General features: G+C 41.6%; 4 protein-coding genes and 1 pseudogene across 10 annotated transcripts in view; 2 read left to right on the plus strand and 3 right to left on the minus strand.

Moving 5' to 3' along the window:
- Positions 1 to 3967: 3967 nt before the first annotated feature.
- Positions 3968 to 27301, minus strand: BAG4 (BAG cochaperone 4). Its single transcript, XM_028526385.2, has 5 exons — positions 26982 to 27301; positions 17835 to 17942; positions 11795 to 12049; positions 10472 to 10726; positions 3968 to 9725 (listed from the first exon to the last, which is right to left on the minus strand). The coding sequence occupies exons 1-5, from the start codon at positions 27249 to 27251 to the stop codon at positions 9240 to 9242; spliced, it is 1374 nt and encodes a 457-aa protein (XP_028382186.1). The 5' UTR covers positions 27252 to 27301; the 3' UTR covers positions 3968 to 9239.
- On the minus strand, positions 20628 to 22184 carry LOC114508783 (annotated as a pseudogene).
- A 103-nt stretch (positions 27302 to 27404) lies between the features above and the next one.
- Positions 27405 to 38285, plus strand: LSM1 (LSM1 homolog, mRNA degradation associated). 2 transcript variants are annotated; one of them, XM_028526619.2, is made up of 4 exons: positions 27410 to 27843; positions 31535 to 31603; positions 32868 to 32983; positions 37771 to 38285. In XM_028526619.2, the coding sequence occupies exons 1-4, from the start codon at positions 27798 to 27800 to the stop codon at positions 37939 to 37941; spliced, it is 402 nt and encodes a 133-aa protein (XP_028382420.1). In that variant the 5' UTR covers positions 27410 to 27797; the 3' UTR covers positions 37942 to 38285. The 2 variants fall into 2 exon arrangements, with proteins under 2 accessions (XP_028382421.1, XP_028382420.1); XM_028526620.2 differs by lacking the exon at positions 31535 to 31603 and having other exon boundaries at positions 27405 to 27843.
- An 8330-nt stretch (positions 38286 to 46615) lies between these two features.
- Positions 46616 to 53013, plus strand: STAR (steroidogenic acute regulatory protein). Its single transcript, XM_028526786.2, has 7 exons — positions 46616 to 46820; positions 47623 to 47736; positions 48050 to 48177; positions 49297 to 49455; positions 49587 to 49771; positions 50385 to 50478; positions 51002 to 53013. Exons 1-7 carry the CDS (start codon positions 46757 to 46759, stop codon positions 51113 to 51115), a joined length of 858 nt encoding a protein of 285 aa, XP_028382587.1. The 5' UTR covers positions 46616 to 46756; the 3' UTR covers positions 51116 to 53013.
- A 1572-nt stretch (positions 53014 to 54585) lies between these two features.
- Positions 54586 to 71095, minus strand: part of ASH2L (ASH2 like, histone lysine methyltransferase complex subunit) — a 25501-nt gene continuing 8991 nt past the window's right edge. For 4 of the 6 annotated variants that reach the window (XM_028526562.2, XM_036011615.1, XM_036011616.1 and 1 more), the window contains exons 9-17: positions 70524 to 70541; positions 68979 to 69072; positions 68027 to 68244; positions 60546 to 60713; positions 60054 to 60247; positions 58715 to 58807; positions 56706 to 56804; positions 55971 to 56030; positions 54586 to 55868 (exon numbers count right to left, since the gene is read on the minus strand). In XM_028526562.2, the coding sequence (XP_028382363.1) occupies positions 55761 to 55868; positions 55971 to 56030; positions 56706 to 56804; positions 58715 to 58807; positions 60054 to 60247; positions 60546 to 60713; positions 68027 to 68244; positions 68979 to 69072; positions 70524 to 70541 (1052 nt within the window). In that variant the 3' untranslated portion in view covers positions 54586 to 55760. The remainder of the gene's footprint in view (positions 55869 to 55970; positions 56031 to 56705; positions 56805 to 58714; positions 58808 to 60053; positions 60248 to 60545; positions 60714 to 68026; positions 68245 to 68978; positions 69073 to 70523; positions 70542 to 71095) is intronic. The other 2 variants (XM_028526563.2, XM_028526564.2) reach the window with 1 other exon arrangement.

The raw sequence follows: 71095 nt of genomic DNA on the forward strand, positions 1-71095 counted from the left end.
CTCTCAAGGAGGTAGAGGATAATTACTCCTCTCCTTACGTGCAGAATTGAGTACTGTGACTATCTCCCAAAGAGCACAGTATTGAAAAGGGGGGAAGAAAAGCAACTTTATAGTAGAGAAACCTGACAAACACTACCTCAGCCAGGTAACTGAGGTTAGCATCAATAGTATCAGTTACACTGATAGTATACACATTTGTTATATGATGAGAAAGGCACTTACCTCTGTGGTATATAAACCCACAGCCCCAGTATAATCATGAGAAAAACAGACAAATCCCAGTTGAGGGGCATTCTACAAACAATCTAACCAGTACTCTTTAGGACTGTCAGAATCATCAAAAATAAGAAAAGTCTGAGAAACTGTCACAGGCAAGGGACTCCTAAGGAGATACAGAATCCTGAAAGAGGAAAAAGATGTTAGGTAAAAACTAAGAAAATCTGAATATAGTATATGGACTTAAACTAACTTAAAGTGCTAATAACAGAGACTTCCAGCCAAGATGGAGGCATAGATAGATACACTGTTCCTCCTCACACAACCAAAAGAACAAATTTAAAAACAAAAAACAAGCAGAACTGACAGAAAATCAAACTCTATGGAAGTCTGACAACGAAGGAGTTAAAGAAGAAACATTCATCCAGACTGGTAGAAGGGGCACAGACAGGCCGGGGTGGGAAGGGCAGCAGCTGGTAGAGGTGGAGTGGGCAGTCCCACATTTGCATGCAGATTAAGCTGGGAGGAACAACTGGGGAGCAAAACAGACCATGCAACCCAGGGTTCCAGTGCGGGGGCCGGGGGGGGGTGTTGGAAATAAAGCCTCAAAACCTTTGACTGAAAACACCTGTGAGGGCTGAGGCAGCAGGAGAAACTCCCAGCCTCACAGGAGAGTTCCTTGGAGACCCACAGTCCTAGAATATACACAGACCCACCCACACAGGAATCAGCACCAGAAGGGCCCAATTTGCTTGTGGGTAGCCAGGGGAGTAAAAGGCAGCAGAGAGCTGAGCAAGCGGCACTGTTCCCTCTCAGACCCCTTCCCCACAGATGGTGCCACAACGCAGCGATGTGGGTTCCCCACCCTGGCAAATACCTAAGGCACTTCTCATCACTACATAACAGTCAGGCAGAGACAAAAAAAATATGGCCCAAATGAAAGAACAAATCAAAGCTCCAGAAAAAATACAATTAAGCAATAAAGAGATAGCCAACCTATCAGATGCATAGTTCAAAACACTGGTAATCAGGATGCTCACAGAAATGGTTGAGTATGGTTGCAAAACAGAGGAAAAAGTGAAGGCTATGAAAAGTGAAATACAGGACAATGTACAGGGAACCAATAGTGATAGGAAGGAAACTGGGACTCAATGGTTTGGACCACAAGGAAGAAAAAATAAACATTCAATCAGAACAGAATGAAGAAACAAGAATTCCAAAAAATGAAGAGGCTTAGGAACCTCTGGGACAACTTTAAACATTTCAACATCCAAATCATAGGGGTGCCAGAAGGAGAACAGGAAGGCCAAGAAATTGAAAACTTACTTGAAAAAATGATGAAGGAGAATTTCTCCAATTTGGTAAAGGAAACAGACTTCCACAAAGTCCAGAAAGATCAGAGAGTCCCAAAGGAGTTGAACCCAAGGAAGCACACGCCAAGGCACATCATAAGCACATTATCCAAGATTAAAGATAAGGACAGAATCTTAAAAGCAGCGAGAGAAAAGGAGACAGTTACCTACAAAGGAGTACCCATAGGACTATCAGTTGATTTCTCAAAAGAAACCTCGCAGGCAAGAAGGGGCTGGAAAGAAGTAGAAGTATTCCATGTTTAAAGGCAAGGACCTATATCCAAGATTACTCTATCCAGCAAAGCCACCATTTAGAATGGAAGGGCAGATAAAGTGCTTCCCAGATAAGGTCAAGTTAAAGGAGTGCATCACCAAGCCCTTATTATATGAAATGTTAAAGGGACTTACATAAGAAAAAATGATAAAAAATATGAACAGTAAAATGACAACAAACTCACAACTATCAACTGAACCTAAAAACAAAAACAAACTAAGCAAACAACTAAAACAGGAACTCAATCACAGAAATGGAGATCACATGGAGGGTTATCAGTGGGAAGGGGGAGGGGGAAATGGAGGAAAAGGTACAGGGAATAAGAAGCATAAATGGTAGGTACAAAATAGACAGGGGAAGGTTGGGAATAGTATAGGAAATGGAGAAGCCAAAGAACTTGTATGTACAACCCATGGACACGAACTCAGGTGGGGGAATCCTGGTGGAAGCAGGAGTGCAGGGCAGAGGGGAATAAAGGGGAGAAAAAAGTGGGACAACTGTAATAGAGTAATCAATAAAATATATTTTTTAAAAATCGTGACACCAAATACTGGCAAGCATGCAGAGAAACTCATACATTGCTGGTGGGAATGTAAAATGGTACAGCCACCACTCTAGAAAAGTTTGGTAGTTTCCTAAAAAATTAAACATGCAACTACAGTATGACCCAGAATCGCACTCCTGGGCATTTGTCCCCCCCAAATAAAAACTATGTCCACACAAAAACCTGTACATGAATGTACATAGCAGCTTTATTTATAAGAACTTCAAACTGCAAACAACCCAGATTCCTTCAACAGGTATGGAATAGTTAAAACTGTGGTACATTGGTATCATAGACTACTACTTGGCAAATAAAAAACAAACCTGCTGATCAGGAAGTAACTTGGCTGAATCTCAAGAGAATTATGCTAAGTGAAAAGAAGCCAATCTCTCTAATGGTTATGTAATGTACAATTCTACTTATAGAACATTCTTGATATGACGAACTTTAGAAATGGAGAATAGATTAATGGGTTTAGTATGGTAGCAGAGGAGAAGCAGGTATAGCTGTAAAAGATCAACAGGATTAAAAACTGTGACGATGGAATTGTTTTATATCTTGACTACATTAATGCCAATATCCTGGTTGTGACACTGCAGGACAGTTTGCAAGACATTACCATTGAGGGAAATTGGGTAAAGGGCACAGGAAAGCTCTGCATTACTTCTTAAAACTGAACATGAATTTACAATTATCTCAAAATAAAAACTTAAATTAAAAAAATACAGTACAGTAGTCCCTCCGTATCCACAATCTCACATTCCATGGTTTCAGTTACCTGTGGTCAACTGCAATCTGAAAATATTAAGTGGAAAATTCCAGAAATAAACAGTAAGTTTTCGATTGTACACACTTCTGAGTAGCTTGATAAAATCTTACACTGTCCTGCTCTTTCCATCCTGGGACATGAATCACCCCTTTGTCCTGCATGTCCATACTGTATAGACACTACACTCAGATATTTTGAGTGAATCGCCTCTCAGCCTTTTGGCTAAGAACAAGTGTTGAGAGGTAGAGACCACATTCACGAAAGTTTTATTACAACACATTGTTGTAGTTGTTTTATTTTATTAGTTATTGTTGTTAATTTCTTACTGTGCCTAATTTATAGATTAAACTTTATCATACATATGTATGTATAGGAAAGAAACAGTACATATAGGGTTTGGTACTATTCGCAGTTTCAGGCATCCACTGAAGGTCCACTGAGGGCCTTGGAACGTATCTTCCCCCACATAAGGGGGAACTATTGTACTTCCAGTTAAATGTGAGTTTCAGAAAAACAATAATTTTTAGTACCAGTAGGTCCCATGCAATATTTAGAACACACTTATACTAAAAGATGATTTGTTGACCTGAAACTCAAATGTAACTGGAAGTCCTATGTTTCATCTGGCAATACTACTTTTGGCACTAACTTACAAGATAAAGTACGTATTGCAACATAAAAGAACATTTAAGGGGTGGCTGAGAGAAAAATGTGCCCTGATCCCAGGAACCCCTAAATCCTCACTCTCAGCAGCTGGCACCTCCTCTGCCTCACATTTCACTACAGCAGATGTGTTAATGCTCATTACTTTCGGAGGAAAGCCACACAGAATATAAAACCCTCCTGTTTTAAACACAGGAGTGAAAATTATCAAGATAAAAATACCCTTCCCAATTTCAGGTTTAAAATAGCTATCCCACTCCAAGAAAGATGATGATGATGATAATAAAACCAGAAGAGTCAGGAAGCATTTTCTAGGAACAATTTTGGGTTTCTAGTATAATACACTGTAAAAAAAATACAACCAAGAACTACCAGACAGCTGAGAAATCTCTCTAACGTGATAAAGACTGAGATAAAGCAAAAAGAAATTTTGGAGGAAATCCATTATTCAATAAGAACATCAAATTATCATTATCCTCAAGGATGTAAGATGCTACAACCACAAACAAAAGCAGAATCCTGTAGAACAAAAGAAGATTCTTAGAAATTAAAAATATGATAGAAGAAATGTAAAATTCTAGAATTGCAATATAAAGGTGAGGAAAAGTACAAGAAGGCAAAAAATGAAAAACAGAAAACATAAGTGAACCAAAGAACCATTCTAAGAGGTCTATAACAGAAACCACAGGAATTCTATAAAGAGTTAACAGAGATAACGGTGATAGAGGGGGAAAATTAACAAACAAAAAAAAAATCACAAGTACTTCATAGGAGTTAAGGGCATGAGTTTCCAGAATGAAATGTGCCCGGCATACAGAGAAAAACAGACCTGCATCAAAGCTATACCTTAGGAAATTTCAGAACAGAGGAGACAAAAATATCCTATAAGCTTCCAGAGAGAAAAATCGGGGTTCTTACAAAGGACCATGAAAATACATTTTCAAATATGCCAGATGTAAATGAATTATGTCCCATGCACCCTTTCCTAGAAACTACTGAAGACAAAACTCTACTAAAATGAGGAATCAAACCCAGAAAGGGAAAGACAGGCTACAGAAAACAAGAAAGCAACATGGAGAGTAGAAGACCCCAGAATAAAAGTATGTACCAGGAACAGTACCAGTTCTTTAGTCAGAAGGCTCTAGAATAGACTTTTTCCTTTTGAAATTGAGAAAATATATGTCTGATCTTTTTTTAATATTCTATTTATTTATTTATTTATTTATTTATTTTTAAAGAGTGGGGAAGGGAGGGAAAGAAACATCACTGTTGCCTCCCACACACCCCCAGCTGGGGACCTGGCCCGCAACCCAGGCGTGTGCCCTGACTGAGATAGAACCAGTGACCCCTTGGTTTGCAGGCCGGCGTTCAGTCCACGAGCCGCACCAGCCAGGGCTGTCTGAGCATCTTAAGAGATTTAGACAAATGATGGATGGTTTGAGGTCAAATTAATCCTAAGTACATAAGCAAACAAAATAAATAAAACAAATGATTAATTCCAGCAAAAACAATTTGTTCAGGAAAGTTAATCAGTTTACTACATGACTGAGCTCTGGTTAGCATTTACATACTCAACAAATTTACCATATACCTAGATTGAGAAGTTAAAGGGATGGGTGTATGTTAGGAGGCAGAGAAATAAAACTAAACTTTCATTCTCTATAATAGACAATCAGTAGAAATGACCTAAAATTGACAAATCAAGAAAAAGCTATTGAAAAATATGGAGATAGCCCTGGCTGGTATGGCTCAATGGTTTGAGTACAAGCCTGTGAACCAAAGAGTCGCTGGTTCAATTCCCACTCAGGCCATATGCCTGGGTTGCAGCCCAGGTTCCTGGTAGGGGTTATGCAAGAGGCAACCACACATTAATGTTTCTCTTCCTTTCTTTCTCCCTTCCTTCCCCTCTCTCTAAAAAATAAAAATAAAATCTATAAAAAGAAGTTCACACAAAAAAGAAAAATATGGAGATAATTTTTTTTAATTCAATGGAAAGTGGTTGCTTTTGAAGAATTAAAAATGGGAGTGGCGCCCTGGCTGGGTGGCTCAGTCGGTTGGAACGTCACCCCATACACTAAAACGTTGTGGGTCCGATCCCTGGTCAGGGCACATAGTTAGGTTGCGGGTTTGATCCCCAGTTTGGGTGCGTGTAAAGGAGGCAACTGATTGATATTTCTCTCCCCCTTCCTCTCTCACTAAAATCAATTTTAAAACATGGGAGTGGAAGCAGGAGAATACTCTTTTTCATAGAATTAACTCTTTAAAATCATAACTTCCATAGATTTGATTCTTTAAACACCTAACTTTTTAAAAAGATGAAGAAGAAAAATTCCAGTCATCAACTATCCATCTCAAAAAACCTTTTATAAAAATGATAATTTAATCTATAAACTTAAAAAAAATCTGCACACCTTTAACAGTATTACATCTATCAACTAAAGAACTATTTGTGAAACCCTATTTTAAAAAGCGTTTCAAAGAATTCCACACCAAAAATGTAGACAACCATAACCCATCCCCCAGATATTTCATTAGGACTTATTTGTCTAAATATTCATATTGGTGTTTATATTTGAAAGAACAGTGGCTTATTATAAAAAAAACATAATTGTGTTTTACATGCCAGGTATGGGTACCTTTATTCAAGATTCTGACAAAAATTATCCCCAAAGTAATATAAATTTAGACACTTAAAGTCCATGTGAAATTTCGAGAAAATTTTGAATGCAGTCTGGAGTCAATAGTAAGTTAAAAACTAAACCAAATCCACAAATCATAAATACTTTTCTTCATATGTTCAGTGTATTTTCTGAAACAGGTTACTAATTTAGTTTTCCTTTCTTTAATATCGATATTTGGAATTAGTTGAATATAGTTTACATCTTTAAGTTCTAAGTTTGTATTTATCCTGAATATCTTACTATAATTAAAAATATAAATCCAGAAGCAATAACCCTTCCTTACAGAAGAATTCCAATTAATAAGTGTAGAATGAGAGGAACAGAACATCACCATTAGAACACCACAGTAGTAACTGACACAACACAAGTAAGATTTGCCAATGGATTATGAAAATAAGTGGGCAAAGGTTTAAGCAGAAACAGGACATTTGCATAGTCTCCAAGTATCTCCAGCTAATATTTAGTCATCACAAAGGAAACAATAATTTTCAGTAGAGAATCCTAGCAGACACTACTAGATAGTGATTAAGGTTAACAACACCAGACATACATTACAACATCAGGTGTCATAACATACTGCCACAGACTGGAGGACATTACAGACATGACAACTAAATGCAAGGTGGGATCCTGGATTGGATCCTGTCACAGTAAGTAAAAACAGACATTAGTGAAAAGACTAACAAAATCTCTATTTTGTCAATTCTCTACTTTAGTTAGGTAATAGTATTGTATCAAGGCTAATTTCATACTTTGACAAATGGTCTACAGTTATATAAGATGTTAACAGAAGGGCAAGTTGAGTGAAGAGCATACAGAAACTATTTTTACAACTCTTCAAAAGTCCTAAAATTATCTGAAAAAATTTTTAAATAACTTTAAAAAAAATACACACATATGTATATATGTGCATAATATATATACATCAAGAAAATGAAAATTGGTATCTTGGGCACTCAAATAGTCGTTTTCTGTCCTGAATTCATCATTGTTTCACTGTTTTATGTTAACTTTGCTATTTAAGGTTCTCCCCCTTCTAAATTTTGTTTCAAGTAGTCTTTGAATTTTCATAGAAAAACCTTTTTTAACTTTCCCATATTAGGCCAAAAATAAAAATCCTAGAATAAAATTATCACATTATCTCATAAAATCACTCATCCCAACCATAAGATCCAGCCGTTATTTTTACTCCATTTCTTCTCACAATCAATTATGTTGGTATTGGTTTTGTATTTTTTTAATAAGGAGAGGAGATGGCTGATAGATTTATTATCACTAACAGGCCTGGCAGTCTAGAAAAGAAACATTATCATTTGCCATCTTATTAAGAAACAACCATTTTTCTAATAACAGACACTGTATACTAGACACCACTTTAGATGTAAAAACTAAATTATTTACCTAAGTCTCTTCTATACGTTAGCATAGAGATAGCACAGAGGTACCCAAGCAAGCCCAGCTAAGACCCTTTCAATATCCCTTCCTTAAATCTGGCTCTAAAATGATTGTTACTAATGGTAATAAATATCTTTTAATAAAACAGGCAATATTTCCCATGCAATTTATTCTAGGGAAATAAAGATAAACATCAAATCCACCTTTAAAAGAAAAAATAATTTCCTACTCTAGCTATGGCTGATTCATTCCCTGAGCATGAATTCTATTTTACCCTCCTTGTTTTTTACTATAAACTAAGCTGAAATCTGTCTGCAGGGCTCTTGATGGTGAAACCAGTATTTTAGATGAAGAACAGCATTTCCAAATAGTTGTATTTATTACTTTTACAGTTAATTATTTCTACCCACTGTGGCATTTAATTTTTCATCTGTTACCTATGCTCCATATGCTCCATATGAAAGCAGCACTAGTGAAAAGATAATTAAAGGGGGGGGGGAGGCGAATTTTAAAGTAAATCTTTATCCAAATACGATAAAAAAGCAAAAAAGAAAAATGGCCACAAGCATTTGCATTCCTATGCCCATGTTATTTTCAAATTGCCTTCTGCTATTAACGCGAAAAGTAGAAGTGGTGAAACTCTAACCTAATGATCTATACAAAAAAGGAGACAATTTACCTCAGGAACTCATTATGCATTGCAATATATTCAAGTGGTGAAAAGATATAAATTCATTCAGAAATGCCATACTATCTGGCTGTCAATATAGTCTCTTGAATAATTACATTAAACATATTACTACAAAATGTACCAAGAAGTAGAGAATAATACTATATTTGTAAACTGCAAATAACAAAACAAAACAGAGGTCCAACAAAGCTCAAGTCCAAGCTGTAATTATACGACGTGTATGTTGAAAGCAGTCAAAATGTACAAAAATGTGACAAATAATCCACATGTTTTAAAAAACAGAGCCTGTTTGTCTCAGATTATATCCAGTCTCATCTGGTAGATTTCTGATAAGCCTGTTACATAAAGTGTATTTCCCTCCCGCTGATAAGAAGCAACTTGTAGATATCCATACATTTCTTAAGGAGTAAGTCTACTTGGCAATATTGGTAACTCCATTGTTTCCTATTACATTCATTGGTCTAAAAACTGAAAACAACTTATAACAAAAATGTTTTCCCAAATCCTTTACCAGTTTTTCAAGTTTCAAATCAAAGGAAAGCTGGAATGCATTGCTTCTTGTCATCAACAGGCATTTCAAAAAAAAGGGTAATTAACCAAAATCAAGAGTTTTGGTCAAGTTGGTAACAGGTTTCCCCTTTTTTCTAAACCCTTTCATAATCCTTTTTTTTCCAATTTTTCCAGTATGGCCTGGATTTTACAAACAGCCTCTTTCCTGGCTTGTCGGACAGAGTCCTGGCCCCCAGTTTCAACTGAATCCAGTTCCAAAAGTTCCTTGGTTAGCATCTCTTCCAGAAGCCAGTATGCTTTGTCTGTCTTTTTTCCTACGAACTCTTCTACTTCTTGCTCAAGATACTGGACCTTCTCCAGCACGTGTATGATTTTTTTAATACTTGGGGGAGTACCTTCATCTGAAGGTAAACACTCTTCAGGAAGATTATTACTTTGCTCTTGATTGCCGGCATGTTCGTTGGTGGCATTACCATACAGCTGAGGCTCAGCACTATACTGGACTTGGGAATCCAAAAGATCTGAATTATCACTGTTCATTGTTCCCGGGGACTCGTACTGATGGACATTGCAAGGAAAGTTGTGCTGGTTCATGCCTTGATCTGATTGGCTATAGGGGTATGAGGAATCCTTGGGGTGGGAAAGCAAAAAGGGAAAAAACTGTTTCAATGGTAATCCATCAACATCAGATTTGTTAGCCCACATCTTTCACCTTCATACATGAAAAGATTCCCCACCAATAAAACTACACCTCCTTCATTAATGCTTTGAGAAAAACACAGCCTTAAAAAGAAAAAGGGAGTGCCCTGTCAGTAAGAGGCAGAGATTTCCTGAGCATAATGGCTGGAATCTGCCATCCATCCAAAAGGCAGGACATCACTACGAACACCTCATAATCTACCCTTACTACCTCACAATCCTCTAAGTGACTTAATAAATAGAAATTAGATAGTTTTCCTCATAAAGAGTTAAAATCTTAAGACAGATCTTAGAAAGGAACCCAGTCACAAGCAAATGATGTTCCAGTCTTTGGTTTAATAAAACCACACAATTTCATACTGGTTTTGTCTTCTGTCTACAGACTGAGCTAATAAAATGCAATCTTTGATTCTGTTTAACATTCAGATAGTATTACAACAAACAGTAAATGAGTGTTTTGGGAGGGGGGCTCTTTTGGAAGGAGGATATGAACCTTAAACTGCTCTAAAACATAGTCTTTTTTTTTTTTTTTAAGGAAACTGGGCTAGGTAAAGCTATAGGTAGGAATAACCAACTTTTTGCAGTTAGTCCCGACTTAACACAGACCACTGCATAAATTTCATGTTGTGCTTTCTTAACTACCCAAACATCAAAAGAACAACATTTAGGTCTCCCACCTTTGGCTGCTGGGGTGGTGGTGAAGTGGGTGGCTGAGGAGAGCCAGTGCTAGGCCATGCTGAAGTACTTTCACTCATATAGAGATTCCCAGGTGGTGCTGAGGGCGCAGCTGAAGGCCAGGGGTAACGGGTTCCCATTCCATAAGCACCCTGAGAAGCCCATGAGTCCTCTTGTGGTCGTGAAGATGGTCCTGCTTGTGGCACACTACGATTACCATCCCCATAAGGATAATGGGGCAGGGCCATTCCAGGGTTCTATATTGAAAGAAGGACATATGCTGGTCATCGCTTTAAAAAAACAACAACATTAAAGTAATGGAAATATTCTAGTATTAACAGATTCTGAGATGCTCTATCTCTCCTTAACAAAATATATTTTGACCACTACTGGGCTAAATTTTAGCATCTTGGATCAGCTCTAGTAATTGCTCCAAGCCTTAAAAAGCTTGGTTCCAAAAATACCAGAGGCAGATTTGCTGATAATCAAACTCAGGAAAAACGGGGTCTAAAATTCAATGGCTGAAGCACAACATAAGTCCACCCCATACATACTATAAATAAGTAGTAGACTCCTATAAGTAAGCAGAAACAAAGGCATATTTGTGGAAAAAGGGGCCACATACTTATTAAACCTGACAAGCTAAGGGGAAGCTTGCACGGTGGACCTTACAAACTCAGAAACCTAAAGTAAGCACACAGGATGACCTGAAATTAAAACTCCGTAACTAAAAGTGAGTTATGGTGGGTAGTCCTGTCCTAGGCCAGTAACTAAGCCTATCTGTTGTCTTTTTTGCATCTATAATAACATGCCTTTGGAATGTCAGAGTAATTCCCTTTTTCACACCCATCAGGGCACAACCTCCCACCAGAGGACAAGACTGCAGAACCTCTCATCGTTATCTTACTCTCCCGCATACCATCTCTATCTGCTGTAAATTTTGTTAACTATCCTATACCCACCAATGCCAAAGAAGTATCTGTCTATCCGTTTTACTTTTTATCCAGTCTCAGAGATGTCCAAACTTTGCTTTCTCCTGTTCCCTAATGTACCACTAATGGATTTCATGTAACTTCCTTATGTCTCCTCCTTTGGTTGTAATGTATAATTTAAGGTGTAAAACTGCCTTTCTCTGAAGCATTTTCACAATCTGCTGAGGTTGTGCTTCTTGACAACAGTTGTTAGTTTGGCTCAAATAAACTAAAAAATTCTGTATAGGTTTGGATGTTTCTTATGTCAACATATTAGAACTCTTGAACAGAGAAATGAACATGGCATCGTTCATAAAACATTAAAAAATATAAACCCAACAGAAAAATGCTCACCTGTGAAGCAGGGTACCCTGGAACCTGCCCTCTAAGAGGAGGTGCTTCAGCCTGGCAGTCCTGCTGGGGATACATCCAACGAGAGACTGGGGTTGGGCTGTTGCCAGGTGAGCGGTAGGTGCTTGGAACCTCCGTGGAGTAACTGGTCTGAGAGTATCCAGGTGTGTAATAAGCCCCAGAGTATGAGGCAGTATTTGCCCCTGGGCCAGTGGGGTATGGTGGGCCATATGCTCCATTAGTGTAAGAATTCAAACTCTATAAAAACCAGAGTTGAGAGAGAAAAAAAAAAAGACACGTGAAAGAATTGAAATGCTCTGATTTAATGCCCAACTTTGAAAACTTTGGGAAAAGGTCAGTAAGTAATGAAAATATGAACTACTAAGTAATCTTGGAAGCATTCTTTCTTTCATATAATCACATACCACATATTAAACTCAGATGATCGCTGTGGAGTCTGTGCCCTAACAATGGGAGAGTAATTGTGATGAGATGCCTCAGAGCAGTGCTTCTGTTCCAAACACTTCCATAAGTATACCTAACAATTAGACCTAACAGTAGAGAACTTAAACTCAAAGACTGGTGAGAGGATTCTGGGAAATGTGGGAGAATGGCTATAGAAAGCAGAAAATAATCATGATATAATAGAAAGAAAAAAAGACTACAGAGACACACCTAGCTCTCCCAGAGGCCCTGTATATATAAGTTCATAAACTTATCTTGAAGGGTTATTGTTAAAATTAAATGAGATGACATATACAAAATGCTTAACATAGTATCTGGCATGTAGTATGGTCAATAAATAGTAATTATAATATCATTGTTGTTGGTTTCATTATGGTAAGGTCAAGAAATGAACCCAGATCTGACTCCAGAATTCATGTTCTTTGTACTATTCCACTGTGCTTCCTAATAATAGCAGCAGATAAGAGACAAACAACTCATTTATTTCTTGTGTTTTAAATCACCTATCCAGATTATTACTGACACCCAGAATCCTGAGTTTAGTAATCCAAACAAGATTAAATCTAAACTCTAAATTTAAATTATTACCTTAATGTTTTCTATTAATTTCCACTTTACCTTTTTAAATTGGTTAAAACATAGAATCAAGTTTTCCATCATTCTCAGTAAGACTATATAATCTTTCCCAATTTAAATAAAATAAGAATCCTGTGATATTATCTAGACTTACCATGGTGATCATTTAACAATGTACACAAATATCAAATTATTAATGTTGTACAGCTCAAATTTTAGTTATTCCTCAATAATAAAAGAATTCTGACTTTTTTTAAAAGATTTTATTGATTTACTTATAGAGAGAGGGGAAGGGAGAGAAAACCTCAAAGTGCTGGAAAAGTATCAATTGGTTGCTGCTCAAATGCCCCCAGCCACGAATCTGGCTGCAACCCAGGCCTCTGCCCTGACCAGGAACGGGCCAGCAACCCTTCAGTTTGTGGGGTGACACCCAAGCCCCTGAGCCACACCAATCAGGGCAAGAATTCTGATATCTTAAACTGCTATTAATAACTGCAGAAAATGAAATCCACATCTGATTCCTAATCTAACACATAAAATAGTGCCATAAATTAATGTGGGACAGACATCACAATACTGTGGAAAATCTTAAATTCTTAGTCACACTTTTATGGCAAGAGGATAAAAGACAAGCTATCATCACCACATGGCCCTCCCTAGAGTGGTTCAAATGAAGATCCCAGCAATCATTCCCTGCATAGGACAACGAACCACCCCCTGTTAAAGCCAACAGGGAGACTGTTAAGGTCTTCTGCCCATGGATTGCTGTGCTGAAACAAAGAACTCCTTAATACAACATACACAGTTGGAGACTAGATAAAACATCATGTGACTTTCTGTACTGTTATTTAACTTCCAGAAATCTTTCCTAAGGAAATGATTCAACTGGAGAAAAAGTTATAGGCATAAATTTGTTCATCACAGCATTATTTAAAATCAAAATTGCAAACAACTTAAATATCCTGTAACAATGGAACAATTAAGTAGACAATGGCCTATTCATTGAGGGAGTTTTGTTCTGCTTTAAAAATTCACTGTCAGGACTGACCAGATTATTTAATTTTGTTAAAAAATTACTTTTAGTCTTTTTCCTCAAGTTTTAATAATGGCATTGTGGTAATTTTTAAAAAAACTTCCTTATAGTTTAAAGACACATATGCATTTACAAGTGAAATACTAGGATGTCTAGAATTTTCTTCAAAATACTCCAAGGATATAGATGAAAGAAGATGGCCACGTACTGATACCTGTTGAAGCTGAGAGATGGGTACATGGGAGATTAACACTGAAAGTAGATCTAAGTCACATAAAAAAAGTGTATGAACAGTAAGTTTAAAGCTATGTAAAGATGATAGGGAAAAGTCTGAAAATAAGTCTACCAAAATATAGATATATTTGCCCTGGCCAGGTGATGCAGCTGGTCGGAACATCATCCTATACACCAAGAAAAGTTGTGGGTACAATTCCCAGTCAGGGCACACACCTAGGTTGTGGGTTCAATTGTTGGGAACCGCCCTGCCTGGTTTCAGAAGCTGTAACCCCCCATGGCCAAGGCTGAGTAAAAAGGCCTTAGGGACATAAGCCGCTAAGGAGACAAAAACTTATCCCCTCTCTCATATCCCCCTGCTTGGCTGGGCGGATGACTGCTTAGCCAATTACAGGAAAGATTCCTCAAGGGAGGAACCACCTAACAGGCACAGTCCCCAAGGGGCCATCAGGTAAGGATTTAGGGGATTATGGAGGAGTGACGAAAGACCTCACCCCTCAGCTTTGTCATAGCCTGAGTCCTCATTCTATCTGTAAAAAGTCTCCTACAAATATCAAATCATTTCTTGGCTGCCAGCATTCCCTGCCTGATTCAGGCCTGAAACAATGCTGAAGGCGGGTGCAGCCCTGTGCCGGAATGGGTGGTTCCCAGTGGCGGGATGGGCAGGGGACTATCAGGTCTAAGAAACAAGGTATACAATCCTGTGAAACCTGCTTTGCTAAGAAGGCCCTCAATTTAAACGTTAAGGGACCAAGCACAAAATTAGTTTGTTTCCCAAAGTTTTATGGCCCTTGGGCGTCACTCTATCTATCTGACCCTGACTCAGAATAAGCCCTTATACTTCTTTGAAAATTGTCCATTCCTTGATCATTACTGCCTGACAATGACTGATGAGCTTTACATATACACCCTGTATTCCTATGCAAACTAAACCCAAAGAAAGCCCAGGGAAAGAGGTGCTGGAGGCCCTGCTCCTCTGAGAGATTGGCCAGCCTGTCTACCCAAGCGGATCATGCCTTGGTAGAAGTATTCTCAACCACGGTGGCCAGAAGAGCTCTGCTGGACGGAGTTCCCCCACAGTCAGTCCCTGGTGGGATTGAGTACAGGAGGCAACCAGTCGATGGTTCTCTCCCATCAATGATTTCCCTTTCTTTCCCTTCCTCTCTCTCTAAAATCAGTAATAAAAAATATCCTCAGGTGAGGATTTTTAAAAAATGGATATATTAGTGTAAGGAAAATAATTTTTCTCCTACACTTTTAAGTTTTTTTGGCTGGACTAATAATCGACCTAACATGAGACTGAGCAACAGGAAAAAAATGACCAATTTTATTACATATGTACATTCAAGGGTTCCATAAGAATATGCAATCCAAGGTCACACTGGGCAGTGTGACCAGGCTTATATGCCATTCTGGACTAAGAAGAGGGAAAAATGAGTCTAGTGTTTCAAAGGGAAAGTAGGTAATTCATATGTACATTGAGGAAGAGCAAACATTTGGTAAATTCTTTCTACCAAGGTGGACAAAGACTGCAAAAAGATCCTTGAACGTAAAGCCAAATCTCACCAAGTAAAAAAGGAAAAGGGCAAACACAAGGAAGAAACAAATGAAAAGATACAGGAATAAAGCAATCTTACATACAACTTTCATTAAAAACTTAAAGTGAAAAAAAAACCCCCCACAAAAATAAATAAAATAAATAATAAAATAAATATTTCACGTAAGAAGTCAAATTTTCTGCCCTGACAAGTGTGGTTCAGTTGGTTGGGCATCATCCCGAAAAGCTAAAGGTGGCTGGTTGGGTTCCCAGTCAGGGCACATGCCTGGGTGGCAGGCTGAATCATAGGTCTGGGCATGTGCAGGAGGCAGGTGATTGATGTTTCTCTCTTACATCGATGTGTCTTTCCCTCTCTTTCTCCCTCCCTTCTCCTCTACCTAAAAATAAATAAATAAATAAAATCTTTAAAAAAATAAAAAGTCAAATTTTCTTATACCAATAGCAAAAGATATCAAACTAAAAAGCATACACAAAGCAAAGGAAACCATCGACAAAATGAAAACACAACCTACTGAATCAGATAAAATGTTTGCAAATTCTATTTCTGATAAGGGGTTAATTTCCAAAATACTTAAAGAACTCATATAACTCAATAGCAAAAAAAAAAAAATCTGATTTTAAAATGGAAGAAGCTCTGAAAAGATATTTTTCAAAGAAGACATGCAGACAGCCAGCAGGTGCATGAAAGGGTCATAACATCACTAATTATCAGTGAAATGTATCAAAAACCACAAAGAAATGGAATCAGGCCCTCAGGGTGGAAGGCCAGGCTCTATAGTGCCGGCAGAGGGGCAGCACCCTACAGCCTGCCTTGGACCCCCTTAAATCCTCCCTCACTAGACTGCCTTCTGGTCAGGTGAGCCTGACAGCAGCTGCTTGGGTTGGGGCACAGGTTGCTCTTGGAATCCTACCCAGTGTGGTGACAGAAGCTATAAGCACATCTCACCCTGTACAATATGAATTAAATGTCAAGATCTAAACAAAAATAATATTTTTAAACCACAGTAAGATATTACTCTACATCTGTTAGAATGACTATTATAAAAAAAGACAAGAAATAACAAGCGTTGGTATGGATGTAGATAAAAGGGAACCCTTCTGCACTGATGGTGGGAATATAAATTGGTTCAGCAACTACGAAAAACAGTATGGAGGTTCCTCAAAACGTTAAAAATAGAACTACCATATGACCCCTGCAATCCCACATGTAAGCATACATCCATAGGATACAAAAACATTAACTCAAAAAGGTATCTGCACCCCTATGTTCACTGAAGCATTATTTACCAAGAATGGAAACAACCTAAATGGCCATAAATGGGTCAACAGATAAAGACAATGTGGTATATGTATACAATGGAATATCATTCAGTCATAATAATAGAAGGAAATCTTGCCAATTGGAAGAACATGGATGGACCTTAACAGTGTTAAGTGAAATAAGCCAGACAAAGAAAGACAAATACATGTAGACAAATACTATATCTAAACAAAAAACAAACAACCCAGCTCTAAAATACAGAGAACAGATTACAAGGTGTCGTTGGTTTGATTCCCAGTCAGGGCACATGCCTGGGCTATGGGCCAGGTCCCCAGTAGGGGCACATAAGAGGCAACCATATATTGATGTTTCTCTCCCTATCTTTCTCCCTCCCCTCCCTTCTGTCTAAAAATAAATAAATAAATCTTTAAAAAAAAAAGAAGTACAAATAGGTAGTTACAGAATAATTACAGAATAGCCATGGGTATATAAAGCACAGTATAGGAAATAGAGTAGCCAAAGAACTTATATGCATGACCCATGGACATGAACAATGGTGGAGGAATGCCTGAGGGAATAGGGGGCGCTAGGTGGAGGGGGGCAAAGGGGAAAAAATCAGGACAACTATAATAGCACAATCAATAAATATAATTTTAAAGGCCCTGGCTGGCGTAGCTCAGTGTACTGACCACAGGCTATGAACCAGTGTCGCAGGTTCGATTCCCAGTCAGGGTACATGCCTGGGTTGCAAGGCCGTGACCCCCAGCAACCGCACATTGATGTTTCTTTCTATCTCCCTCCCTTCCCTCTCTAAAAATAAATAAATGAAATCTTAAAAAAAAAAATATATATATATATATATAATTTTAAAAAAAGAAAGAAAAAAGTCAGAAAGTCTGTCAACTATAGACCATACCTGGCCTTGCATTTCCGGCCTTACAGGATATGTACTTGGGTAAGGAGTCCTAGGTCGAGCAGGAGAATTCCAGTAGTTAGAATTGTAGCTAGGATATGGTGGCTGCTCCTAAAAATAAAAAAGGAAAAGAAAATGAATTCACTTATTACTAACATTCTTTTTTTTTTAAACACTCACCCAAGGATATGTTTATTTATTTTAGAGAGAGAGAGAAACATCGACGTGAGAAACACAGCTGCCTCCCAAACGTGCCTAGGGGTTAGGACGACACTCCAACCAACTGAGCCACCTGGCCAGGGCTTACTAATATTCTTGCATCACTCTGAAAACTGGATAGAGACACGTGTAAGTTTCAAATAAAAAAAGGGCAATGGAACCTCACTGTAAAATCACTTGTTATTAAACTGATGCAGGTATATAATAAATCACATGCCCTAGAACACGGGTGCCAAACTCACTTTCACTGGGGGCCACATCAGCCTTCAAAGGGTCGAATGTAATTTCAGGACTGTATAAATGTATAACTACTCCTTAATGGTTAAGCAAGAGCTCAGCACCGCTGCCGGGTAGAAGACAAGGTGCCAGGCTGGATAAAACAAGGTGGAGGCTCGGATTTGGCCGGTGGGTCTTGTGTTTGCCACCTGTGCCCTAGAACAAAGCAATACTGACTGTCTAGTAAAAGCCTGTTCTTATGCATTATACTAATGCCACCAGATCAAACAATATATAAAGGAATTTTATTATGTCAAGATGGTTAGAAAAACCAGAGACATTGGATTCCTTTATCTCTCCCCAATCACTAACCCCATCTTACTAAATTTAATTCATATAACACAATCACAGTCCTTTGCATTGTTAAGAAAGCAGTATTTACTTACCTCAACAACTTTGGAGCTTGAAAATATTACTACTAAACTTTACTGCAAATTTGCTAAACTTTTACTTCATATTACATAAAACTTCAATACTCAGCTTCTTTGCCTGGTCACTCTAGATTTTTCATATTCCTCTCCTCTGCTATGGTTAAGCTTTCTGCCAGCAGCCTACAGCTAACTCCCTATCAAGAATTGATATAGAATAATTTGGTAATTTTCTCCAAGGAGAAAATGTAGCTATGATATTAATTTCTACGGCTTTTTATTCCAACTCAAAAAGTTAATGCAATTATTTGCAACAAGCCAATAAACTATAAGAGACTAGATCAACTCAAAACTCTTCAGAGTCTAGCTTAATATATACATTTGTTATCCTATAAGCTGAATTACTACTGTGCTCTGAACTTTGTAGTTTAAATAGTTTTAAGCTTAAACTGGATCTTTGAATTTTTTTCCCAAAACTTTGGTTTCACAAAGAAATCAACTGGCAGTTGTAATCACTGAGTTACACCATCTTAGCTTAATCTCACTACTTATTGATTTTATAAAACTGTTTCCAAAGCATGTAATTATCCCATATGACAGTATACGAACTAGACAAATTACATCTCCTTTACATAATGTATCCACAGAAAGTAGGAACCAGCAAGATTTTTTTAAAAATGTTACAGGCAAACTTCCAAATCTCTCAAGCAGGCAAATCCCCGATTCATGCACTCCCTTTCTCCTCCTAATTAAGGTGTGATAATTTGACTAATAAACTGATTTCTCTTCACCAAGAATTTGAAGCTTGAGCAAAGAGATGAAAAGACAAGAGTTGAAGCTTACTCAACCCAGTGGTGGCAAACTAATACCTTATTCCCCAGGACCACCCTGGTTTCTGTTCTTTCCCACTGTTTCTCTGAGGTACCCCTCATTTTTACTACCTCTCCACCCTTCCATCCCTCACCCTACCCACATCCTCCCTACCTTACTCAGTTTCCCACAACCTAATTCCTTGCCACCCTTTTCCTCAGATACACTCACCCTACAAACACCTAACCCAGTTTAAACACAATTATACACTAACTTCACATCTGTACTTCATCCAAGGATCTGGGGGAGAAAATCCCAACAAGTCGTCTGGTTTCAATTCACAACCATAAATCTCAGGTAGACACTCAGCACTCCCTACAGCTACTCACTATGTTCACCACACTCTCCAAAACAACTATTCTCTTATTCTCCCAACTGTTCTCCAGCTGTTCTCTTATCCCACCCTTCCTTTCTCAACTGACAATCTTTAAGTGAGAGAGAGCATGCGCGCACCAGCAATCAGACAGAAACTCCTACCAAGGTACTATATCTATCACTCTTCCCAGAAATATCACTTTATTCCTGGTCAGGCACAAGCCTCGCTTGCAGATTCGGTCTCAGGGTGTGTTCAAGACACAACCTGTCGATGTTTCTCTTTCATATTATGTTTCTCTCCTCTCTTTCTCCCTCTCTTTCCCTCTCTAAAAAAATAAATAAATAAAATCCTTTAAAAAAGAATATACTGTACCCTTTAGCTGTACCCTCATATCTCCCCATTGCCCCAGCCCTACACCACTACTTACTTTCTGCCTCTCTAGATTTACCTATTCTGCATATTTCATATAAATAGAATCATAGAATATGTGATATCTTGTGACTGGCTTCTTTCACTTAACAATATTTTTGAGGTTCAACTATGTTGTATCATGTATCAGTACTTCATTCTTTTTGTGGCCAAATAATATTCCACTGTATGCAAACGCCACATTTTGCTTATCCATTCATCGGTTGTTGGACATTTGGACTGTTGCCACTTTTTGGATAATACTGCTATAAACATTCATTAATAATTTTTTATGTGGACATACGCTTTCAGTTCTCTCGGACATATACCTAGACATGGAATTGCAGAGTCACGTGGTAACTGTTTAACAACTTGAGGAACTGTAAAACTTTTCCAAAGCAGCTTCACCACTTAACATTCCCATCAGCAACATATAAGGGTTCCAATTTCTCCACATCCTTACCAATACTTGTTTTTTTTCTGTGTGTGTGTTTTTTTTTATAACCATCCTATTGAGTGTGAACTGGTATCTCATTATGGTTTATATGGTTATGGATCTGCAAATCCCTAGTTGGGATTTGCATATAGTTGGGTTCCCCCCTGACCTTCCAGGCTTAAATCACTTCATTGTTCTTGTAAAAAATAACGTGGTAGCCACAGCTGTAGCCTGGATCCTCCACACAGAAGCTCTGATATGGGTCTTTACAAGACAGTCAGTGAATTCCTGATAGGGAGACCTGGTGAACAGTCTCTTTCCTCAGACCAGGGGTGAGAAAGCTGTAGCTCTTAGAGATGGCATCAAAAGTGGCCTTTGCAAAGTTGTCCAAGGTGGCAGTGCAGCCCCTGGCTGAGGTGCAGCAGTTGTCAGTACCAGCCATCAGCAACAGTTTCTTGAGCCACAAAGGCTGCAACAACGCCAGTGCCACTGGGGGTAGGGATGAGGCACACCAGCACAGAGCCACAGCGCCCAGTCACCTTGCAAGGAACAGTGTGGGGCTTGCCTATCTTGTTCCCCCAGTAGCCTCACCGCACAGGGACAATTGAGAGCTTGCCCAGGATGATGGCCCCAGGGATGGCAGTGGCTACTTCCTACGAGCACTTAGCACCCAGACCAACATGTCCATTGTAGTACCCAATGGCGACAAATGCCTCAAACCAGGTCCTCTGGACAGCACATGTCTGCTTTTGCACAGGTGTAATCTTCAAAACTTCGTCCTTGTGGGATGCTCCCAAGAAAAAGTCAATGATCTCAGATTCCTTGATGGGCAGAGAGAAGAGAGAGATCTCCTCCAGGGACTTGATCTTCATGTCCTTGACCAGGCAGCCCAGTTTGGTGATAGGTATCCACACCTTATGGTTAAATTTACAAAGTGACTTACTAACATGCCTCCAAAAAATAACCCCCGCCCTAAGAAATCTAATAGCAGAGGAATCTAAGTAGTGCTGCTCCTGCCCACGTTCCAGTTATACATTTGTTTATATTTTTCACTAAAATTAGACAAAAATTATAAGAAAAGTACATTATGAATTATTTTTATAGCCACATATTCCAAAAACTACTTAAAAGCACTTTGTGCTTTTCTATTGACTATCATCACAACTATTTACTTTCAGTCTCATTCAGATGTCTTCCATGCTTCTCTACAATGTTCCCCTATCTCTTAGAACCAGATTCAAACATTTACCAGCTCACCCTATCCCACTTCCTTTACTACCAGATGACCTAGCCTCCTACTTCAGCAAGAAAGGAGCCAAGAGCTATAAATTCCTTAATATCCTTCCAATGCCACATTTACTCTCTCTCCTCTACCTCAGGAAGGGGTGTCTCAACTCTTCCTTACTCCATTTTTTTCTTTTATAAAAATTAATTTATTTTCTTAATCCTCACCCAAAGATACACTTATTGATTTGAGAGAGAGAGAGAAAAAGAAGCGTCAATGTGTTGCCACCCACACTGCTCCGTGCCCCGACCGGGGATCAAAACCACCACTGTTTGGTGTATGGGACGATGCTCCAACTAACTAAGTCACCCAGCCAGGGCTCTTCCTCACTTCTTCCAAACCCTACACCATCCTTTAGCGTGCATCTTTTTTTCCCAGTCTACTAGGTTACTCTCCTCTGCTTCCAAACACACGCAACCCCCTAATCCTAAAAATTCTTCCTTCAATCCTGCTTCCCAGTCAAGTGACCACCATTTACTAACAAGTGTCTGGAAGTACAGTCTATACCACCTTCTGATCCAAACCTCCCATGTATTACTTTAATACTATTTTTTAAACTCCCACTGTGAAAATCAACAATATCTTCTTATTGCCAAATCCAACTATTTCCTTTCAATTCGTATAACACTTACTGGCATAAATAGGTGTGCCCCTGCTTGGGCTGCACTGCAGGACTCCCCTAACGTCCCTACCACCTTTCTGAGTGCTCTCTCTCACTGACTTCTTTTGGATCCTCGTTTGCTGCCACCTATTCTAGACTCTCAAAGACTGTCCCTGGCAACGTTACCCAGTTTGGTAGTTCAGTTATATTTGTATTTGATGACTCTCTCAAATCACTCTCTCCAGACTCATCTCCCTCCAAAGTGTCACATCTAGTGTTTTGTTCCTGCAGACAACAAAAGCTGGATGCCACAAGAACTCTAAAATTTGACATCAAAAAACCAAAACAAGAACAGGAAATCACAAACTTCTCTAATCAATTCCATACATTGCATCCAGAGCTCACCAAATGTCTAACCACCATGACTAACCGGCTTCCAGCAGAAGTGAAATAAAGGCAAAATATAAACCCTTCCCAAGTCTTTGTATTTCACATTTTTTAAGCTCTTCTATTAACCAATCACTAGCTCTTTTGGCACAAAGCTAAACCATATCATTCTATAAAAAAACTGTTCCTCTTCATTTATATTCCTATGAAACCTTTATTCCTATGAAATACTAAAATCTCAGAATCACCTTCTGTTTCTCCTATATTCCTAGCTTCCAAAGATATATACCCTTGATGATATCTTTAAAAATCTACACAATTTATTTTGAAATGCATCAAAGAATAAGATGCAATAAAACAAATATAGTGACAATTATACAGAACCTAAGTGGTAGATATATTCACTGTATAATTCTTTCAACTTTTCTGTATGTTTGAAAATTGTTACAATAAAATATTGCGGGGAAAACTTATCATATTCAGACATTGTTCAAATACATGTCCTTTTACCTCCCTTATGAACTACTTTAGGAACCTAACTGAGCTCTCTGTCCCCCCATTCCTTGCCATTGTAATTCTCCTCCAAGATAGCTCCCCAATAACCCCTGTCTCCTGGTATTCACACCCTTGTGACCTTGCCGCCCACCTTATACCATGGTTGGTCTCCATGACCAGTACAATGGTATACCACTCCTGAAAGTGGATTATAATCTCATCCGTGCCTTGCCACTTCCGTCTCAGCATGCACTCTCTACATGACTTATTCTGGGAGAACGTGTAAATCATCTAGGGGATCTTTGTAAAATGCACATTCTGATTGAGTGGCTCTGTGGCAGGGCCTGAGATACAGTATTTCCAATCAGCTCCTAGTTAATGCAGATGCTGCTGGTTCAGGGAGCAAACTACAGTGCTGCAAGTATGCTAGGGAACAAGGTAAGAAAAAAAAGAAAGCTGGGAGAGGTAGATTTCTATTTTTTTCCCTGCGATATTTAAACATGTAAAGATAAGAGTCAAGTCTTTGTAGTGGTTTGGTGCAACACCATCTCACTATATTCCATTCTACAGAACAGTGCTTCTTAAACATGAACGTGCATACAAATCACCCAGGTATCCTATTAAACTGCAGCAGTAAGTCTAGAGCAGGAGATTCTGCATTTCCAGCAACCTTTAAGCAACACTGAAGCCTCTGGTCCGAGGACCACACTTTTTGAATAGTACGGTATTAAAAGGCTCCTATACTTTTTTGATTAACATATTTAATTACAGATAAATGTAAGACACATACATCAAATCTACAATAAGGTTAAAAGACCAATAACAAACAGAAAAAAACATTTGTGGGGGGTGGGCTGGGATGGGAATAAAAGACAGAAAACTGTACTTGAACAACAATTAAAAGAAAAAAAAGAAGAAAAAAAACACTTGCAACATCCATGACAACATATACTCATATATCTTTTGCATTCATTTTCTATTGCTGCAAAAATTACAATCCTATATATTTCAACTCTCAGAAACATCAACCAGAAACATAAACTCTTGAAATGGTTCCCAAATGCCCATTACACATTCCAGCTTCACCTCCAACTACACCGCCACCCACCCTATGTGCATGCCTATACCCTAACCATACCTTAAACTGTGTACACGGTACTAAAATCTTAACATCTCTAACCTTACTCTGAAAACACACTTTTTAAAAATGTATTCAACTGACAAATATTTATTAAGAACCTAACACACTGTTGGTAATACAGCAAGCCCAAATAGAAGTCATTAGTTTAATGGTTCTCTCCTGTCTCCCTTCAATTGATCTTCAATCTGATTTGCCTATTTATAGGTCAAGCATTTATTTCATCACTCTGCCATTGGATTCAAGTTTCCCAGGCTGCTTAGTCCAGATTTAGACAGAGAAAACATAGACCCTTCTTCACAATTAAACCCTCACTACTACATGTTTTTTCTCACACGATTTTTTAAAGCTATAATAAAGACACCATAAAACCCACCCTTTGGAAGTGCACATACAATTCAATTGTTTTTAGTATATTCAAAGTTGTGCGATCATCATCACCATCGAATTCTAGAATATTTTCATTATCCCCAAAACAAACCATATACACTTCATCTGTCACCCCAATATCCCCAGTCCCCCCAGCCCCTAGCAATCACTAATCTTTCTGTCTCTACAGATTTGCCTATATTGGACATTTCACATAAATTAAATCATACAGTATGTGGTCTTTCTGACTGGTTTTGTTCATGTAGCATGGTTTTCAAGGTTCATCCATGTTGCAGAATGTACTGGATTGGCCAAAAAGTCCATTTAAATAAAAATGCATTTTTCATTTTCACCAATAACTTTACTGATCTCGTTATTTGGAGTATGTCAGCCATCTCCCACATGTTATAACGTTGATTGTTCTCAATTAATCTCGATCTGATTGTTATCAACTTCAACCGGTCTTTCTTGCTGGACTATGCAGCATCATTGTTCAGCAAGAAATCTCCAGCATGAAACTTCGCAAACCACTTTTGACACATTGTCAGTTACAGCACCTTCTCCACACACTGCAAAAATCTTTGTGTTCCAGTTGTTTTTACCTTCCTTGAAATAATAAAGCATAATATGCCAGAAATGTTGCTATTTTCTTCCATCTTCAATATTAAAATGGCTACACAGAACATCACCGATTTTGATATTTCCTTAAAAAATGTAGGCTAATATGACAGCTGTCACAATACAATCTAACAAAATTGTTTCAAATGAAGTTAAAGACAACTAAGCACTACTAGAGCCATCTTATAGAAAAAAATCAAACAAACCCTTTGGCCAACATATTTTGATACAACCAATATGTTTCAGTTCTGTCCTTTCTATGGCCAAATAATTCCATTGTATGATTATACCACATATTATCTATTCATCAGCTGATGGACATCTGGAATATTTCCACTTTTTGGCTATCTGAACAATGCTGCTATGAATTATGTGTGTACAAGCTTTAAGTGGACATACGTTTTCAGTGTTTTTGGGTATATATCAAGAAGCAGACTTGCTGAGTAATACAATAACTCTATGATTAATGTTTTGAGTAACTGCCAAACTATTTTCCAAAGTACTGAACCATTCTGCATCCCCACCAGTAACGTATGGGAATTTCGCTATTAAATTTTCAAACAATAAGGATGTTATAATTCCTTAAGGAAAGGAGAGATGTGCCCCACACCCTATTATAATAACTATATGAAGAATACTGCATTAACAGAATGGCAGGAATATAAGATTTCTGGCAGGACTATAAGAAATACAATGTTATAAGTCCGAGTATATTGAGCAAATGAGTTAAGCTTTCACAGCCAATGGTCCTTTAATCATAAAATAGGGACGCTGTGTATGACATTTATGTTGCAATCGCCGTGCAAATAAAACAACCAATACAAAAGTGCTTTCCAACACTGATAATCGTGATTTGACCCTGAGCAAAGCATTAGGGGCAAAGGGCTAAAAGCTCAGATCCCTCCCGCAGTTCCTTCACGTTCCTTCCCCGCGCGGGAAGGGTTACTGAGTGAAGGCGGGGGCTGCTGCCACCTTCCTTCTCCGGGAGGCCGGCCTGACGAGCCACGCAGGATAAATTGTAAGAGCTTAAAAAGCAGAGCCGGGTCACTTCAGCCCAACGTCGTTCCCAGACGAGGGATGCTGCATCCTCTCTTTAGCTTAGCAAGTCAGTGCAAGATCTTTTTTTTCCTTTTTTAATGGTAATAAACGTTTATTATTGTCGAAGCAGAGAACGAGGGGCAAAGAAACACAAGTATACATGCCCCTACCCATGATCCTAGTCTTTTATATCTACAATCCCTTCCAAAGGTAAACAAAATGAAATCCGATCCACTGCAAGCTCTGGAGATAGTGCAATCTCAATGGCCCTCATCCCCAAACAATTCTCTGCTGGATCCCCCCGGGACAGATGTCGCAAAGTTTACCTGGTGGCTTCCTGCAGCTCGACCCGGCTCCGTCCAGGTGCCTCCAGAAGGGTAGTAGCCATCACCTCCCCCGCCTTCCCCCGGCCAGGTGGTCTCAGCCGGGCCACCCCCGCGCATCCGCCAGGAAACGGGAGGCGGGGGAGGTTCGGGGCGAGGAGGGTATAAGGGTGGAGGTGGGTGCACCGGCACATCTCCACCCCCAGGCCCGTAGTAGCGGCCGTAAGACGGACCGTCACTGGGGCCGTAGCCTGAGCGCCTTAAGGCCGACATCCGCTTCACTGCTCCGAAGCGCTTCCCGCCCCCCCCCCACGGCCAGCTCAATGCGCAGGCGCCAGCCAGCGAGAGGGAATGGACAACAGTGAAGGGGGTCGCCCGACAACAGCCAATCCCAGGCCAACTCCCGCCCCTTCAGCTGCTGAGTTCGAGAGTTGGGGGATTGATGTACGCGACTCTGGGGTCGAGGGAGCAGTAAAATGAGGGGCACCACTATGTTCCTTAGAAGGGAGAATACATTTTCCCACCACATATACAATCTAGAATCCTCTTCCCCTTTCTTCAGAGACGAGAAAGTGTGCCCCAGGACTGTACGACGGCCCCGCCTCTTCGTGAGGACGGGCGCGTGATACAGGAAGTGGGTGGGGATAATATGGAGGAGTTTCCGGCGTGCCCCGGCGGCTGAAAGCCGGGGCAGAAGTGCTGGTCTGGGTCCGCGTTCCAGTCCCCGTTCCGCCGAGGCGGTGGCTACGGTAAGAGGAAAGAGGTGTTGGACACGCCGGCCCTTCGCCGCTACACACTGCAGCCTTACCTCAGCTCAAAATGAACTACATGCCCGGCACCGCCAGCCTCATCGAGGATATCGACAGTGAGTTGCTCATCTCCTTCGGGTGAGGTCTAGGGAGAAACCCTCCTCCCGGACGGCTTCTTCTCTCGAGGGAGCTCGTAAAACAAACACTACGTGGTTTTAGCACTTTGCTGGATGTTTGTTGTTGACATCCTTCACGGGAGGGAGGAGCCACGGGGACACACCGTTTGCCACCTCCCAGCCCTACTGCCGCTATCACTCCTGTCCTGCAGTGTCCACCAGTTCCCGGACTGGTCAGCCACAAGCTGCAGAATTCAGTCCTGCTTGCGAGGGACGCAGCTGCTGAGGCCCGTAAACACGGAATTTGCCCCTCGCCCAGTCTGCTGTCTTCCTCTGCGATATTTCGGAGTTCCAGGTTGTTACAGGTGGATGGACGAGAATACTTAGAGAAAGGATTAATCAAGAAGTGAAAATATTAAGACGACAGCATTTGGACTTAATTGGCAGTAGACATAGGCTTTACGCTATGTAGCCATTTACAGTAGTATTTTACCGTGAGGGTCTTCACCACTTTCAGGTTATGGCAGTGGAGACCATTGCCAGACAAGGTATTGACTTTCTGGGAAGGCTGAGTCAACTCGGACTTCTTTTTTTCTTCTGCTAGACAGTTTTCTTTTGCTTTTACTAAGAAGACCTTCCTTATTCCTAGTCATTGTCCTGGAGAGAAATTCAGCCCTGTACAAAAGAGGAGCCACTTACAATTGTCCCATCTTTCCTTTTGCTAAACTCTCATCTGTGAATCATTCCTTAAATAACATTGTTTTTGTAATCGTTTTAATCTTTTAACCGTGTGATGTCTCATTAACTTGCAATTGCTGCAAAATGGTTTATACACAAGTTACCAGTCTCTACAGTTACTGTGTATACAAATTAAAGAGTGAGTGTATAATTAAACTCTCTTTTTATCTCCTGAATCATTTTTTAAATCCAAATTAGGGATTTGGCAAATGAAAGGAAATGTAGTGTAGTCTGGATCATGTAAACAACTCCTGTACAAACCCATCTGTAATGCAATGAAAACAAGTTTTAGTTGTCTGAGAATGCTCTTTTGCTTTCACCTCTTTTGTCACGTAGCTGAATTATTGGAGGTCCTAACACATTCTGTCATTTTAAATAATTTTAAAATAATTTTTGTTCTCCAGCCTTCTGACCTTTTTTTTGCAGATTCCAAGCCTCCTCCTTTACCAAAAAGTTCAAAACCATTTCATATGCACCCTTTAATGCTGCCACTGCCCCCCACTTTCCTCCTCTCTCCCTTGTCTTTCTAGTATTTTCCACCCTCTCATTTGAGTAAGAAGTACTCCGTCCTTTCAGTTTGTGTCTTTTATTACTGTTTTTTCCCCACTGCTTCTGGAACCTCCTTCCATTAATATCATTTTTCTCTCATACTGTCTTTCTCTCTCCCCCAGATCCATTTCTTCATGTATGTTCTTGTCTGTCCATTTCAACTTTTTTTTTCAGTTGTAACCCCCTGCAAATGTCCATCGGTTTTTCATATCCTTACCCCCAAATGTCTTAAGTCATCTCTCTGACCACCTACAATAGACTACGTCTGTTACTCCTGCAATTTGATTGTTGTTGTCAACACACTGCTTCCAGTCCATTATTAAAAGGCATCAGTCTAATTCACTCTTTGAAGTTTTCCCCTCCTCCCTGCAGCATTGTGATATTGCATGGTGATGCTGGATTCTTAATCTGTGCTCTTGATTTCTTCAACACTTGATTTTCTTACCTCTCCAATTCTTACTGTTCCTTAAAATAGACTGTCTCTTAGGTTCCATTATTTACCTGCTTCTCTCTTTAAGTCTAAAAGATCTCCTGGAGTCCAATAATTATATCACCTCTTTGTGATATAATTTGTGCCCTTGCCCAAAATTGCTTTCTCTAATTCTGACCTCTTTGGCATTCTACTCTTACATTTCCAACATCTTTTGACATTTCTGTGTACTTACAGAAATGATAGCACTTCAGAATTGCAACCAGCTAATAACCGTCCACCCTGAGCTTTTTTTACTTCCAACTTTTGGTAAATGGTCCTCCCTGGCATAATAACTCAAAGTTCCTACATGTTCTCTAACTCATTTCTTGAGCACCCGCTCTCTCACACCTACCCACATATACAAACTCAATTAGTTGTCAAATCCTGTTACTTACAAAATGCACGGTCTTAGTCCTGCCTTCATCTCCCTTCTCATCTCTACCTTGGTTCAGGTCTCCTTATGCTTCAGACTCTGGGAATAGCCTCAGCCACTCTCCCTTATTTGCAAGTTCAGTCTTCAATGTTTTCTTGTTCCCTGTGAAGTCACATCCAAACTCAACCTGCTTCAGGTTATTTTCTGACTTCATTTCCTGTCATTTCCCTTCACACCCTCAACTTTTCACCAAACACAGCTCATTTTTTCCTCCTGCCTAATTACAGATTTCCCTCCCCTTCCCTGTCACTCTTCCCATGGCCAGAAATTATCTGGCTTTCAAGGAACAACTCAGATACATCCTCCAGCTAGAGTTTCTCTCAGTCTCATATAATTAAAATGACCTTTCTTGTGGCAACTTAATTACAGCCCAACTACAAATTCCTTCAGGAAAGAATCACTGTATTGTTCCTCTCTTCTGCATCAAGAAAGTGTTTTATTCATGGCACTAAAGAAAAGAATGAATGAACTTTACTAGCTATTCTAGTGACTGGCTTATTGTCATTCTTCAGAATCAGCTCAGTCACCTCTTCAGAGAGGTTTTCCCTGGCCACCCACTCTTCTGTAGCTACTTTCCCTCCTTATCATACTGTCTTACTTATTATTACATTGTACTAATCACGGTAGGTTGTTTTGTTTGCCTTCTTTCACCAGGAATATAAAGTCGTAAGGTCAGTGATTTTCTGAGTCTTATTCTGTATTGTATATCTAGGCCCCAGAGTAGCACGTAGCTCTCAATAAATATTATTGAATTTTTGCTCTAGCTTATTATCAGCATCTTCCTTTTACATGCCCAGGGCATTGTTCTTACTTAAAAACTTCCCTGAATCCAAAGTGTGAAACAGAAGCTCTTCTTCTAAGGTCGGGGGTGGGAAACATTCCTAGAATTAAATTTCTCAATTTGCAGCTACAGAAACTGGCATGACAGTGGTGGGGGCAGAGGAGTTTAGCCTCAAACATTAGGGTCTAGAGCCAGTCAGGCTTCCTGGCTATTCATCCAGTCTACCACACTACTGTGAGTGACTCTTTACACCACTAACCTTGTAAACCTTGTAATCCAGTGGTTTTCATCCTCTTTGATTTCATGGCAGACATAAACTATTCACTAAAATTCTGCGACATACCAAAATATCTATTTTTTGCCGATCTGACCAAAAACATAATTTTGATTCATTCACACCAGGAGGCTATTGTATTGGCTGTTATCATTTTGTGTTTTGTTTTGTTTTATTGACAATCTGAGGGAAAAGAGGTGAGGGCCCCTGACTAAATAGTCAGGTATTGAAAATTCTTACGGCCCACCGGTTGAAAATTGCCGCTTTGATCTAAACCCCAGACTACCTCAGTCCTCCCTCTAATTTCCCAGTGTACTCCCCCTTAATACCTTGGAACAGTAAGTGGTGGAGCTTAAACTATCAACTTTATTTTTGTTGTTACCCCATAAACTCACTGAAGCTAACAGTTTTCTTCTTTTAAAGATTTTTTTTTCCTGTCCCCAGAAAAGCACTTGGTTCTGCTTCGAGATGGGAGGACACTTATAGGCTTTTTGAGAAGCATTGATCAATTTGGTATGTATTAGTTACAGACTTCTCTTGTACTCTGGATAATAAGAGCTGCCCGTTGTATTTTTGTTGTTTCATATTGTAATTTATCTGCAACTTTTTCATGTGTCTGGCATACAGGAATACAGTTTTGAGTCATTGCATCATTGTGTCCTAAATTATGATTAGATGGTTCAAAAGCTTGTATTTTCAAGCTTATATTTCTAAAACTGGCTTTCACTAGAACATATGATTATAGTGTTTTGGGCTTTTTCTTTTCTTTTCCCCATTAGAGGGAGCCAAAAGACAGAAATAGACTCAGTCCACTGAAAAAGTTGCTCATTTGAACTTTGGCTTGGGGGTGACTACTCTTCAAAGCAGTTCCTGCACTGAAGGTAATCCCTCCCCGTCCAATGAAAACTGGGTAGAAGGCATTTTCTGAAGCTTGTGAGGGACCCCATCATTAAGCTCAAGATTTTACACTTAGGAATACATCAGACTCAAGAGTCTCAGTCTTTGTTTTACATCCCGCATTTTTCTAAAGAGATCATATTGGCTTCTGTTTCAAAAAACTTCTTAGTTCCTATCAACATTTGTTTGACATCTGCTAGGTCAGTGGATTTGGGCATGAGGAAAAAAATAAGACAAATGGTACCAGTTGAAAGAAGAAAATTATTCTTAACAGGTCAGGATTCTGAATCATAAGTCAAATTCATCAAACTACTTTGAGGGAAAAGTAATACTGACTTTACTCTCAGATTACCAGGTATGGTTATCTGACAAAGTAAAAAAAATTAGTTTTTTGCTGTATCATAACTCATGGACACTTGTATTGGGTTAAATGAATGCTAAATACTAAAAGTTAAATCTTTGATTAATTACCACATACATACCCACACAACAGAAAAACCATATCCTTTAAAAAAAAAAAAGATTTTTCATCTCCATAGTTGTTTAAAATCTTTCAAGTGCCCCACTTATTCCGTTTTCTTACAGTCATGTTGATATTAGCAATTAACTGATAAACTAATTTAATTTCCTTTTTCCCTCACCATCACTTGTGTATTACTACAACATAATCCCAAATACTCTCTCAGCTTGCAATTGGTTAAAAGCCTCAAATGGTGTGTTGTAATGAAATAGGAGACTGTTTGAAATTTTCGTTTTTCCCTGAATTAGAAAATTTTGAAATCATGTTCAACTAAATCTTTTCGACTCAAACTAACTGAGTTATGGACCTTTACCCAAAATTTGAACTAAATATCTTTGTTTCTTCCCTATACACTTATAGCTAATTTAGTGCTACATCAGACTGTGGAGCGTATTCATGTGGGCAAAAAATACGGTGATATTCCTCGAGGGATTTTTGTGGTCAGAGGAGAAAATGTGGTCCTACTAGGAGAAATAGTAAGTGAAAACTCTTAAGCTGCTCTGGGTATTGATAAACATACTAGTTAGGTTTCTTTTTGTCTTTTCAAGAGGGAAAAAATATGTTTTTCATATTTCACCAGCTTCTCACAGGAAACCACTACATTAGTTTAGGAAAGCCACAATTATAAAAGTAAAGTTAACAGAGAAAAGTTAACTTTGTTTCAGTGCCTCTTGGCATTTTGAAGATTTGATCCCATTAAAGCAAAACAATATTGATTTTACCTGATATCTTTAAAAAAATACCATCCTGTCCAGGCAGTCAGTTGGTTGGAGCATTGTCCCGGAAAGGTTGTGGGTTTGATTCCCAGTCAGGGCACATACCTAGGTTGCAGGTTTGATCCCAAGTTCAAGCACATAAGGGGAGGAGGTTGGCAACTGGTTGATGCCTCTCTCTTGCACTGATGTTTCTCTCTAAGAAAGTAATGGAAAAAAATGTCCCATGGGTGAGGATTTTAAAAAACGAATACCATCCTATAAATGTGTTCATTAATATATCGTTTCTGCTATTTCTAATAGAAAATGAAAAACTTGAATAATTCAATAAAGTAAGATTTATGTACATTGTATATTTTGCAGTCATTTAAACAGTTGGTCCCAAGTAGTTTTTCATGACATAAAGTTAATTAGCTGTGTTTGGAGAGGAAGAAGCATTGCATATACAATGTGATGTCTGTGTTTTTTAAGGGGTAAAGGAAAGGAATGGATGTAGGAGAAGCCTTTCTGTGAACCATGCTGATAAAGGAGTTCAGCTTCATTTGAATCCTTAGCTCACAACCAGTGACGAGGAAGATTAGTTGACAGGTGAAGAGTTAAATCTTCTCTAAAGTGGTGTTTCTGTAGGGATGTATGTGTGTGCATGTATATACACATATGCAAATATACATACAAAACTATTAGAAAATTATTTTATATTCAGGGTAGGGCAAAAGTATGTTTACAATTTATATGGGAGGTAACACTATAATTAATAATTAATAAAATTACAACAATAAACTGTTTTTGCATTACTCAGAACTGTAAACACACTTTTGCCCAGCCTTGTACATAAAACTATTAGTACTCAACATTTATTTTAAAAATTTTTATTTGTTGATTGATTTTTAGAAGGAAAGGAAGGAAGAGAGAGAAATAATTGATTTGTTGTTCCACTTATCCATGCATTCATTGGTTGATTCCTGTATGTGCCCTGACCATGGATTGAACCTGCAACCCCGATATATTGGGGCAACACTCAACCAGCTGAGCTACCAGGCAGGGCTAAAAGTATTCAACATTTTAAAAAGATAAACCTCATTGCCCTGGCTAGGTGGCTCAGTTGGTTGGAGCATCATCCCGTAGACTAAAAGGTTGTGGGTTCCATCCCTAGTAATGGTGCATACAGAAGGCAGCTGATCCATGTTTCTCCCTCTCTCTCTCTCTCTCTCTCTCTCTCTCTCTCTCTCTCTCTCTCTCTCTCTCTCTCAAAATCAATAAAAATATCCTCATATGAAGATTTTTTTTTAAATTATATTAAAGATTAACCTCATTTCATGTTTTCCATGAAACATTACTTAAAAAGTACCTTATTTAATACCTTTTATTTGATCCTGCTGCTTCTGATTATTGGGTTTGCCAGGAAAATCAAAATAAAAAACTTTGACATTTGCTTGATTTTATATTTTTCTATTGTTTTCAAAGTTTTCACTAAAGTTTCCCAATACCTAGCCACTACTTGAATCAGGTTTACAGAAGTCCTTTGAGTGCAGTGATTTTGTCCATAGCTGTTTTCAACAATAAGCTAGTTGAGACAATAAGGAGATAATTCTACCAGGGTCAGGTTGGTTCAGAGACCTTATTTTGAAATAGCTAGAAATGACTAATGAGTACTGCCCAAATGCTGCTATAAAATACATGAAATACCTTTTCTAAAAAATATCTTCTGTGGTTGATATTTTTTGTTCAGTGTATCATTTCTTGCAAGTTTGTGCAGCAGATATGGTCATCTCCTTGTATTATGTAAAGGTTGAAACGAAGCACTACACTACCCAGAGATGTGAGGGAGGAGCAGGAAATGACTGTGAAGTGGTCTGCCAGTGCGTTAAGAGGGGCTGATCCCTCTCTGGACAGTGGGGTCATGGGTGATTATTTTTTCCTTTTTTACACTTTTCTGAGTTTAATTTTTAAAGAGAAAACATACTACTTTGCTGCCAGGGATAGATTTAAGTTAAAACATTCACACGTACTCTGCTTTAGTTTTATAGTGTTGAACATCACAGAAATGCTTCCTATGCCAGTTACTTGGGCACAAGTTGCCCCTGTGTTAGGTGCATGTGTATGTGAACATGAGGAGAGGAAGCGAACTTGGGTTTGTTCTTGGAGATTCATTGTTTTCTGGTAGCCCTTTTATGGAGAAAAGCACTCTTTTTACATATTGCGGTTTGGACGTTGCAGAATTTTTACAGTGGTACCATTTAAAAAAAAACAGGAATGCTTACATAATCATAGGAATCTAGAGTCAGTTTGAAGAGATTAACTGCCAACTCTAGGAAAAGACATACCCAGAAACCACCTAGATTCAGTAAACATTTCATTGCTTAAGAAGTCCCTGAAATCTGCCCCAAGGATGATGATGTATGAAGTCTTAAGTAACAAGACAGATTGCTGGGAAACAGCATCACCACACAAATAGCTCAATGAGTAACATATTGAAAAGTGCAAGAGGCAGTACTCTGAGAACATGATCTTCTCTTCAGCTTCTACTCAAGGGTTGTGAGGGTAGGTTACACTTGATAATATATTTTCCTGGGTGCAGTTAATATTTTACCCAGTGCAGGGTTTGCCTGTGTAATTTGTATGGCTTTCACGTAACCTCTCTATCGAGACTCCTCCATCTGATACGTAATAGCCCGTGGGTTCTGAGGCCTTGGCAGCATCTGCAGGTTAGTACCCAGTGATAGGTTGGCACACCTAGATAGTTTATATATGTGTAGTGCCTTCCCAGCATTTATTACTGAAAGTCAGAGGAGAGGATAAGAAATAAGAATTCCCTGACTGGGTATGGCTCAGTTGGGCATCAGTCCACAAAGCGCACAGTTGCTGGTTTGATTCCTGGTCAGGGCACAAGCCTGGGTTGTGAGTTTGGTCTCGGACATGTACAAGGGGCAACCGATCAGTGTTTCTCTCTCACATTGATGTTTCTCTCTCCCTCTCTCTTTCTCCTTCTCTCCATGTATCTAAAGATAAATAAAATCTTTACAAAAATAAAAAAAGAATACCCTGTCTGTATAGACTGTCCAGTTACAAATACAGAATAGCTCTGGCTGGTGTGGCTCAGTGGACTGAGTACTGACCTGTTAACCAAAAGGTGGTTGGTTTGATTCCCTGTCAGGGCACACGCCTGGGTTGCAGGCCAGGTCCTCAGTGGAGGGGTGTGTGAGAGGCAGCCACACATTGATGCTTCTCTCCGTCTTTCTCCCTCCCTTCCCCTCTGTCGAAAAATAAATAAATGAATCTTTAAAAAAGAAAAGAAAAATAAATAAATGAAATCTCTAAAAACAAAACAAAACTGAAAGATACCTGTATGTTCATTTTAAAGAGAATGAACTGAACCTGTGGATAATAGTAAGATAGATTTATAATAAGATTGTGCATTTCAAGATGGGTTATCAAACTTTTACAAGGTATTGACCCTAGTTGATGTGGCTCAGTTGGTTGGGCATCGTCCTGCAACCGAAAGGTCGCCAGTTCAATTCCTGGTCAGAGCACATACCTGGGTTGCAGTTTTGCCCCCTGGGGCATGTACAGAAATGAACAACCAACCAATTGATGTTTCTCGCCCTCCCTCCCTCCCTTTCCCTCTCTTTAAAATCAAAAATAAAATATTTTTAAATGTTTATAAGTTCTTCAAAAATAAAATTATTAAGCATATTATCCCATATTAAGTGAAAAAATAGTATTTGCATTGTGGGTTTTTTAAAAAGTCAGTATATATATGGGAAAGTTAGAAAGGATACTCACCAAAATATTATCCCTCTATAGTGGAATTAGGATTTTTAAAAAATGTCTGCTAGTGTGTTTTTTAAATGTCATACAATGAGCATGTGTCTTTTTTTAAATAATGGGAAAAATTATTTTTTTAGTAAGCAAAACAATTCTTTAGTTAAAATCAGAGAACAATACTGAGGCCAAACTGGTTTAGTAATCTAACTGGTCTACTGAAGTTTTCTCTAGAAGACTTTGCTGCCATGAAGGGCAAAGGAGTCTTGTTATAATTTAAAGACTCCTAATTAATGCAACAGAGAGATAGTTTATTGCCTTTAAGGAAGGGGGTCCTTCTTTGAATCAATGTTCTCTACTTTCTTGCTGAACAACCCTCAGAAATTAAGCTGACTCTGATAGTGCAAAAATACAAAGTTTATCTAAAGCCATCTTGGCCTTGGTAACTTCTTTCTGGGATTCTCTGGGGTTGGAGAAATAGCCTTTTTTTTTTTTTTTTTTAAAGAAAATTGGTTCTTCACTAATGTAGGATTTCAGACAACCTACAGCTTTGTTATGCACACTATTCTGATCCCTATTACCACATTCTTATAAGTATTTATTCTGTAGTAGTGTGGCCAACCATTTCTTTGTAAAACTTATCTGTTCTTAGACGAAAGATATTTCAGCCATGTCACAATCATGAAAAATAACCCAAACCTGACATAGGAGTCCATTTGCCTTGAGATCTGTAAGGTTTTCCATTCTTGGTCATCAGTTGAAGTTTTTCCAAACTGCTTGTTTTGTAGGACTTGGAAAAGGAAAGTGACACACCCCTTCAGCAAGTGTCTATTGAAGAAATCCTGGAAGAACAAAGGGTGGAACAGCAGACCAAGCTAGAAGCCGAGAAGCTGAAAGTCCAGGCCCTGAAAGACCGAGGTCTCTCCATTCCTCGAGCAGATACTCTCGATGAGTATTAACTCTCGTTCAGAGGCCATTGCTCTTGGGGAGCAGGGGCTGCCACTGAATGAAAGTGACATTCTGGTCACCTCACACATTTGACTAGAGACTAGAATTTTGAAAAGCCATTTTTCTTTTGAGTCTTTCACATATGCAAAATGAAAAAATCATGTAACAGGGTTTTTTTCCCCCTTTTTAATAACAAAATCATTGTTTAAAGAAACAGCTGGATGGACTTCTTCACTCATCACTATGCAGCCAGCAACTACTCTCCCTATTGCTCTGCCCATCCCAAATTAGAGTTTACAGGGGACATTCTTCGTTTGCTTGTAAATAAAGTATGAATCTCAAAGCTGTCATGTTATTTCCCAAGTTTGAGTTGCCGCCAGTGAATAGACAAAATTAAGTTCCAGCCTCAAAGCTATACACAGTTCTGTCACTTCATAACTTGCTAGTTATGAAGGAATATTTTCATACTAAGTACCTTGTGGGTCCTCCTCTCTCCCCGCTGTAAAAAAACATTTTCAACCTTCAGGAAGGTCTTTCAGTGAAGCTTCACAGTTACTGGTTAAAACAAAAGCCTTGAGCTTGAGAAACAGCATCCACGTTTACTAAACTTGTTCTGGTTTCACGAACAGCTTTGCAACTAGGTTCCTGTGAGATCCAACATTTTAGTAAGGTGACTTTTTCTCCTAATCTGTCCATTTAGTTCACTTCTATAGTCCTTAGAATTGAGTTGAGCCTTCTATGCTGTAATAAAAAACGCCAATAAAATGGTGTTTTGGTGACATACATCCAGGCTATTCTGGCTGACACCATGGTGATGCCACTTTTCTGGTGTGATGCTGACTGCATGAGTGTAACAGACTATTGAAGAGAGTGCAGTGTAGTTTGGGGACAATATACTGAACTAGGGGTTTAGGAAACAGGTTAAAATTTTGACTTTGTTTCTCTCCTGGCACCTTGGGCTTGAGCAAGTCAGTTCTCTTCTCAGATTTTTTTTTTTTAAACTGAAGAATTATTCCAGGTGTTTCTCCTTTTCATAATCGGTTGAGCAAAGGCTTCCTTTTCATAATAGTTATATGTGATTCCTGTGTTAGTTATTTTATAGCATTACATATACTTAACATTTTATGACCTCAGGTGTTAGCTCCACATGCCTAAACCATTTGACAGCTGAGCTAGTCATTGAGTTCATTTTAAAATAGGTAATTTGTGCCCTGGCTGGTGTAGCTCAGTGGATTGAGTGCTGGCCTATGAACCAAAGGGTCCCCAGTTTGATTCCCAGCCAGGGCATATGTCTGGGTTGCAGGCCAGGTCCCCAGTAAGTGGGCATGTGAGAGGCAACCACACACTGATGTTTCTCTCCCTCTCCCCTTCCCCTGTCTCTAAAAATAAATCTTTAAAATAGGTAATTTGTGAACAGTTGTACCTAATGATATTTCACATGTGTCTTGCCTTTCATCTTACTATTTAATAACCAGAACTTGTTTTTAACTGCTCACACAAAGCAGGAAAAAAAAACACAACCAACTTTTTTTTAAAGATTTTATTCATTTTTAGAGAGGGAAGGGAGGGAGATAGATGGAGAAACATCAATGTGCAGGTACTGGGGCCATGGCCTGCAACCCAGGCATGTACCCTGGCTGGGAATCAAACCTGTGACACTTTGGTTCCCAGCCTGTGCTCAATCCACTGAGCTACACCAGCCAGGGCTACAACCAACTTTTGAAAAAGGTGTTTTTTGAAAAACACTTCTAACTACATGACAGTCGCTGGGAGTCAGCAGGATTACAGTGTTAGTTTTTCTGAGCACCAGTTTCAGAACATCTGACCCCTTGAAGGAATTTGGACTGACTAGTTATCTTGTTTTTTCAACCCCTAAAATCTCCAAACACAATCATGAGTTAACAGTTTATTCTTATGTTAAAGGAGAAGAAGGGACTGAACTTTGACAAGTCAAGAATTTCCCAACCATAGCAAGGTTTTGACCTTTTAGAACCTTGTTACACAGGCAGCAACTAAGAATTACAACTAACAAATGAAACTATAGACTGTTAACTTCCAACCCATCTCCAGGATGCTCAGCAAAATAGCTGGCCCTTAGCTCTGCCCAGCTCAGGATTTCTGCAGATACTAAAATATTTTCACCTTGTCTATACCTTTGTTTTCTCTTTAATACTTTCTTCCAATAGGGGTTCCCATGAGACTGCTTTTAAAGGAGACACACAAGGAAGATCTACCAAAGCCCCTTTCTTGGCCATCTTCATTCTGATACAGTTGAGTACCCAGCGTATCTCTTACTCATCCAGCTGGTCTCTTTCCCTTTCCTTGGCCCTTGATCTTACATTGCACGCTCTTCTCTAAGTTTAAACCATGGTATCTGCTCCACGCCCCAACTCAGATAAAACACTCCCAACAGTCCCTGGATGCTTAAATGATAGCCAGGTGCCTTTCTACTGTCCATCGTGGAAGGTTTCTCAGGGAAGACGTGTTAGCGTGAACCCCAGAGGTATTACAAAGAGGTGAAGAAGGCTGGGAAATGGTCTTTTTCTCTTAAGAGTGTTGGCTGGCACTCTCAGGCAGAGGGCAGTGCAGACAGCGGAGAAGCGTAGGCCAGCAGGCAGAGCAGACCCACCAGGCAGCACCAGGCAACCGCTGTGGGCAGTCCCAGCCTCCAGTCTCATGGCCCCACAGCACAGCTCAAGAAATGGGGTCCAGGAATTGAACCTGGCAAGCAAATACTAGAGGAGAGGCAGTTAGAGAACAGTCCCCTACTCCTTGATTCCCTCCCCCATATTACACATTCAAGGGAAGACCCAAAACCTGGAATTTATTTATAAAAAACTATTCTTACATGTTTAAACTTCAGTCTCCTTCAAAGTACTATCTATTTGATGCAATACACCTATCAAGACATTTTTTCCACTGCTCAAAACAGTTTTTGCATTCATCGATTTTGATACCTTTTAGTGCTTCTGCCATTTTTTGTTTCACCTCTTCCACACTGGCAAAACGTTTCCCTTTGAAGACTTTTTTCATCTGGGGAAACAAAACAAATTGCTCGGCAAAACTGGGTGAATAGGGAGAGTGGGGCACAGGGGTCACGCCGTTTTTAGTCAAAAGCCGCTGAACATTCAGCACAATGTGGGCAGGTGCACTGTAAATCACCCATCATGAAATGGGCAAACACACTGTGTATTAAAAAGATATGTATCTATTCCCTGAAGCCAAACACAGCCTCTCACAACAATGCCAGCTGGTACACTGATAGATGGGTTCCTGGCTCACCTAGTAGGGGAATCCTGTACTACAAGGGGCATGCCCTCCAGAAGATAATTCCAGGGTTTTTTATGTTCCCCCCTTGTATGTACTTATGTGTGTATAGTGTGTGTGTGTGTGTATAGCATTTTCTCACCTTTCAAAAGTCATACTACAAAACGAGCTCCATCCAACCACCTTTCCCATGAGGAGCTGTCATTCGCAGGGAGGTACGAAGAAGGCATTCCAGTTGTAGATGTTGCAGGCTGATGCTCGAATGCTGAACCAACCTTCCAGCTGGGAGCTGACAACCCTGCTCATAATCAAGGAAAGAGCAGCAGGAGAGACTCTCTTCTGAGCTGTCACCTTGGAGTTCTTTGTGAGCTGAGCAGGAATGTAATCAGTGATGCAGCTGATATGCACATGTGCTGCATCAATGCAAGGACTTGTAACAACGACACTCAGCCTGTTAGGACCACATTAAACCTGGGAGAGGTGAAGTTTTTGCAAGAGACCGAACATGATTAACTTAGTTTAAACCTGAGTTGCAACCTACTAGGTCCTAATATGAATTTAGTGGATTATAATGAGCATTTTTTAATGTTGGCTCTTTTTTGTTGTTTGTGCTTTTACTTATTTATTGTTATTCTGTTACAGTTGTCCCAATTTTCCCTCTTTGCCTCCCTCCATCCAGCCCACCCCTCACTCCCACAGTCAATCCCCACACCGTTGTCCATGTCCATGGGTCATTCATACATGTTCTTTGACTAGTCCCTTCCCCTTTTTTCCCACATTATCCCCCTTCCCCCACCCCTTTGGCCTCTGTCAGTCTGCTCAATGTTTCCATGTCTGTGGTTCTAGTTTGCTCATTAGTTTATTTTGTTCGTTTGATTCCTCTTATAAGTGAGATCATATGGTATTTGCCTTTCACTGACTGGCTTGTTACACTTAGCATAATGCTCTCCAGGTCCATCCATGCTGTCACAAAGGGCAGAAGTTCCTTCTTTCTTTCTGCTGTGTAGCATTCCATTGTGTAAATGTACCACAGTTTTTTGATCCACTCATTAACTGATGGGCACTTAGGCTGTTTCCAGCACTTGGCTATTTATTATAAATAGTACTGCTATGAACATTGGGGTGCATAAGTTCTTTTGAAATGGTATTTCAGAATTCTTAGGGTATAATCCCAGTAATGATGTCACTGGGTCAAAGGAAGTCCCATTTTTAATTTTTTTTTTAATTTAAATTGTTTTTCTTATATTTAGAACAATTTAGATTCTGATATACATTACTGTTTTAACAGGCAGACTACGATTAATTAGTTCACAGACATTTTAAAGATTTTATTTATTTATTTTTAAAGCAAGGGGAAAGGAGGAAGAAAGAGAGGTAGAGAAGCATGGATGTGCAAGAGAAACATTGATTGGTTGCCTCTCTCACGCCCCATCTGAGGACCTGGCCCACAACCCAGGCCTGTGCCCTGACCGACTGGGAATCAAACTGACAAGCTTTCGATCTGCAGGCCAGTGCTCAATCCACTGAGCCACACCAGCCAGGGCTATAACCAGCATTTTTTTTTAATATTTTATTTATTTATTTTTAGAGAGGGAAGGGAGGGAGGGAGAGAGAGAGAGAGAGAGAGGGAGAGAAACATCAATGTGCGGTTGCTGGGGGTTATGGCCTGCAACCCAGGCATGTACCCTGGCTGGGAATCAAACCTGGGACACTTTGGTTCCCAGCCGGCGCTCAATCCACTGAGCTATGCCAGCCAGGGTACAACCAGCATTTTTTAAAATTGGAATAATTAGAAAATAGAGTACATTACATAATAAAAATAGGTTCTGTGTGAAACTTGTTACATGCATATATATGAATATTGTATACACGTATAAAAATATATTTGTTACTGTGGGTAGCTGTTAGAAACATTTGAAAAATTGCCTTAGTTTGTAGTAAATCGTTATGTGCTATTGCAGTTAGGAAGTAAAAGTATCTGTTCATTGCCCATCCTTCACCTCACGCCCCGAAAATCACCTGTGCCCTGGCTGAGAAGTCTGGACTTCACCTTATGTGCTCTTGATGTGTTGTTACCCACCTGAAGCCATACAACCACCCTACAAGGATTACAAAAAGAAAAAGAAAACCTGTCCCTGTTTCACAGATAAGAAAGTTGAGATTGAAGAGGGGAGTGAGCCTGGGACCATAAAGCAGGGGAACCAGGACCAGAAGTCTCCGAATACAAAACTTGTGCTTTCTGCGCTTCGGTTCCCAGGATCCCCACTACCGTTCCAACAAACCCAAAGACGGTGGTGTTGCCCAGTGCTCACCTCCTCTGAGCCAGGACCCACACAAGCCCAAGGTCCCTGTCCTCAACCCCCAGCCTCTGCCTCCTAGGGAACTGCAGAGGAATCTCCCACCACACCCTACAAATACTCCATTTGGCTGAATAACCACAGTTTCCCCGGACAGCCAGCTCTCAACCCTCAGACCCCTTCTCCATGCTGTTGGCCGTTTGTTTTTTTTTAACTGGACACCCACACCCCATCCTCCGTCTCAAACCTGGCTAACTCCTTATTGCGCTTCCCACACTCAGCCCTAATGTCACTGCCTCCCAGAAGGTTCCACAACACTCCTCCCTCTCCCTGTGTAATTAGGTGTTCCATCCCCTTGTACTTCCCCAAACCCTCAGCTGTTCTACAACTTTCCATATGGGTCCTGTGGTTCATTTTTCTCATAACTGTAGACCCACACAGTGGCCACCCAGTAAAGACTGTTGAATGAATGAGTGGAGTCCTCTCCTTTGCTCCTCACCTGCCTCCATCCACTGGCCCCAGGGCCTTCCTCTCCAGCACTCTGCACACAGCCTGAGCCAGATCTGATCTCCCTGGGAGGTTCTGCCATCACCAAAAGCAAAGCCAGGCCCTGGCCTGATAGCTCAGTTGTTAATGTCATCCTGATGTGCCAAGATTGTGGGTTCGATCCCCAATCATGGCACATGCAATAATCAACCAATTACTGTATTGATAAGTAGAACAACAAATCAATGTTTCTTTCTCTGTTTCCCCCTCCCTGCTCTTTAAAATCAATAAAAAAAAATTTTTTTAAAGCAAAGGCAGATACGATGTGTGAATCAGATACAGATGACATGCAAAACCAGAGGAAATTTGCAGACCGCTCTCCGCCCTTACTCAGAGGGACAGTAAGAGTTAACTAGTCATTCAGCCTGGAAAAGATGAAGAAGAGAAGGCAGCCTTGGCCCTGCGGGAGGTCACCAGCACCTCCTCCTCTGAGTCAATGGCAGCCTCTGACATCAGCAGCAGCTCAGTGCTCCAGGCTCCCGCACGCACGGCCCCCTCCCCTCTCACAATGGCCATAATTCTCCACAGGATAGCAACAGCGGGGCCTTGAACGTTATTATCTGCAGGGCCTATCCCATAATAACCCCCTCCCCACTCCTCCCCACCTCCGCTGGAACACACATGTGCTTGAGGGTGCACGTGTACCAAGAAGGGAGGAGCAGCCGTCCCAGCACACCATCTGTACCTTCTTTCCAAGTCTATAAACAGCAAAACCCCCATCCTCACCAGCTTCTGCACAATGAACAACAGAGACCAAGTCCTTCTCTCCCTTCGATCCTATTTTCTATTCGGGGCTCTTTGGGGGCTGGAAACAAAGCTAAGAGGCAGGTTTCCTAATTCAAAAGACATACTTGGCCCCCTGCCCCAGCTGCTTCCCCATCTGGTCACCCGACAGAGAAGGAGCAAGAGCCTGCTCTGGGCCCTGCCTGAAGCTGAGTGCTGGGGGGTGGGGATGGATGTGGACAAGGAGCCTCAGGGACAAATAATCCCGCAAAAGAGACAAGCAAACACACACAAACCATTGCACAAATCAGGACTGGAGATATGCCCTTCTAGAGGTACTGGCAGCAAGGGCGTAAGCCAAAGGGATAAGCTGTTCCAGAAGGTTGTGTGTGGGGGGGGCCGCAGGGGGCCTTGAGCAACGGGCCAGCCCCTGGTGAGAGATGGGAGGAGGACAGACAGGGCCTCTCTGAGTTGCTGGACCCTTCCCACTGCCTCACCAGCGATTGAAATGAAGGTGTGGGACTCACCCTGTTTTGTGTGGGCTCCTTTTCATCCTTTCTGTAGTGAGGGAGACAGGGGCACCTCACTTTCTAGGCCTCCCCTCTGCCTCCAGGCAGTGGTGACAGGGCACAGAAGTCTCATACAGCAGGCAGGCTCTGAGCCAGGGGCAAATCAGTGTGTGCTTCTCTGACCTTCCAAAATTCTTCCCAGATGAGTCTGGCTTAGAAACAACTGCAAGGGCAACCTTAAAGGGAAAAGATTTCACCAGAGACCAGCATGCAGGCTGGGAGGGGATCTTCCTCACTGGGCCTCTGGGGTGAGGTGTGGGAACAGCAGGGAAGACTCAGCTGCCTTATGAGTCTCTGTGTAGAGCACAGGCCCCCAAAGTGCAAAGACCAAGGTGAGCACTCCTGGACCACGCCCAGCCCTGTGGCACAGCCTGCCCTACCTGGGCACTCAGAAAACGTCTGAGTGCGGGTGAAGGGCGCAGCTGGACTCGGGTCCCCTGTCCTTGCGCCTCTGGCCAGTTCTCCCCTCTGCTTTGGGGCCTTACAGGGCTCAGCTCTGAGGCGTGATAATCGTGCCAGCACAAACCCTAAGCAGGGGAAACAAACTCTGAGCAAGGTTTTGGTAAAGTTGTTCATATAAATGGCCAAGTAATTCAACAGTTGAATTCACGAAGCACCTGGGGGCTGCCAGACGAACGGTGTGTGGGCTGAGGGCCAGAAGGTCTGTGTGGTTTTCCCAGCCCTCCCACTGACTAGATGTTTGACCTTGAACAGGTCATTTCCACTTTCTGGACTTTGGGCTCCTCATACAGAAGCTGGATGGCCTCCACCAGCTCTGACCCACTAAGCTTTTAGCAGACACCCTGGGTGCTCTCCTAGGCAGCATTGCCCAAAGCCTAGTGTGCAGTTCACAGAACACCTGCATGGCAATCACCTGGGAATTTTACACACACACACAGCTTTCAAAGCCTCAATTCTAGACCTATTAAATCTGGAGTTTCTGATGACGAGGGCTAGAAACCCGTTCCAAGGAGCAGCCCATGTGCTATTTGAGAACCATTCTTGGATGGTGTATGCTTTCTTCTAAACCGCCTTCACCTCAGCTGCTGCTTCGTCTCTCCCCTCCACCCACTGAGTCTGGCAGCAACCTCCCTACTCCTTTCTGTGCGCTGTCCTACCCCCTCCACTCCCCACAAGTGGCCAAAGCAGCAGTGTGAGGCAATCCCTCTATCCTTGACCCTTTCCTTTGCACAGTGACTAATGGTTTTCTTATCTCTTGGTGATGAAGCACAGCCTTCAGCTGGGAGCATTTAAGACGCAGAACACAGGCCCTCAGCCACAGCTGCAGGACCCAGAGACAGACCTTGACGGACTCAGGAAGGACGGAAGCCACCTTCGAGGGCAGAGGCAGAAGCAGAGGCAGCGGCAGCAGCAGCGGCAGCAACAGCAGCAGCACCACCACCAGCACCAGCCCCCAGGAAAGAATGCTCCTAGCAACATTTAAGCTGTGCGCTGGGAGCTCCTACCGACACGTGCGCAACATGAAGGGTGAGTTCCCCGGGGGAGAGGGTGTTCATGATGGTGACCAGAATCTCTCAGGCATATGGTTCGGTGGCAAAGGTACTGGACTGGGGGCAAGCCACTTGGCTCTGATCCCAGCCATGCCTTTTGCTGGCAAGTCTGCAAAGCTCTTGTCCCTCGTGGACCTCAACTTTTCTGCTGGAGCCTCTGGGCTGAATATGAAGATGCCTGTGTCCCTTCCAGATTCCGTGATTTCTGGTCTCCCCTCCAGGGCTGCAATCTTCCTCGAACTCTTCCTGGCTTGGTCTTCCTCTGGGATTGGCCCCAAGGGTACCAGGGAAGTCCTAGCTACAGTGGGAGAGGTAGAAGCAAGCCTTGACTCCAATGAGCAGTACTAGCAAGCCTGAGACATGCTCAGAGAAGGAGGTGGGGGGAGGAGAGAAGGAAAGGGGAGTAAGGCAGCAGGGTAGCGAAGACCCTAGCTGCTGGCTAGGGGGCAGGTGTCTTTAATTCTCCTGCTGTAGCAGGTTTTTTCTGGTTCGAACAAAGCTTCTTTCCCTTTCAAGGCCACGCTGGTTCAGCTGCTGTCCCCAGGCAGGGCCAGGCCTGGCCAGCCCAGATGGAAGGCAGGTTTCTGGGCCCAGGGGCAGCCTGGTGCAGCATAACGAGCACTGGGAGTTGACCTGGTTCTAGTTCAGGTCTCTGCTAGGAATTGTATGTTCCTAATCAAGTCAATTCCTTCTCCAAGCCAGTTTCCCATCTGTGACAAGATGAAGGGGCGAAGGGGACTTTCCCACCCTTGGGCAACGGTTTCCTTCTCTTCCTGCAGGGCTGCGGCAACAAGCTATGCGGGCCATTGGCCAGGAGCTGAACCGGAGGGCACTGGGAGGCCCGACCCCGAGTGCGTGGATTAACCAGGTCCGGCGTCGGAGCTCTCTGCTTGGTGAGTGCCGAGGCTTCTGGGCTCCGGCCAGTGGCAGCGGGCTCCCAGGGTGCAGACACTGTACGTGTGGCTCTGGTCCCCACGACCCCCATGACCTTTTTTACTCTCTTGGAGAGGATGGGAATGGAGCTCCTCACAGCCAGACCCTCTCCCTGTCACCTGCAGCTGCTGTGTCTAACTTGACCTGCAGGCTGAATCCTATGGCTTTGGTCTTGGCTCTTGAAAGAGCAGATCCAGAAATCAAGGGGACATAAGCTGGTGGGAAGCTAGGGGACAGGTAGGAAGCTTGATTTCTCATTGGCTGTGTTTCCAGGTTCTCGACTGGAAGACACTCTCTATAGCGACCAGGAGCTGGCCTATATCCACCAGGGAGAGGAGGCTATGCAAAAGGCCCTGGGCATCCTCAGCAGCCAGGAGGGCTGGAAGAAGGAGGACCAGAAGGTGAGGGAGAGTGCGGAGGAATGTGCGGTTTCTCACCGTCCCACTGCTGTCCTCAAGGCCAGCTGGGGCGGGGTTGGTGGGGTTCCTGCTCTTCTCGCAATTCCTGCCTTGTGCAGCAGTCGCTGGGCAACGGGTAGTTTTGAGAATTCTCCTTTCCCAAGAATATATCCTTAGATACCCCTTTCCCCTACCAAACACACCCTGGAGACTCACATTTGAGAAGCATTGTATCCTTACCTCCCCTCTAAATACATCGCACACCCGCGCAGCGGAGACCATGCAACGGGGGCTCTGCACGCAGTAGAGGCCTCAGTACCCCGGGCTGGCAGTGCCAGTGCCAAGGCAGTGTCTGTGCTGTTCAGCCTGCTTTATGGCCGAGCTCGCAGGGGTGACCTGGGCTCACCCGAAACAGGGCTGCACCAAAACACAGTGGCCCAAAGCCTTCCGGCTCTCTGCTCCTGACCACCACACCTTCCCTGGGAGCCAGTCATGAGGCACATGTTCAAGGCCGGTGGCTCTGCTGAGACTGATTTTATCTTCACCAAAAGTTTACATGCTGCCTATTTACTGGAACCTGAAGTTCCAGTAAAGCCTCTCCTTCTCCAAGCTAACAGACTACTACACTGCGAGTCAAGAAACCTGAGATTGAAGCCCGGCACTGCTCTTAGCCAAGGCTCCCTGGGCAAATCACAGCCCTTCTCTGGCCCTACATCTTTCTTGGGTGAAGTGAGGTACTGGACTGAGAAAGTCTTTAAGGTCCCATCCAACATCCTACGTGCATAATGAGTTGGTTGTAGACCAGACTCCTCACACTCCGAGTCTGTCTCTCCCAGGACTTCAAATTTCTGAAGTCAAGTAAAGTCCTTTGCAGCTGGGCCTGCCCATGCCCACAAATATTTGCCACCAAGATAAACGGGTCCCTTCTGGTCTCCAGCACATGTGCAAGGCTCGTGGCAGGAAAGATCACCTACTCTCCTTAATCAGAAATATTATAGTTCCAGATGTCTCGATACTTAGTTCCCATCCCTGTCCCCTTCCTGTCTTGCCTGATACTGTCTGTCTCGGGTCAGGAATATTTTTCTCTAATTTTACCCTGGGGCTCCTCTCTCTCCCTGACAGGCCAATGGGGACAAAGTGCTGAGTAAAGTGGTCCCAGATGTGGGCAAGGTATTCCGGCTGGAGGTGGTGGTGGACCAGCCCATGGACAGGCTTTATGAAGAGCTTGTGGAACGCATGGAGGCGATGGGGGAGTGGAACCCGAATGTCAAGGAGATCAAGGTGAGGCGGAACCCGGGGGTGAGTGGCAGGGGCCCGTGGGAGCCCGGGCTGAAAGGTGGCCAAAGCTGTGGGCGGTAGTGCCTTATCCCCAACACTGGCTAAGTTGATTCCGGTTCCCCGTGGCCTGGCAGGTCCTGCAGAAGATTGGGAAAGACACAGTGATCACTCACGAGTTGGCTGCAGAATCAGCAGGAAACCTCGTGGGGCCCCGTGACTTCGTGAGTGTGCGCTGTGCCAAGCGCCGAGGCTCCACCTGTGTGCTGGCTGGCATGGCCACACATTTCGGGGAGATGCCCGAGCAGAAAGGTGTCATCAGGTAATCCTGGTAGCAGGCTCAAAAGCTCTGTTTCTGAACACAGGTCTGGGGGCCATGCATGTGATGAATGCTGGCTCCAAGAAAGCAATCCTTGGTCCCTACTCCCAGCTTCCTGTTACAAAGGAAGATTCTTGTGTTCCATAGCAGGGGACAAAGACAAGATTAGCCTTACTTACACAACCAGTTTGTCCTGACCCTCTCTGAAAGTTCAAGGGCCTTAACAAGTTCACTAAAGCAAGAGGTAGGGCTGAGGTGTAGCTGGTATGGGTCAGGTAAGGCTGTACCGGCGATTAAAACATAAGTCACACCTCTTAGAACACAGTTGCTGAGCTGCTCAGGGGCCCTGGCCACCACCCTAGACCCTTTCCCCAACTTCTCTGTTACACAGCAATTAAAAGGCACCATAGGAAGCCTCCAGGTCCCAGGTCCAGTTCTAATCGGCCTTTGTTCTGATAAGCTGGTAACCATGCCACTTGTTAAATATCACCCTTGGCAAAGGATGCTTCTCTGATGCCTGGGAAGACAAGGCACTCGAGAAATGTGGTTAGGATAACTAGCCCGCATGCGAGAACTCGGAATTGTCCTCCTGACTTGATTTCTCTTCAATTGCCAGAGCTGAACACGGTCCCACCTGCATGGTGCTCCATCCCCTGTCTGGGAGTCCCTCAAAGACCAAACTCACTTGGCTGCTCAGCATTGACCTTAAGGTGAGGGGCACGGGAGGCAGCACACTGGGCAGCTGGTGAGAGGACAATAGGTTCCTACCCCTCCCACGCCATCCCACACAGTATAGGAAAAATCCTTCCATTCTGAGAATCAGACAGTTGAAGAGGGAAGAGATTTGAGTAATGGCTTGATATTCCACCATGTCAGCAGCCTGCAATGGGTCCCTCTTACCTCTCCACGTAAAATTTTAACTCAGTAGTTACTTTAGAAAAAAAGGAAACTTGCGCCCAGAAAGGTGTGCTAACTAGCTCAGGGTCACACAGCTGGAGAGACAGGTCTGAAATTTGTCCTAAGAGCAAATCCGGTGCTTCTGGCACTTTCACAATGGCAGAACCGCAAAGGAGTCCTCCAGACCTGGACCCTGGCCAACTACAAGGCCGCACCTATCCACAGAACTCGAAGACCAGGACCATACCAACCCGTAACGTTTGTGATAGGGTCCAGAGGTGTCTGGAGTGGAATACTGCCCACGAGATGGCCAAATCCTTCTGTCTTCTACTCTAGGGATGGCTGCCAAAGACTATCATCAACCAGGTCCTATCACAGACCCAGATGGACTTTGCCAACCACCTGCGCAAGCACCTGGAGTCCAGTCCTCCTCCTGAAGCCCGGTGTTGAAGACCCGCCTGCTGCTTCCAGCTGTTCTAGTTGCACTGGCTTGCGTGCTCACCAGGAAAATCCCTCCCAGAAGCCTACAAGTCTACTTGAGATCTTCATCGGGGAACAGTGGGTTGGGGTGGCAATGTATTTACATTATGATAGTAGGACTCAGACTGGTAACATTTTAGCACCAAGAAAACAGGGATGGGGCTCTTATACAAAGGTGAGACTTCTAACTTCATTCACCTCTTAGCTGTGAAATGAAGGTTAAGATTCCCAAATATCTGTAAAACGTTTCTCTGGGCCCTTACATGTCTACCTAAAAAACATCTCAAAATGCTACTAGCTGAGAGAAGGTGCAGCGAGGGTGCTAAATATGAGGACTGGGACCTCATGCTTTATGGGCTGAGAGCTCCACTCCCTGCAGGCGGTGGGTGTGGACACAGCAGGGTCTTACAGCAGGGGCCCCAGCAACTCTCTGCCCCTCCACCGAGTACGCAGAGCTGCACCCAAGTGCAGGCCACTCCCCCAGCAGGTGCCTTCCAGAGACCTAGGTCAAGTTTTCCTGATGAACGAGTACAGAACTGTTAGGGTGGTCCCCCTGCTTCTTCCACGAGCACCAGTCAGAATAAAGTCGTGACGAATACAAAAATTTCAGTCTGTACCTGTTTTAAAGTTCTACTCTGAAGAAATCTCTTTCATTAAACTGCAACTTCATACTAAAGCTTTGAGTCCTAGACAAAAATCTTAATTAAATTTAAATTCCCCCAGCTCATTAAAAGGAAAAACTACTGGGGACTTATGTCATTCAGTTATTTAGAATTTGTTATCAGAACCTTTCCCCAAAACTTAATTTCCATGATAGGCACAAGCCTAAACTTTAAGAATTCTATAACTGGTAGCTGATTAATGGGTATTGTGTGATGAAGATTATGACTGAGGATATTTATTTACTTTTAAGAGAGGATAGTGCGACTTGGGGTGGTGAACACACAATATCATACAGATTTTATAAAATTGTATACCTGAAACCTATAAAATTTTATTAACCAATGCCCCCCCTAATAAATTCAATTAACAAGGAAGGATAGTGTCAAATATCAATGAATGAATATTACTAAGATAAAGTTAAAAACCAATTTTATTTTCCCATTAGTGACTGTTTAGATCTAAGAAGGCAACTGAGCCTTTACTTCAAGTCTATTGTATCCGCCCTCAGTTTGGCTGAGGACTGCCAGCTTCTCTGCTTTAGTAGATCAGTATTTCATTATTTTGAGGGATGGCTGGAACAAGGGGTAGTTTGGTGAAAGCAAATTCCCTTTCCAAGATTTAGAGAGTTTATGCTTTAAAAATATAAACTGGGATGGGATTCATTTGCTAAAACGTATACCACTTGAAGCTTTTCCATTCTAGTGCTAATAGATTGTTGATGCATACCATTTAGAAATAGAGCTCTATTTTATTTATTTAACAAATTAGCAGTAGCAGAAATTCTGGTATTTATTGAGGTACTGAAATTTTACAGGTAGAGATATTTATTGTTATTTATTCTGATTGTTCCTTGGAGTAATCTATTTGTGGCACAGATGAAATTATGGCTCATCTGTCCAGGAGCTTCAGAGTGTGAGGGCATAATTGAAGAAGTATTTCTAGAACAGAATTATCATCTACTCCCCGCTAGGAGAAAATGATTATGTGTTTAAAGATGTGTAGAGCAATATCCACTCTAGTTGCAAAAGAAAACAGGACGATAATAAAGAAATGGGCTTTCAACACACAACACGGTTTTGAGTTTGATTATAATTTGCTTTCTTGAAACTACACAACCGTATCTTTGAGATGACTGTGGAGGTATTCTCCCACTTTTTAAACTTTATATTGGAATAAAATAAGTTGTGATGATCTGCTCACAAAAACAATTTTATTTATTTATTTACTTACCTCACCTGAGGACATTTTTTCATTGCTTTTAGAGAGAGAGAGAGGGAGAGAAACATCAATCGGTTGCCTCTGGTAGGTTCCCGAACTAGGGATTGAACCTGCAACCCAGGTATGTGCCCGTACCTGGAATTATACCCACAACCTTTTGGTCACTCCAACCAAGTAAGGCACACTGGCCAGCGCCAGGAACCATTTTATACAGGACTATATAGACAGTGTGTATTCTTTGAGCCCTTCAAATGAACCTTATCAACACACACACACACACACATTGTGAATATGAAGTATAACAGACAAAATCATTACTTCTGTTATCTCTGATTTATGAAAGCCAAATGTACAAGAAACTAATTTCATCATTTAAAAAAAAGTTGTATATGTGGTAATTATGTTTATATTTTATAACTTATACAATTACATATTGTGGGGGAGCTTTGCCCACAGAATCCCCCGTCCACCACGGATGAGAGTAAGTCTACCAAGACATGATCTGCTTGGGGAGGAAAGGTGGCTGATCTCTCAAAGGAGAAGGACCAGGAGCCTGTTCCTCAATGAGCTTTTATTGGGTTCAATTTGCACTGAAATACAGGTAAAGCTCATCAATCACTGTCAGGCAGTAAGGATCAAACGATAACATTCAAAGAACTACGAGGGCTTACTCTGAGTCAGTAAGGTAAAGGACTATAAAAGTTTGGGAAACAAACTCATTTCCTGCTTGGACCCTTACCAGAAAACTGAGGACATTCTTAGCAGAACAGGTTTCACAAGGTTTTATGCATTCTTTCTTAGGCCTGACGGCCCCGGGGAACTGCCTGTTCCTGCCCAGGGTTGCACTGCCCTCCAGCATTGTTTCAGGCTTAAGTCAGGCAGGGGAAGTATGTCATCCAAGAGATAGGGAGACTTCTGGCAGACAGAATGAGGACTCAGGCTATGTCAAAGCAGAGGGGTGAGGGTCCATCACCCCCTTTTTTCTACAGCCCGAGTCCTTCCCTGAAGGCCCCTTCGCAACCATGCCTGCCTTAGGTCGTCCCTCCCTTGAGGAATTTTACCTGCCTAAGCAGTCATCTGCCCAGGGCCAAGCAGGGTGAAGTAAAAGGGGGCAGAGGCAGCACCCCTGCCCGGGAGATAAGCTTTGTCTCCTTAGTGGCTTATGGTCCCAAGGTCCTTCACTCAGCCTTAGCCATAGGGGGGTTACAGCTTCTGAAACCAGGCAGTGCGGTTCCCAACAATATATGTGGTGATTTATATTATAAAGAAGTTACCTCCAGCTTCCTTTAAATAACACCACCCTCATCTTAAACATTCTTTAAACTCTGATGATCCAAAAGCTTTATAACCATGTCTGCCCTTTCCAGCCATGAATGAATAGGTGTCCAGCGGCAACAGGCTAAGACTCCAACCTAAGATGATGTTGATTCAGTGTTAGGTTTCCAGTTAAGAGACGTGTAATGGCCAAAACCATTTGGCCATTAATATATTTGTCTCCCCCCGAGGAGACAAATATATTAATCAAAGTTACTGTGTGAAGATCCAAATGGTCACTTGAAATTTTGGAAATTTCTTAAACAGGCATAATATATGGTTATTCTTGGCAACATATTACCTACCGCATGGTGAACTACTCTACCTATTAAAATACAGGTAGAAATTTGTATGGGGGGAGTTTTGGGGCCCATCCTGGGAGGGCTGCATTGCCACCGAGGTGGTAAAAAGGGAGACAGAGAAGCCACAAAGGGACCCCAAGGAAAGGCTCACTCTTCCAGACCAGTTTTAATCATCAGCCACACAAAAGACTATAAGCAAAGCAGGAAAACCACCTGTACATAGCAAGTAATACACACGTTCAAGGAGAAACACCGGAGGGAGACCACTAACCCTTTACCCTTCTTCACCTCCTGAGAGCCTGACTTTCCCAGAATAAAGGGGGAGGCTGGGGTGGCTGGACGGAAGGGAAGCGACAGGAGAGGGGTGAGATACAAGTCAGAGGCCTCTCGCCCCGCCCCCGCCCGCCATGCAGAACACCCTTCCACGGACAGCCCACCTGTCTGACACTGTCCCCAAGAGGATCCCGAGTTCAAAGGGAAGCAAAGTACCACACGAGCTTGATCACAAGTTTTATTTGGGAAGAGTTTCTAACTGTTAAAGCTGCAAGCGAGTTCCTTTCACAATACAGTTCTAGAGATGTGGTAGTTTCAGAGACCCCAGTGTTCAAAAGTATATTTAAAAACTAATAACAAAAACGAACCCACGCCCAAAGGAAAAGCTCTTAAGATTGGCTCTGGAATGTATAACCATTGACTTTAGCCATTCTCAGAAACAGGCCTACCCCTTCCTTGGAAACCAGGGGGGATGCAGTCAATGCCCACAAGGGAAAAAAAGTCTTAAATAAGTTAGCCACTTGGGCAATACTATCCACTCCTTAGAAAACACAGTAAGATAACAAGCCCCAGTGGCGGGATCCATGGCACAGCACCGGTTTCTCGGGGAGCTCACGGGGTCAGCAGGCGTTGGCACATGGCACACAGAGAACAGTCACCAGAAGCAGGCAGGAGCTGAGGGGCAGGGAACCTCTCCCGGAGCCACCCAGCCTTCTCACTCGCTAACAGCAGAGGCTATGTGCTGCAGTATCTTTGGGATAACATTTGCGACAGTTGAACAACAACAACAAAACCCCACCATTATTCCCTAGAAAGTCCACATTTGCAGAGGAAGGGGGACCTGGTCAGGGTTCCCATGGGGGACTCCGCCTCCCGTCCACTTCTGTTTCCACGTGATACAAGACATCAGCCAGAGTGTGTTCTACGACAGCACCCCAGCCCATGTCACTCATCTGCGGGGGCAGGGAGAAACAGGAATGAGGTGAGTAGGATACCCACAGCAGGAAGTAACAAAGATGCTGGGGGTGCACAAGGACATTTTAAACGTTACTCACAGGGCGGTAAGTGAGGTCCTTTGGAGGATACTTGAAGCATGGTCCAAAGTTAATGGAAACCTGGGGTGAATCCAATTCGAGCAGACATAAAAGATAAGCATACAGTGAAAAACTTAATGGGACACGGGAAAGTATTTTCTTTAAAGGTAGCAGTGACATTCAGGGTATAACTGGATCAATGACACATATGTTAATATTGCTGAAAGTGGTCAACACCTTAGGTAAATAATAGACAATGATTTCTTTTTATAACTGAAAGAATTTCTTATTTTACTTCCATGATGCCTTACCAACAGACTAAAAATACATGGAAACTTCTAGGCATTACCTTTCAAATCACTTAAAAAAAACCAAAACACTAACAGGCTCTAATGATAGTCCCCTTTACACTAAATCACACACACACACACACCCAACAGTTACAAGCTAACGGTAGTAGGTTATCATGACACATTTAACACCAAACTCACATATGCACACAAATATTTTATAGCCTTCACCATGGGCCAGACCACACCGTGCATTCAAAGGACAAGCATGGGGCACACTAACTGCATGATCCAAGCAAACACTTCCTGAAACACCCAACTGATTTTGGAACAAATAGTAACAGTTGGATACCATTCCTGTCTCACTTAGGCTACTCGTATTTCTAGAACTGATTCAATGACTCTCTCGTCAAACCTCACCTATTCCTCTCAAGTTCCGTTCACAGGAGGCACAGAGGATACGTACCGTGCAGCTCTTGTACAGCGAGATGGCTGGAAAGTAAACCCCCTCGAAAATATCTTTGTAGGCCACGCCTTGATTGACACCATTTTTATAAAATATTATCTGAAACAAAAACCATGGTTTTCCTTTAGAATTTAAAAACAGAACAAACAAACTGAGGAAGAACTGACTTGGAGAGCCTTTGAGAAGTGCTGCCAGCAGACCGGTAATGCTGTGTCCTGAGAACAGCATTCAGTGTGAGTGGTAACATCTCACATGATGAGGGCTCTCCGAGCCTACTTACACACCCCATTCTAGGTGGTCTTCAGGTTTATTTGCTTTCTACATTCCGATGCTACTTCTACCAGTTAGACTTTCTATTATTCATTATATTGTATTTATAAAAAGTAATCTGGGCCCTGGCTGGGTAGCTCAGCTGGTTAGAACATCGTCTTGATACGCCAAGGTTGTGGGCTTGACCCCCAGTCAGGGCACATATAAGAATCAATCAATGAGTGCATAAATAAGGGAAACAACAAATCAACGTTTCTCTCTCAAATCAATAAATTTTTTAAAAAGCATGTAAAAAGTAATTTGTTTTTCTACCAATACCTGTTTAAGCTTATTTATTTGTAAGCTTATCCTTCCCCTGCGTTCTACTTTGAAAATCTTTCAGGATATTCTGTCAGTCTCTGAATCCTCATTTTCTTTGTCCTTTATCTCCCCAAACTATTCTAAATATTCTCTCTTAATCATTATTTATTTGGACTTCAGAAAAGTTTCCTTTTTCTGAAGTAACTAACTTTCTCTCTTCTCTCCAGCAAGAGTGACATTCTTCTTGGCTGTACAATAACTTGTTATTTAACATAATCAATAGGTTCTTGGAACTGCGGTGAAACACACTTCAAAGCCAGTTAAGTTTCTGTGGTATCCTACCAATGGTATAACAAAACAATGTTATTTGAGGACTTGCTGTATTTTCTGGCTATTATCATCCTTAGACCTATTAACTGGTTCCCTTTATAATTTTTCAACTGGAACCTTCATTTTTAAAAACTCCTCAGTAGTTTCTATTATTGACTCAGGTGGTTTTACAGCATTTTTATGGAAAAATATTTGCAGCTCAGAACTTTCTTCTTTGCCTTCCCCTTCTGTTTTTGGTCCTATGGCTGGTCCCTTCTTTGACTGTGCTGACCTTCGGCAGACGTGTTCCAACAATTTTGGGACAGGGAAGTAGAGAAAGTTCTGGCAGGGGTGTCTGACCCATGGCCCAGGATGGCTATGCTTGTGGCCCAACACAAAATCATAAATTTACTTAAAATCTTTTTTTGCTTATCAGTTTTCGTTAGGGTTTATATATTTAATGTGTGGCCCAAGACAACTCTTCTTCCAGAATGTCCCAGAGACGCCAAAAGGCTGGACACCCCTGTTGGAGGACACTGCATGAGCCATTACAGCTCTGGCTGCTCCTGGGTTACACAGCAAGGTTCTCTCCTCCCATGTTCCTGTCTCTGTACTCGACACTTCCTCTGATACAGAGTATGCGTCTCTACCCTGACCTGTGTGGCTCGGTTGGGCACTATCCTGCAAAGTGAAAGGTTGACAGTTTGATTCACAGTCAGGGCACATGCCTGGGTTGCGGGTCTGGTTCCTAGTTGGGGCACGTGAGAGAGGCAGCCAATCAATGTAACTCTCACACATTGATATTTCTCTCCCTCTCTTTCTCTCGCTCCCCCTCTCTCTAAGAATAAATATTTTTTAATGTAAAAAAAAAAAAGAATATACATCTCTGACTTGCTTCCTCAATCAACTGTAGATTTCCTTCTTAAATCATTGTTTTCACCTTTCTACAGTGTTTCTAAAGAACCCTGGTCACCCCTCTCACAGCAGTAGCAAGGCATCCCAGAAAGAGCAGAAACACAGTTAGGCAGAGTGTGAGCTTACTCCGCTAGCTCCTTCCCTCACTTCTGATTGGGGGTTGGTCTCAATCTTCAAGGTCTTCCAGTTCTGACATTTTTGGGACCATGACTCACCTCACTATTGGGAGTCTGCTTTAGGCTCTTCTCTGCTTTATCCACAAAGTCTTTTTCCTCAAAATACAAATAACTCTTGAACTTTATCAAAGCCTTGAAAACCAAAAAAGAAAGGGAAAAAAGGCTTATTGAGATATCCAGAACATCCACAAATAGCACTGAGTCATGTGCTCTGCACCAGGAATCTAAAATCTTTGCAGAGCTGGCTTTGCTAGATTTTGAACTATGTGCTTCTTAAAAAGTACCAGATGGCACATGTGTGTTAAACATTTTTTTAAAAGGCCTTTACTAATAAGATTTGTGAGGAAACACATACATATAAGTACATATACACTCTCACCACAACATCAGAACAACTAAAACTCTCAGATATGGTTGGTGGGAATGTAAAGAGTTTGGCGATTTCTCACAAAATATATACGTAACTACCCTACGACCCAGTAGTTCCACTTCTAGGTGCAGACTCAAAAGAAATGAAAACATGTTTACAAAGAGATTTGTTCAAGAATGGTCACAGCCCCAAACTGGAAAGAGCTCAAGTGTCCATCAACAGGAAAACAGATGTTATATATGTTAGTTATTTTTCAATAAAGCTGGAAAAAAAAACACCCAGGAACATGGATGAGCAGACTGTGGCATGTTCACATGGTGAAGCAGTTACTCTGCAGTAAAGAGCAAACTAGAGGAACATACAACACAGATGAATCTCAACAGCATTAAGCCAAATGATGGAATCCAGACATAAGACAACATACCGCACGGTTCCATTCATATAAGACCAAGAACAAGGAGAACCTACGGAACAGAATTATGATGGGAAAAAAATTCTAAAATGTAGCTGCCGCTATGGGGGTGGGACAGGGGGCTGACTGGGAAAGGGCGTCAGGGAACTTCCTGTCACGAGGACAGAGTCTGTCTCAAGAGGGGTTTGCGTTAAATTTAAAACCGAGTGAATGAAAATTTGTGCATTTCATTTTACACAAGTTTCACATCAAAAGGAAAAACTAAACAAAGGTTGAACTCTAGCTAATGATGTGCATCCAAAGTACTTGGTTAGGGAGTGTACTGATGTCTGCAATATTCTCTGAAGGACTTTAAAACAAGATGGATGGGTGAGGGGAGAATAAGTGGATAACACAGTAATAGAATTTAGGTGACGGGTACTCAGACACTGATTTTTAAATTCTTTCAACTTTGTTATGTCTGGAAATTTTCATGATGAAATGCTGGAAAAAATGTGAAGGGCAAGTCAGCATCACAAGAGGCCACAGGCCACAGCTGCAGGCACTGGCTGCCACAGCTCGTCAAACCCAGGAATACCTTAGGAGGACAAACTTACTTTATCTTTATAGGTATCGGGGAGTGACTTGGCTGTCTCTGTGTCTTCAGGAAGACTGATATAGAATCCCAGGACATCTCCCTGTCCGTAGCCAGAAGAGTAGTGTTTGCCAATGGACTGATGGAACTTGGTTCCCTTTTTGCTCCGCCAAGAATAGCTAAATTTATCATAACCTAAGGGCGCTTGAAGGTTACCTGTCACAATAAAAAAGATATGCAGGAAGTCAGCAGACTGCAACTTAACTCTGGTTTGCTAAAGAAAAGAATTCTTACTCTCTTTTTTAGGGGGAGGGGAATGGCTGATTTTGTAAAATGTCTAACAAACTACTTCTGACAAAGAATTACAAAAATATTCCAAGAATTTCAAACTACTTAAACCCCCAGGAACTGAGTTTTATGCCTCCAATTCAATAGGCACCAAGTAGTAAAACCTAGTCATACAGTCTTTCACCTCTATACCAGAGTCAATGTCCATACTATAGCCCCAGCTCACCTAAGGGCTGAGACCAACCCAGCCTAGCAGCAGTGTCTGGCGGCATCTCGTCCACCGTGATTTCGAAGTACCAGGCACCTTTCCGCACCCCGTGAGAAGCCCGCACCATAGAGTAGCCTTTCTCTCCAACCACGGTCAGCCGGTCATCAGAGATCTTGAGCTGGGGCGCTTCGGAGATGGAGAGAAAAACAAACGTCTGCAGCTTCTCTGAGACCCTTGGAGACAACTGCCACGAAACCAGGGTCCCTTACACTCCAGTAAAACACAGTGAGAGATCAGCAACAGCAGGTCAGGAACTGGGAATATTAGTTCAGGAGTTTAAAAATCTCAACATGAGGTCAAGATGACAGATGGAAAAAAAGGAAGAAAACTGTTAGGCAAACCAGTTTTGTTGTATGTGATTTTATTTAAGAGGACAAGTTAAAATTAGTTATACCGTTTATTCTATAAAATATAATAAACCAATTATAACATGTTTGGATCCTGATTTGAATAAACCACCCTTTAAGACGTAACTTTTTACTTTGAAACTTATTTCAGATTTTTTTTTTAAGATTTTATTTATTTATTTTTTGAGAGGGGGGGGGGGGGGGGAGAGAGAGAGAGAGAGGGGGAGAGAGAGAGAGAGAGAGAGAGAGAGAGAAACATTAATGTGCGGTTGCTGGGGGTTATGGCCTGCAACCCAGGAATGTACCCTGGCTGGGAATCGAACCTGGGACACTTTATTTCAGATTTTCAAAGAGTCAAGAGTCCTCACTCAGCTTCCCCAAATGTTAAGACCATCTATGACCATAATGTAATTATCAAAACCAGAAAACATTAATATAATACTACTAATTAACCAACAGATCCTGAAAATAAGCCAATTATCAATGTAATATCCTTTTTCTGATCCTGGATCTAATCCAAGATCCCACAATTCATTTAGTTGTCATATCTTCTAAATGTCTTTCAAATCTGGGTCAGTTTCTCAAGGCTTTCACGACAGTGACATTTCAGTTTGTATGCCATCCCTCACTTTGGTCTGTTGGCTGTTTCTCCCTATTTGAGTCCAGGCTACCCTTCTGTCAGGAACACCCCTGAGGTAATGCTGTGCCTCTCAGACCATCACATAAGAAAACTTTGATCGCCTGGTCAAGGTGATGCCTCCAGGTTTCCCCACCACAAGGTTACTATTGTCCCTTTGTAATTAACAAGTATTGTGTGGAGAGATAACAAGGTATTTGAGAAAATCTGATTATGATCTGAAGTCACACAATAGCAAGGAATTACTTATTTTGTTAAGTGTGATAATAGCATTATGGTCACAAGAGAAAATGCCCGTACTTCTTAGAAATGCTTATTTTTTAGAGTATAGAGATTTACTTCTTAATAATTCAGAAAAAAGAGAGAGACAGAAATAAAGGAACAGCCCTGGCTGGTGTGGCTCAGTGGATTGAGTGCCGGTCTGTGAACCAAAGGGTTGCCGGTTCAATTCCCAGTGAGGGCACATGCCTGGGTTGCAGGCCAGGTCCCGGTATGGGGCACGCCAGAGGCAACCACACACTGATGTTTCTCTCCTTCTCTTTCTCCCTCCCTTCCCCTTTCTCTAAAAATAAATACATAAAATCTAAAAAAAAAAAAAAAAAAAAAAGGAACAGATAAAGCAAACACGGCAAAATCTTAACTATTAAATCTTGGTGAAAAGTATTTCTCCCAGACCATGAGTACAGGGAACGGTCACTGTACTCATGGTCTCTACCTTCTCATACAGTTTGAACCTTACTTTTCTAAGAGGCCATTATGTAAGATAAGGAGGGGACCAATCTAAACCAATTGGAGGGGATATGGTGACTTAGAAATGAAGAAAAAATTATAGACAGGTGGGAGGCTTGATTTTATCAATGTAGAAACATCTCTAATACAATTAAGACTTAACTGAGCTCGGACTTCCGGCAAGATGGAGGAATAGGTGGACGCACCGTACCTCCTCGTACAACCAAGATTAGAAAACCAATAATTTACAACAATAATTTACTATCAGAATAACACCCAGATCCAGCAGAGGATTTATCTGAATGGAAGTCGGGCAGCCAAGAAGTTGAAGTAGACGCGTTCATCCGGACTGGTAGGAGAAGACGAGCCGGCGGGCATGGGGCTGGCTCAGGTCGGCGGCGCGCGGAGGTCGGGGGAAGGTTTGGCGCGAAATCGGCGCAAAAGCCATCCGGGGGCGCAAGAAGGCAGCGGTGATCCCTGAGTACGCAAGCTGCGGCTGGCAGACCCAGAGGGGTAGCAATTGTGGACCAGGGCAGAACTTGCGGCCCGGAAGCCCAGACAAGGGTCTGAGTCCAGGGTAACGGAACTACCGCCATTGTTTTCTCCCGCCCTGCTCCCGCTCCTGCCCCGCCCCCACATATAACGTCACAATCTAGCGGCCCGGGTGCCCAGCCCCGGTGAGCACCTAAGGCTCCGCCCCCCACCATAACAAGAGCAACCAGACCGGAAAAAAAAAAAAAAAAAGGAGAGACGGGGGGGGGGGGGGGGGGGGGGGGGCGGCGCGGGACAAAAAACAAACCCATGTTTTCAACAGAGCAGATCAGTCCCCCCAGGACTCATCCTTTTGAGCAACCAAGAATTAGCCAATCTATCAGATGCGCAGTTCAAAACACTGGTGATCAGAAAGCTCACGGAACTGGTGGATTTTGGATGAAATCTAGATGAAAGAATGCAGATTGCCATAAAACAGATGCAGGAAGACACGTGGAGGAGAGCCAATAGTGAAAGGAAGGAATATGAGTCTCAAAACAATAAAGTGGACCAGAAGGAAGATAGAATCAACCAAGCAGGAAAGCATGATGAAATAAGAATTCAAAAAATTGAGGAAAAGATTAAGAGCATCCAAGACACCTTTAAACGTACCAATATCCGAATTATAGGGGTACCAGAATCGGAAGGGGAAAAGCAACAGATTGAGCATGTATTTGAACAAATAATAAAGGAGAACTTCCCCAATCTGGCAAAGGGAACAGTCTTCCAAGAAATCCAAGAAGCTCAGAGAGTCCCAAAGAAGTTGGACCCAAGAAGAAACACACCAAGGCACATCATAATTACATTAGCCAAGGTAAAAACGAAGGAGAGAATCCTAGAAGCAGCAAGAGGTAAGGGGACAGTAACCTACAAAGGAGTTCCCATCAGACTGTCAGCTGATTTCTCCAAAGAGACCTTACAGGCAAGAAGGGGCTGGAAAGAAATATTCCAAGTCATGAAAGACAAGGACCTACATCCCAGATTGCTCTATCCAGCAAAGCTCTCATTTAGAATGGAAGGGCAGATAAAGTGCTTCTCAGATAAGGTCAAGTTAAAGGAGTTCATCATCACCAAGCCCTTATTTTATGAAATGCTAAAGGGACTTATCTAAGAAAAGAAGATAAAGAAAAGACATGTATAGTAAAAGGACAGCAAACTCACAAATATCAACAACCACACCTAAAGCAAAACCAAAAGAAACTAAGTAAACAATTAGAACAGGAACAGAACCACAGAAATGGAGGGCACATGGAGGGTTAGCAGCAGGGGGGTGGGAGGAGGAGAGAGGGGGAAAAGGTATAGAGAATAAGTAGCATAGATTGTAGGTTGAAAATAGATAGGGGGAGGGCAAGAATAGTACGGGAAATGTAGAAACTAAAGAACTCATAAGTATGACACATGGACATGAACTAAAGGGGGAAATGTGGGTGGGAGGGGGGTACAGGGGGGAGGGGAGAGAAGGGGGGAAATGGGACAACTGTAATAGCATAATCAATAAAATATATTTTTAAAAAAAGCTAAAAAAAAAAAAAGACTTAACTGAGAAAAAAGCATTTGAAACAGTGTTTGTAACTCTCTAAAAGTTGACTGAATTCAATCAGAAGAAACACAAAATTGAGATTAAGAAGCTTTTATCAGGTTTGTATAATTTACCAAGCACGTCCACTGCAGGTAGGTAGGCAGACAGACGGGCTCACTGGCCTCACAACCGCCATCCCGAGACCCTGTGCTGATGGCGACTCTGTGGCCTTTCAGGACCACGCCTGCCTGTGGTAGAGCCTGAAGGCAACCCTGGCCTCACGCTCTTCCCTCTGTACCACAGTGGCTCTTGTATCAGGCAGATACAGCGGTGTCCTCCTTGTGTTAAATGCATATTGTTTAACAGAACTTTCTTAGGTATTTGGCAAATTCTACCTTCTCAATATAAATACTTCTTCCTTTACCCCTTCCTGAACAGTTCGGTCCTAAAGCCACCGGGTGGGGGTGTGCAAGAAAGTGTCCATGATCGATGTTTCTCTCACACATCAATTTCTCTTTCTCCCTCCCTTCCCTTCTCTCTAAAAATAAGCATATAAAATCTTTTCAAAAAAGTTTTGTTAGAAATAAGTACTAAGATATTTATGGGTAAAATAATATGCTATCTAGAATTTGCATTGATAGTCCACAAAAACAATAAAATTTCATGAAGTATACTCCTCTAAAAGCAATTAATTTAGCCCTAGCTGGTGTGGCTCAGTGGACTGAGCACCGGCCTGCAGACTGAAAGGTCGCTGGTTCAATTCCCAGTCAGGGCACATGTCTGGGTTGTGGGCCAGGTCCCCCAGTTGGGGGTGTGCGAGAGGCAACAGATTGATGTATCTCTCTCACATCAATGTTTCTCTCCCTCTCTTTCTGCCTCCCTTCTTCTCTCTCTAAAAATTAATAAGGGAAATCTTAAAAAAAAAAAGGCATTTAATTTAAAATCACTTTCATGTTCTACTAAAGGATAATGAATGGTATTTGTTAAATGAATAAAAGAACTATTATATATTAAAAAGAGTTTTGCAAAACAAAAAAGTCACAAAGAAAGTCACAGACAACCGACACACTGGAAGAAAATGTTTACAACCCGTACCATGGACAAAGGGCTAATACACACAGGAACAAAGGACCAAGACCTCAGTAAGAAAATGCGGAAAAAAAAATCAGGTACTTCATGAGATAAGGACTCTCATACAGGAAAAAATGTTCAAAGGAAACCCAAGGAAATACAAATTGAAACAGCACAAATACCATTTCTCACCTATGAGACCAGCCAAAATTAAAATATAAGACAACACATTCTGTTTGTGAGGCTATGGGAAAGCAAAGACTCTACATTGCTGGTGGAAATGCAAATGAGCACAGCCTTCTGAAGGGAAACTGGCAACCTCTAACCAAACTACACATATAACTTACCTTTTGGTGCAGCAATTCCACTTCCAGAAGTCTACCTTGAGAATATACCACCAACAGCACAAAAATGCATACACTCTTGATTGGTCACTGCCTCTGTGACTGCAAAATACCGAACACACTCTAAATGCCCCTCTGTAGAGTGGCTGAATAAACTATGTACATCCACATAATGGAGCTTCATACAGTTAAAAAGGAAAGTAAGAAGGATGATCTCTTTGAGGGAACTGTATGAAGCAAAGCACAGAAGGCCACCTCTAGTATGCTGCCCTTAATGTATGAAAGGAAATACACACGTATCTCTGCTCATCTGTGCAGAAGAAATACAGGAAGGACAAACCGGAAACTAAAGAGAATGGTTACCTACAGGGGATGGGCGAGAAAAAGGGTGGAAAAAAGGGAAAGAGAAGGGAGCGGAGAGGGTGGTGTTGAGGAGGTAGTGACACCCTGAGTAAACCTTTCTGTACAAACTGAACTCTCAGAGCCACAGTAATGTTTCACATACATTCACCCCACCTCACACACACCCGAGACATGCTAGAACCCAAACAAACACTAACAAATGAACCTAACTGTGTTACAAAGAGAAAAGAGAACCCTGTTGAAGGAGGTGGGGAAGAAAGGAACGAATCCAAGTGAACAGCGTCTTGATGGGATACTGCAAGGACAAAGAGAAAAAGAGCTGCACATAAATGCTACAATCCAGTTCGTGAACGTTTCTCACAGGGGTCAGCAATTCTGAAACTACTTCATATGCATGTTAGAAATGAACAAACAAATAAATATGTTGTAGAGATTTAGAGTTAGGTTTCTCACTGCTGAAGTGACAAAGAAGGAAAGGCAGATGGGTGGAACAACCCTGTTGTGTTTGGAGTCCAAGGTACCAATGTAAACTCTGTAAAGCCACGTATATGTGTCAGTGGACATACATACACTTCCTCCTCGTGCCTCCTGAGCATCCAGAAGTGACACCTAGCAACAGTCTTAAGAAAATAAGGTTTCTAAATACCATTCTCCAGTCAAAGGAGCCATGGCTCCTTGGAGACGTAGCTGACACTTGGCCTGGGGCATGGAAAATACCAGATGAACCAGGAACATCTTGTAATACCAGAAAGTAAGGAAGTACACTTAAAAAAAAATGACACATCAAAGAACACAGGAACAAACCTGAAGAATTTTCTAATGGCCATAGCTGGAATAATTTGACCAACAAAATAAAGTATACCAAAGTAACCCCACAGAATAAAATAACTATCTATGAGTCCACACTGCTATAATCAATTTAATAGTAAATGGAGATCGGTGAGTGAAAAAAAAAATCTGTAACAATAATTCTCGAATAAAAAAGTAATAATAAATGGAGAAAAAATCATCAGGCAAACACCACATTCATAACTGTAGCAAGTAAGATCTACTGATGGATGCTAAAATTAGTGCTTAAAGCTTTACAAAGAAACAAGTTATTTGCATAGCCTCAAAGTATCTTTCCCCAAGACACTTGTTAAGTACAAAGGCAAAGACAGTAGAGAAAGCCAGCACAAACCACCTTAACCAAATGATCATAGGCAACAGGAGCAACCAGCAGACATAGCGACATTATGAACTCCATGAGATAATGCAGCGAGGACCCATTTCTTCAGTGTTCCCCCCACACCCCCCCAAAAGCATAATCTCAGTTTAATTGTGAGAAAAAGACAAACCCTCACTGGGAAATATTGGGCAAAATAACCGATTAATACACTTAAAAAGTGTTAGGGTCATGATAAACCAGCAACTACTGAGGACCTATTGAAGATTGCTAGAGACTAAGTAGTAATAACTAAATGTAATGTGACAGCCTAGAAAAGAGGCATTAGTGAAATTTACATAAAGTCTTTAGTTCACTACTAGCATTTACCAATGTTAATTTCATGGTTTTGATTACTGTACTATGGTTATATAAGACATTACCATCAGGAGGAGCTTATGAGGCATATATGGAAACCACTGTTTCTGCAACTTTACTGTAAGTTTAAACTTAGTTCAAAATAGAAAGTTTTAATAAATCATATACATGTATATGCATGTGCATCTATGTGTGTGTGTATCATGGCTACATAGACAAAAAAATTAAGTTACTTCTTTGATGTTCTGCTGAGTCTAGAAATGGGGTGTGGAGGAGTGGTTATAGACTGACACATATCTAAGCTTAGATTGGACAAAGCTGACGACCGCAGTTCAGGGTAACTCGGGTCCAACACAAACATTAATATCTTACATACCTCGATCATGCAGGGCTAACAAAACCCGTTCATACAAGCAGGCTCTGTAGAGGTCTCCAGGAATAGGTTTTCCTGCCCAGCAGTCAAGTTCAAGCTTCTCAGGGTCAGGGGCGTGGGGATCAGGCTCAGCTAGAATATACCGATAGCCATCTTTGTTAAACGGGTGTTCCAAGGGGTAGCCATGAGGGGGAAGGCGCTGAGCAGAAAACAAAGGGTCACTGCAGAAAGGAAAAAATAAAATCAAGAAACTAAAACCCCTCTAGCTCAACTGCCTTCAGTTCTGTAAGAAAGGCCTCTGATTTACTTCAGCTGGAAAACAAGCAACTTCACAAATATGTTTCATTACTCAGACAGATTGTCCTGCCCCCTGCAGGCAAAATAGAGAAATGAAAAAGTCTCTATTTGGTAAACAGATTTGGTTAAATCACCTTAGTCTGTTCCGGTTACCTGTATCTATGACACTGACTCAGTAAGTACATCATAGGAAGAGAGAAGAGGAATGAAGGCAATTTCCTTTATGTACTTACTATTACAAACTAATAAACAGGAACTCAGCAATATGAGCACTTACTATCTGTTGTCTAAATGAGAGATGACCTGGATTTCACCACAGTATTAAACAAAGTAAAAGAGGCATAAGACAGCGTTCACAATTGGTTTCACTCCCTCTCCCCCATCTTGCCTTTGTGGAGAGGCATTACTGGAACCTTACTGCCCAGGGGAGTCAACAGAGTGCTGCCCTGGGGCTGGCTTGCACAGTGCCAAGTTTGTAAATCAGGATATCTAGCCTGGGGTTATTTTACCCCTTAAAGTGCTCAAGATTAGAGAAAAATGGACAGGCTTTTGAACCTCAGACACATGATCTATTGGAAGTATAGCTCTTTTCCCTCTGATAGACAGCACCAAACAATACTCTAACAGTGGTGAATGGGGGTGAGAGTTCTCTGCCCACCTCCGAGCCTTCTTGGTGGTCCCTGTGGTCCCTCCGTCCTGCTGTTTGCGCTTAGCTCCTCTTCCTTTTCCACTGCTTCCTGCTGCGATTCCCCCTTTGAAGAGAAGGAAGATCACTTTCAATGAGCTGTGATAGAAGCACCATGTGGACACTGAAATTCCATGGGGACTAACACTCCCAACGTGCATTTGTGCAACACCTACAGGAGGATTTCCTTCCCAGGAGCATATTGGATTTCATTCTGGTTCTGAATGAATGCGCTGAGTGTCTCACAGCCCAGAACACCGAGTTCCGGCAGTACGCTCAAATGAACCTGGGTTACATTTCCAACCTTCCATTCTTAGTGAACTGCAACTGCCAGTACACATTCTGAGGATGTGACACAAATGCATTTTCACTCACTCAGGTTCCCAACACCCACAGCTAACAACAACTACGATAACAACAAAGCTCTTCTTCCCAACCAAGTCAATACAAACATCCATAAAGAGAGAACATCCTCACTGCAAGGAGATGTTTTCTTGCTTCAGCTACACATGATATATTCCATGAACACGATAAAGGCACAGTATCTGCAAAAGCACTTAACTTGACTACCCAACAAGACAAGAGGACATCAGACATGGAAAACAAAAACAGAAGTGCTAGAAAGGTGTTTCTCTCCAGTGCTGCTACTGTGGTGTCTAGTGTAGCTGCGCATGACACAAGTTTAAGAAAGAAGGCTTTAGATTTAGCAGGCAATTTTGACAATTATTAGGACTGTGCCAATGCATAAAATTCAGTTTGGACTAACTGAAACTGGAACCTGGCTTGTGGAATTGAGAGCAAGTATTAGTAGATAATTTACATATTGAATTTAAAAAAATTTAGCTGCATACTAAAGCCACAAGGAACACTACCTTGTGCATTTCTGAAATAGGCACTTTAAGCTTTTGTCCAATGCTGTCATACCCCTCAATCGGTTGGTCCTCCAGGAAAAGTCCCTGAACTGCAGGAAAACACCTTTAGGTAAACAACTGCATGTAGTACTGTATCTTAATTTGAGGCAAGCTTAGAAATTATCAGCAGTTCTGCTGCAATGAAAAGAATCGAGACGTTGAGGGCAGGCCATATTCTGCATACACAGGACCAGATTTATGTGGAACTTCCTTTTACAAACACATCCAGTGTGATTCCTAGTTCTCATAAAAGGTTTAATATTATAACTGTTGCAACATCAGCATCTCTGGTTTGAGTTACCTTAATCAAAAAACTGTTAGGTTTTTATTGTCATTTGCATTTTAATTACTTTAAGGGAGTTTCAGATCTATCTTGAACAAAACAATTCTGGCAGTGTTAGGCAGAATATGACAACGTACAAGCTTTTAATTACTAAGATTAAACTGGAACTACTGTTTCATATTAAATGCTACTGCCACCGCTTTCACAATGCTTTAAAATTTTAATTCAGTTTTAGCTTCCACCACAACTCAGCAAAAAAGCATTTTTCCAAACCACAAAATACTTAAGTCTGAGAGGCTGAAAGAAGACAGAGGAGGAATTCACCTCCCAAAGAGGCTCCACCTGTAAGAACAGAAGTGGCACCATATATTTGTCAACTTTTAACAATTAAGAGGGGAAGAAATGGTGTAAAAAGATAAACAATACACTCAGCTATTTCCAATCTTAGAATAACAGAGAAAATGATTACATATTTAAGATGCCACCACTCAAAAAAAAAAAAAAAACCCAAAAAACACACAAGTTAATGATGCCGTGTGTCACATAAATAGTTAGCTACCACGCGGCAATCCCAACTCTCATTTGATTACATTGGCAATGAAGGGCATTCCTGCTATTAGACGGGTTACTGACAAAAGTGTGCTATAGTGGGTGATCAATACAGAAAATGCTGTCATGCGCATAAGCTGAACTTCCAGGGTGAGGAAATTAGAAGATGGGAATAGGAAGTTTTTAAAGTAAACAACTGAAGTTTCGGAAAAAGAATGGAAAGCAACTGAATCTAAACTGTTAGTTATAAGGCTACAGTCTAATGTAAACACAGTAAATCCAGCCTTAAAAGTGTACTTTATTTTATGCTACATCTGTTTCACTTAAGAGCGAACTGTGGTATAAAG

This window comes from Phyllostomus discolor, chromosome 11 (genome assembly GCF_004126475.2).
Source record: "Phyllostomus discolor isolate MPI-MPIP mPhyDis1 chromosome 11, mPhyDis1.pri.v3, whole genome shotgun sequence".
NCBI lineage: Eukaryota > Metazoa > Chordata > Mammalia > Chiroptera > Phyllostomidae > Phyllostomus > Phyllostomus discolor.

Excerpts from the sequence above, each read along its gene's own strand:
- BAG4 (XM_028526385.2), bottom strand. The coding sequence starts at position 27,251 with ATGTCGGCCTTAAGGCGCTCAGGCTACGGCCCCAGTGACGGTCCGTCT. Across the intron at positions 17,943-26,981 it reads GAGCTGCAGGAAGCCACCAG|GAGCAGCCACCATATCCTAG; the intron begins GTAAACTTTGCG and ends TTTTATTTTTAG. Across the intron at positions 10,727-11,794 it reads CAGGGTACCCTGCTTCACAG|AACCCTGGAATGGCCCTGCC; the intron begins GTGAGCATTTTT and ends CTTTCAATATAG.
- LSM1 (XM_028526619.2), top strand. The coding sequence starts at position 27,798 with ATGAACTACATGCCCGGCACCGCCAGCCTCATCGAGGATATCGACA. Across the intron at positions 27,844-31,534 it reads CCTCATCGAGGATATCGACA|AAAAGCACTTGGTTCTGCTT; the intron begins GTGAGTTGCTCA and ends TCCTGTCCCCAG. Across the intron at positions 31,604-32,867 it reads GAGAAGCATTGATCAATTTG|CTAATTTAGTGCTACATCAG; the intron begins GTATGTATTAGT and ends ATACACTTATAG.
- STAR (XM_028526786.2), top strand. The coding sequence starts at position 46,757 with ATGCTCCTAGCAACATTTAAGCTGTGCGCTGGGAGCTCCTACCGACAC. Across the intron at positions 46,821-47,622 it reads ACACGTGCGCAACATGAAGG|GGCTGCGGCAACAAGCTATG; the intron begins GTGAGTTCCCCG and ends CTCTTCCTGCAG. Across the intron at positions 50,479-51,001 it reads TGCTCAGCATTGACCTTAAG|GGATGGCTGCCAAAGACTAT; the intron begins GTGAGGGGCACG and ends CTTCTACTCTAG.